The sequence below is a fragment of the Armigeres subalbatus genome, chromosome 3 (assembly GCF_024139115.2).
Source record: "Armigeres subalbatus isolate Guangzhou_Male chromosome 3, GZ_Asu_2, whole genome shotgun sequence".
Classification (NCBI taxonomy): Eukaryota; Metazoa; Arthropoda; class Insecta; order Diptera; family Culicidae; genus Armigeres; species Armigeres subalbatus.
In genome coordinates, this window is record NC_085141.1 from 206,732,568 (window position 1) to 206,800,595 (window position 68,028).

Consider the following 68,028-nt stretch of genomic DNA (forward strand, 5'->3'; position numbering starts at 1 on the left):
CGAAGTGCGAACCGAAGGAAACGACGCTGAACGGATTCCAATCGTTCCACATTATGTTGTAGTATGGGCTCCAAACGGGTCTAGAGTGGGGCGCACTAAAGAGCAATATCAGGGATTGAATCCTAAAGAGAAAGAGCAAGTCTCTCACTTATCATCTCTGTAAAGTACAGTGTATTGCGCATAAGCCCCAAAATTTTATTCCCACCTTTGGGTTTCCGCGCCGAGCACTCAGCGCCAGACTCGGCGACAAGGATGACAACTGATGTCGATTGGTTGTGTGAGTGCATCGGTGTCAAAAAATAGAGCTTTTAGCTAAAAATTGAATTGTCAAATGCACATTTTGACAGCAATATAGATGTATGAGTGAATAAAATGTGCAAATGCTCTATCGCGGAAGCAGTCGCTGAAGACAAGTGTCAATGGCTTCAGTGACGAAACGAAAAGTTTCAATGCATATATGTGTATACATATGCGATATGTAGCATACCGCGAGAAACTTTTTTAGCAAGCTGTCATGATAGAGAACTGATTCGGGAGGCTATTCCCCATGATAAATTTCTTTTAGAAAGCTCCAAATGCGGGGAGCACTGGCTTTGATGATGCATTTCAACTTGTTCTACACTTCTGTGCAGTAACCAACACGAAAGGAGCTAAAACAAAGCGAGAATCACCATTTTTCTGTAGGGGCTGCCTATCCGATTCTGTTTTTTGCACTTGTATACAGGTTTGATAAATTTGTTATCATGGCTTGTTATGATTCGGAACAGTTTTTGCCTCTCTTTTATCGTTGTTCGTTATTTATTGAGAGCGATTTCTGCAAACCCTGAGCAATATAGCGATTTCAAGAAATATATGTCAGAGGAAGTTTTTGCGATTCGAAACACAACTGCAAGAGCTCTTGAAGCCTTATCGACGGCGTGTGCGATGTGCTGCTTGTAAGTCAGTTGTGAATCCAGGATTACCCCGAGATCCTTCACGTGATTCACGCGCTCGATTGTCGTTCCTCCCAATTAATATTTAAACATAATTGACCGGGTTGATCACCATTCGATTCAATGTACACCAATTTGCGACGGCGTCGAGTTGGCGTTGCAGGTCTACGCAATCTGCATATGAGCGGATCTTCAGATAAATTTTGAGGTCGTCTGCATAGGACGACCGTGGACCATCGATAACAGAATTCACATCTTTAAAATAGAGCAGAAATATCAATGATCCCAGATGACTGCCCTGCGGAATGCCGGAGGTGGGACTTGATCGGTTACAAACGATCATAAATGAATGTTTAAAAAAGAAATAATTTGCTTGTAAATATTGTATATAATCCTAATTGTAAGTCTGAATTCGATTAAGCTGAAACAAAAAAATGAACTAGTCTAAGGCATAGCATAAGTTCTCGCTGAATTGAAATTCTCTCAGCGCGCTCTGGAATCATCATCACATGCAAATGAAATTAGTTCAAAATAAACACCGATAGCGTGCAGATGTAGTACGGTCGTTTTGTGTTGTGCGTTTCCAACCACGTTCGTTCGGTCGACCATTCAATAAAGGTGTGCAGTTGTACCTATTTAGTGAAACCAAATCGATTTCTATTGGTATCCGAAATCGATTCTGATTACGTTGGAGGGCATGAACTATTTGAATGAAACGTCGGTACATCGATACGGTTCGTCGTGAGTGAGTGGAATTCACAGACCAGCTGGACAGGGTAAAGGTATCGTGAAGATCACGACATAGTGAAGTGAAACGGACTGCAAAATCTTCCTTCTGTGGGGCAGAAGAAAGTTAAATAGTGTTGTTTTTAAGTGCTATTCTTGAGACTGTTGGTTTCTGTGTGCCGTTCTGAGGAACGGATAGGAACTACTTCGATTTCCGGCATTCTCGAGCCTGGCGGCTCGATCAGCACTAAACATGGGTGAATAACAGTCTTCTAAAGCAACCATTAGTTTCCGATCCATAAGATAGGAACGGAACCAGCTAAGAAGATCGCCGTTGATTCCAATTCTCTCTAGCTTAGCGATTGCTATCTCATCGAAAGCAGCAGACAGACCGGTGTAACTAACATCCGTTTGAGCTCGTTCTAGTAAGCTGTTGATAACATACGAAGTTAGGCACAGTAGATTTGTCGTGGTAGATCGACCGACAATGAACCCATGTTGATCATCGCTCAGGTACTGCTTACAATGGAATAGCATTGGATCCATGACAACCAACTCAAATAGTTTTGAAACAGCGCTCAATGAAGTAACACCCCGGTAGTTATTGACGTCACGCGTGCTGCCTTTTTTGTAGACTGGAAACATTTGCGTCTTTTTCCAGCATGACGGGAACATGTCTTAACAAGCATGCCTTACACGGTTAGAAAAAAGTACCTAATTTTAGGTACTTTTTTTTCTTGCATCTCCCTCCCTCTTCCCTTTGTTGTCATAAAATGAAGAGCAAAACCACTCAACAAGGGCATTAAAGTGTGGGAACCCAACGTTGAGTAATCTCATGTTTACAAAAGTTGAGTGAAATTTACATAACTTCTGGTTAGTTTCTATTTAAAATTAAGTATATTTTACTTAATATTAGGTGAATTTTACTTAATTTCAAGAAAAAAATACTTAATTTTGGGTTCCCACACCGAACACTGAGTGAAAAGTACCTAATATTAGGTACTTTTTTCTAACCGTGTAACAAGCACGATGATGTCGTAGCATTGGTTCAGAGCGGCTAGATGATTCAATACGACTATTCATGCCTCCAACATTTTGGTAGTATATGTTGAGATCGGAATTCGGGTACTCGGATGATGGAACACTGGAAAACGAAACACAATCAGGTAGGGTAACGATTGCACGCTCGTTGTACTTGCCTGACTGGAGTTTGGAAGACCTCATCTCCCAACCTAGACGCAGGACCGGGACGGCTTTTGGTCGCTGGCAGGAAGGGCTCGACTGCGCTAAGAGGGATAGAGGCTTCCTCAGAGCTAGCGGCAAGATTGCGTCCCGATGTTTGACTTGAACGAATGACTGAGGGCGAGAAACGGATCAGAGAGCGGATTGTTCCGTGGTGCTGTGTACTTGCCTGTAGACGGAGTTCGGAAGACCTCGTCTCCCAACTAAGGCGCCGGACCGGGACGGCTGTTAGTCGCCGGCAATGACCATGAACCCGAGGCTCTTCAAAACCTTATGTGCCAAAACTAACCTCTGACTCTTTTCAGCAAAACTTCACTGTGATTATATTCATTATATTAATTATATCCATATTCATAATATATATTTTAGTTACATTTACATATTTCATCTGTATACATTCACCATTTTATTATATCCTTCGTATGTGAAAACTGTTTCGGTTCCGAGTGTTTTCTTAAGCGGATGAGGACTATTATAAAATGAATACACTTGTAAGGGCGTGGCCTGGTGTGTGGAGAAAATCGGGTTTGCCTAATTGCAGATTCTGGCGGAATCTGTGATGACCGTGGATATGTTTATGTCTGCAACTCCATCTACGGTTTGTGCAAGGGTCCTATGCTATGCTATGCATAGCAGTTTGGCGCCCCACAAAGTTTATTGATGAGGAACTGCTGGTCGGATTTGCACATACGCTGATCTGGACTCCACATCCGAGATTGTGGCTTCAAAAAATCAAACAGCATGAAAACAAGGAAGCACGATGTGGAGTGACGAGTCGACTACCTATTTCACTGTGATAGAAAAATGAGTCTCAAACATGACAATGGATCGCGGTGACATGCATTTCAAAACATTTCCTACGTCTCATTTGTGGTTTCGTTTCAGCTTTTTTTTTACCTTTGGCTTTCTTTTCCTCTACATCGTGTGAATTATGGTTTAATCTGCTTGGTTTACTTACTTTTATTACAGATTGCAGATAGTTGAGAGTAACGAGACTGGATTAATAACAAAAAGACGCAATGCCAAAACTGGAACAGCACGTTTGCTGTCAAATCGGTTGTATAATGCAGGCACTTTAGTTAAGATAAGAGAAGATTTATAGGAGATATTAATTTCAATATGAAATTCTTCTGGAGCACGTGTCACAGGATAAAGATGTTTTTGAGTTGAGTTGCTATTCTAATTTTAATCATCCATTTTATTAAAGTGTAGTCCAAAGGAGAACCTTATAAGATGATAGCATTTGCTTATTATTAGTTACTAATCGTATATTTAGCCTAATTTGGTCAGTAAAATAATGATGAAACCACGAAAACATTTGAATGTAATTACAGTTTGACGCCTTGATTTTTTATGTATATTAGAATTCTTAAGCAAACAAAACACTCTTTTGATTTTATATTGTCATGGGTTAGAAACTGTTAAGCTACATTATGGTTTACATTGTTGTTATTACCGCTATCAGAACTGATACTGGGTTATCGCTATCGCGGGTAGATCATATTTTTAATTACCACACCGCTCAAAATGGCATCATGTAATTCTATGGACTTTTTCTAAATAACATTTTAAACACGATCGATTTCGTTCAACTGATTCATTCAACATTTAGAATAGAATCGATATTTTTTGCTTAGTAGATCAGTCCAGTACTGGTAGTTTTCGTGACTGTCATGTGAAAGCGAAAACAGTTGCATTTTCATTTTCAAGAGACCAAATGAAAATGTAGCCGTCTCCCGGTCACCTGTCACATTACAAGCAGTCATGATGGGAATGTTGCTTTGTTTTGAAATCCAAATTTCTAAATAGTTTTAATAGATCTGTGCAAATAACGATGACTAGTCGATAAAATGATTGTATTGTTTTTGATTTTCGAGTTAGAAGTAACATTATTGAAGAAGAAACAGCTTGTTTACAATAGTTTGATGCGCTTTCATGAAATGAAAATCCGTGAAAATTTGACAGAATTCCTTTCATTGTTTATGTTTTCTATGAAAGTGGGAGAGAATAAAGTGTAAATATCGCGTGACCTCTCTCAGTGAAAATGAAAACTCAGTACTGGATCAGTCGACTAAAATTTAAAAAAAGTGTTGTTGTTAAAAAATGAAAGTCAAAAAGTCGTCACGCTGCCTCTATAGTCTATCTCTAAAATATCCAATACGCGAAAAAAAAAATTCTCCTCTTTCATGTCATGGGTAATTTCAAAATTTTTTTTTCAGCATTTTTAAGTGCAAATTCCATTCAAATCTTGATTAATAGCAGTTTTGTACTTCCCCCAAAATGTATTATATAGGGGAACTGTTCCGTTTTTCATCTTACTGAACATATATTCATCTAATCGCAAAACAAAGAAATACAGCACCAATCTCGTCGCTTCTTTTTGCTCACACGCTTGCTCACTGGTGAAAAAAATCACAAAAATAAGAAACCAACCAAATTCCTTTTCATTGCTTTGTTTTTGATGGGATGAAAATAGGAGCTATGGGATTAAGTGCCGAACCGTTCCCCTATTTGTCCACCGATAGTACATTTTGTAAATTGACTAACTGCAAGATAATACTATAAAGGTTCCCCCAAACACATGCGACGCGACAGTCGCGACGCGATGCTATCGCTTGGCGACAGCGATTCTGTCGCCATTGGTATGGAAGCATAAACAGAACATTGCCTGCAGCGATCCAACGATAGAATCGCGGCGACTAGTTGTCGCCGTCGCGGCGATGAAATCGCTTAGGTTTGGGGGAGCCTTAATACTATCGTGTAGGGGGTGTTTCAGAGATATTGATTTTTTGTGTGGAATAAGGTACTTTTGTTAAAAACAGTACACCTGTTGGTAAGAAGTTTAAAGACATATTGAATCAATTTGCTACATGCATTTCAAGTTCTTGAAACAGTGACCCATTCTCATCCTCATTTCCGCCAACAGTAAAGTTATTTATCGAATTCTGAACATAGCTATATTTCAACAATCGAACAAATCGGTTTCCCTCATTATTTTTACTGTGCATAACTTCTTATATTTAGATTAATTCCGTGTTTTGATTTTGATTTTGACATGTTGGATGATTTTGAAATTTGTTCTCGCTGTGGATGCATTTCGAACATTCTGTAGGTCTAGGTAGTATATTTTTCTGACAAAATGCACGATTACAAAAGGTTGATCGGTCCTTATAAATTTATTGATATCAACTTTTGATTTGTACATGGTTGGATATATTATTCTAATTTTTAAGAGGGTTTTTAATTTCTGTGTTATCTCAACCCATTTCGAATTTCCGTTGACAGATGTTCTTTGAACCGTTTTTATGGATAATTAATGTGAAACTTTACTACAATTTAATAGGAATGTGATTGTAAAATTTAGATAACGACAGTTATTTTAATTTCTACTTATGAAGTAATGGTATTTGTCTCGCATGATGCAGTTCAATACACACAAGGGCATTATGTGGAATGGTAACTCGAGCATAACTGGATAACTTATTCTTATTTATATTTACAACACATCTTACGATGAGAATGCTAAGTTCCCGTGCCGAAGATTTTCGAATGTAGGTCCAACAGTTTCATCATGGTTTTGGCCGAGTAAATGCACAGCGGATAGTGCGGATAACAGTGCTCAAAATCCGTTTTGTTAAATTTGTTGAAGCTCAGTCCTCGTTCAAATGAATGGATTATCTTCCTCGGAACGTTTTTGTTGTTCTCCACGCTATATCTGAATATGATAGGACATATGATGCTGTAAGTTGAGATTCTTGGTTTTAGTTATACTTACTGAATAAACTCGTAGATTGAATTTGCAGCCTCATTTTTTATTTCGGCACCGGCTGCTAGTTGGCAAATAAGTGATAACGAGCATTTCAGTGGATCTCGTTTAAGCATTCCGTTCCAGTCTATTTGCTTTTCAAAGTTCTGTAAGATTTTTGTGTTAATTAGAGACTTATCGTAGGAGTATAGATGAAAAAGTGCGGATTTCTAACTCATAATTTCTGAACGAAATAAGACAGTGTTATTGGAAATCTCTAAAAAAAATGATACTTGCAGCTAAGTTATTAGTAATTGAATAATTAATTGCTTCAGTATGTATATAAACTCTACTATCGTCATGCCCTAGACGATTCACAAAAGTAGTTCGAACATCAAACTCTCGAACTAGATAATATTGATTAGCTGAGCTACAGGTCCAAGTAATAGCCTATTCAGATAAGGCCATTCATGATAATAAATATCATGATAAAGAGTAACATTCAATTTTCTATCTCATATTTGACACGATAATTATGATAATAAATGGCGTAATAAGGATGGTTATGATGGTTATAAGCTTGATAATGTTACCTCGATATCGAGCGTTCTGCATCTATCAAGAATGTCAAAAAAGAGCAAACGGATATGTTCGATGGTTTCAGGCCCGGAAACGAATAATGGACAATGCTTGGGGAGTCGGATCTGGGAACATGACATCTTTGAATGAATCCTGAACGTGTTGGGGTCTTGCTCATGTGCTGAAGAATGTTGAAGTGAATGAGGCAGCGTTAAAGAAATTCGTACTGTTAGAAAACTGGTAGCATGAGCAACATAAGATATTCTTTTTACGAACAGTATATTGAGGAAACTGCAGAGCATACTGTTCGTATGTCCTCGTTTCGACGTCGTCGAAAGAAGAGCTATGTTAGACGTTTGCGGTCGGGACACAAGCCCGGGTACCCTTATCCAGAGGATGTGCCAAGTGGTGGAGAAGTGGAACGCAGTTTCGACTGCAACCACTCAGATTGCCTGCAGCTTGCAGTGAATCTGGCGTGCCGAGCAGCAGTCGACAAACATGGCTAACTTGTGATTGGTTAGTTAGAGCGAAAACAGGCTGAGCGCGGGGAAGTGAATAAGAGGTTTGCGCATGTCGAGGTAAGAGTGCCGCAGCTGCTGGCAACCGCAGTCGCCACCACGAGGCACGGCAGAAGAGTGAGCGCATAGGTGTTAGCATGGACTGCACATGCCGAGGTAGGAGGGTCGTAGCGTAGAACTGTTGGTACCTATCGCTATTGTGAGCATCTAAGTCAGACTCACATGGTACGTGAAGGGTGAGCACCCAAGTTAGACTCATGCGGGTTTAGTGCCTGTGTGAGCGTGGGTGAGCAAGTACATTAAGCAAGTACTCCCCCAGAAGTAATGCTGGGAGGCAGTTCCAGAGGAAACCAGGGTATTAGTAGAGCGGGTAACTCAAGTAACCTTCCGTTGCTTGGGTGGGTTTAGTGGGTATGGCGTTCCATCAACCCCACTACCCGAGTGGTGTATGGTGTCTGTTTGCAGATTTGCCTTCATTCCTCTATAAAAAAAGGAAATTCTTTTGAAATTTCGACAAAAGAAAATGTGTTTATTTTCAATTCTATCATTTGGTTACATTTGCATCATGGATTGCATTTCATAAGTCAATCTTATAAAATATTTCAATTATATTTAAAAAAACCTAAATTATTCCACCAAGTGGTGATGATGCCTTCTCGTTTAAAATAAAATGTATCAACAAAAGCATAATAGAGAGATCATAATTGCTCTTTCATCTTTTTCTTTTTTATATTTTATTAGGCATAAAACTTCTTTTTTTCATATCAAATCACTTCCAACTTGTTGACCTGCTCCAGAATGATGCGGAGTTGGGCAAAACGTTGCATAATAGTTGCTGCAACATTCGAACAGACAGCATGGGGCAGCTCTGAACACCTTCGCCGACAGCCGATCGACCTTGGGGCCCCTTTAGATTTAACGCTTCGGATGGCTGATTTTTGAAAAACACTGGCTGGGACTTGAAGTAGCTATTCGAAGTGCTTGAGGCAACATTTCAGCTGTCTAAGTCAGTGATCAATTAAGGCAATAATCTCCGGTTGCTGCAGCCATCCTTTCTTCATCGGTTAGGAAGTCCACCAATGCCCGTCAGTCCTGTTTGCGCAACAGCGTTCGACTCCCACTTGTATACATTCCGTTGACGGGACTCGTACTTTACTCCTATGATTCTTCCCGTTCCTCAGCCTTTGCTTCTGTATGCTCCTGAATCTTCCGTCGGGTTATATCTGTAGTCCATTTTTTTCACTGAGCTGTTCTCGACTGTTTCGATAAAAGCTTCTCTTCTACGCTGCCACTTTCTGGAACATTCACTATCCGAGTTCCAAGTTCTTCAACGAACAAGTAATGCGTTGTCGGATCTCGCCAATTAGAAGATGATAGTCAAACGCGGTTTTCCCAACAGCTGATGCAACTCGTGGTTCATTCGTCTCCTCATCGTATCATCCGTCATCTGCACTCCACCATGTAGAATAAAGTGAATGATCTGGTCAAACGCTTCAACTATCAACGTCAGCAAGCCCAAATCAAACTCCACGGTAGCCGAGAATGGAGAAGGTCGAAAACCAAAGCCAGCCTACATCGGGCGACGGACCAAGATCAACATAAAACATAGAGATCCAATCGGTTCAGGCAATGCACCGAGCCTCAAATTCTCTACTCTAACGTGGAATCTGTGATGTTATACGCCAGTGAGAATTGGCAGAGATCACATAGATTTGTAAGTATTCATCAACCGATTGCTTCGTCTGGTGGCCTTACAACTAGATCCCGAATGCTGAGCCCCATCGACGATGCCATCGAAATCCGATATCAACAGCAACTCCACATTGTGAATGGACGAAGACCGGCCACACACCACCCACATAAGTGCGAAGACGAAAACTGGGAGCAAGCGCTTCATTATCCAACCAATATATCCGGAAGGACATTGCAGCAGAGGCAGACATAGGGTCTCCTGGTGACGAAACCCTAACAGAGAAATAATCGAAGTCTATAGGAATCAGATTTGGGCCCAAGTCGAGGGTACCCTATGTACCCCTTAAGATGCTGAGAAGACAAGAGTGAGTATCTGAGAATTGGAACCTACTTAATGAATGCCACATGTACATTAGATCTGTTTAAGTTTCAAAAAAATCTTCAGATCAACTGGTCAACTAGTATTCACAATTCTTATGATTCTAAGTGATCTTATGAATTCTAAGATAGACCTCTCGTGAAAATTTCAGCTCATTTGGAGGAAATTTCTTCAAATCGATATAATGTTTTTGACATGATGATGTCCATAATGTCATGATGTCTTAAGTCTGAGTTAAGAAATTCATTGCAACAACAACTAAATGAAAGCCATGCCTCGACAACTTTGCAAAACATTGTTTTATAAACGGAACAGATCTTCTATGTACTTCAACAGATGTTACTCAAATTTATTTCGGAAAGGCGTTGCGCAAAACTTAATAATTAACTTTATTTAAATTATAAGCAGAAGCATCGAAAGGATCACATTGGTTAGAGGTATCTATGAAGGTTAGAGTATCTATGAAGAGATCCAAAGATGGGTGATATTTATCCTCGGGAAAAAGAGGGTGAACCGAACGTTCCAGAGGCATTTCGATGTTAGTAAACACTAAATCAAGGGTTTTGACGTAGGACTTACGTCTTTCTTTACTATACTGGGTGTCATTTAGATTTTTGGAAATCGTGAGCGTTACGCTGGAAGGGAAGATTTTGAACGTTACTAGCGCCTTTATCTTTCGATGGATTTTTAAGATTTATATATCAATCGAATCGGACACTCTCCAGCAATTTGCCTATTTCATTGAAACCTAAGATTATTACCGATAAGCTATTGAAAATTTCAATTCTTGTCAAATGTTATGTGTAACCAATCCCGTGCATTTCTAACACGGACATCAGAATGCGGTATGTCACGGGCCTTCGGGTCTATCGGAAGATTTTATTTGTGTATAAAAGAAGCAGTGTCTGCCGTGTGCGAGTCATTACAATTTGTGACAGCAGCGCGTACTGACGTGCTTTTCGCTCGCGCATTTTTTTCGTTTCGTTCATTCGTTCGCTTTGTTTACCTCTACACAGCGACAGCATGCAGTCACCAGCGGTAGAACTGCCGGTGGGTCTCCGAATATGCATGAAAGAAGTGGGCGTCCTACGTCTACTCGCGGTTATGTTGAAAACATTACCCATTGCTCGTTTTTTTTTTCATTAAAATCATTCAAGACGTTATTCATCTGAGAGAGCCCCTTAGAGTCAAAATTATCTACGAGGTGAGTCACATAAGATGGTAAGGTTTGATCAGAACTTAGAGGTCCAGCAATCAGTCCAGCGCTACGGTCAAGCGTGTTAGAGTGCCAATTGATACATGATAAATTGTAATGTGTGTGTGTGTCATCCTCTATCTCTCATCCATCTGGGGGCGCTGGTCAAGTAGTAATACGAATAATTTGATCAGATCTCATGCTCCGTAATGGTGCCCTTTTTGTTACGAAGACTAGTACTATAAAAATGATGCACATCTGAAGCAAGAAAGGTTTCTTCAGGTAGTGCAGGGGATGAGATGTACTAGTGGCTCATAACATGTACAGCAAAACTTCACAAGGACGCCCTTATTCGTACTAACTACTCAGGGAGTAGAAGGTCGAGAAGAGCCACGGCTACTTACAAAAGCGTGAGCCGGATATCTGGAATTTCCACAATATCCGCGCCAATAGTAGCAATCGACGCCCTGTACGTATTTAGTTTTAGATTTTATGAAATTACCAATCAATGAATCAATGATAGAAATAAAGAAAACGTACTGAAACGCTCTCACCAATTAAATTCGTCCACGTTCGTCCAAGTTCTTCATTTAGCTGTCCATTTCTTCAATTTGGAAGGACTAGTGATATCCATAAAGGACCGCATGATGTTCTGAAGTTTTACATGATAAATTGTAATCGCCACAAATGATTACAGCATCACGTTTACCGAGTTTAGATGAAACATTCTCGATAGAGCTGATGTGAGCATTTAGTATGGGTTATTTTTTTTTTAGGGGGTAAATAGAAAGAACAAACAAAGATCTTTAAGCTTGAATTATTGGGTAAGACGGAATAATGCGCCCCACCTGGCCAAAACGCCAAAAATATAACTAACTAAGGGTCAAAATCAGTTGGTACCTATAAATATTTGTAAAACCATCATGCTATATGAATATGGGATTATTTTTATATTACATAATAAACATAATAGCAAAATACAAAAAGTTACAGTTTTGACGTAACTTTCAATGTTTGATTGCTCAACATTCTGGAGCGACGCTAGCATACTGTCCGCCACGGCATACAAAAAACAAGGCAGGCTCATCACGTATGTAAACATTCAGTTTGAATGTAAACATGTGACGTCACTGCTATCTTCGCACAAGCTGGACCGAGACGATGCTCTATGGTCGCAGTATGCTAACTTTTGTACTCCAACATGTGGCGATAAAATATGCGTCACATTCGAAGTGTCATTTTTCTAACGAGCCTACCTTGTTTTCTGTATACCGTGACTGTCCGCAAAACTTGCACTGGAACACTCAGTTGGGCAACAAAATAACTTTTCTCAGTGGTTAATCTATCTATCTATATAAATAAAAATTAGTTTAGGTTCCCTTCCTGACGATTTAACTCACGAACGGGTTAACCGATTTGCAAAATTGTCTCCCTAATCAATTCGTCTTGGGATCCGTAAGGTTTGTATGTACAAAAAGTTGGTTAATTTAACGTGGGAAGGTAAAAAATCAGTATCTAGAATGCAACTTTGGGTCAGTGGTTGAGGGAAATAAAACAATAGCATGGAAATTGATGTAGAGTGCTGTGCTGCAAATAGTTCTGTATATGACATTTGCAACACAAATACCGTGCGGGACCGAAATCCGTACAGCACCGAAATCCGTCCACCTCATGAGATATAAATAAATTAAACGGGGTTAAAGGTAATTAATGTAGAAATAATTTATCTTGTCCTGTCCAGATACTTGGCAGTGAGCATTTAGGGCATAGATATGCAAAGAAAGCTTTGAAATTAAAACAACAAAAATCACAAACAAATCGCCACCCACCAAACGCGGAGTTTTTGCCGCCATTTTGTTTTCGGATAGAGCATTATTGCACCAAATGTAAATGTGTTTCATAGGTAATTGTGAAGCAATACATAAAATAAGTGGAATACAAATTGAAGGGATCGCTTCTCAAGGTGCATATCGAACTATTTACAGGTAGTTTGGTCAATCAGGCTGCTTGAATTTAAATATTTAGTTGAAAAATAGCTGTACGGATTTTGATCCATTGATTCGAAATCCGTCCACGGTGGATTTCGATGCCCCACTACCCAAGCAAAGCTGGGTATTTTTTGCTAGTATGGTATAAAATTTATTCCATCTTCAAATGTAACGTTTTCAAAAAATATGTTTCACTAGTCAAAACGCCCCAGTGTAGGCAGGACGATATGCCCTTACCAACTGGACACAAGCGCGGCGAGCCTGCAGCAGTTGCTTCCAAATTATATGGAAACTATTGAAATGTAATTCCAACCTGCTTAAATAGATTTATGTTGGTTTTTTAATGTCAAGCACATAAGGATGTGTAACCTTTTTATTATGGGATATGAATGGTCTTTGGTTACGGTGTGGCGTATTGGCCAGACACTTTTTGAATTCCATTTTTTCACGACTTTTCAAAAAGCTTTATTACGTGTTATCTGTAATATTTTTATATGACTACTCACGGGCAATGCACAACGACTACCAAATAGCACAAAGTTTAAAAATAGCAAACAAATAGCAAAACACATGAATATTAACACATGAAACCAAATCGAAACAATAATGGATTTAAAAATGCGTGATTTATTGCTCATCAGATATTTTAGAATAAAGTGAGAAAAATATTAACGAACTTAGTATTCAGAAAGAATATAAAATCGGCTACAACTATTATTATAAAAATGCTGCATTATTTCATAAGTTTTCTAGAAAACTAGAACCATACATCTGAATTTCTAAGCAAATCCGCTTTGAAATATTATTTATCATAAAATAGGCAGAAAAACTAATATGCAAGCTTCCTCCAGGAATTCCTTTGACAATTGCTCCAGTCATTCTATCCGAAATTCTATCAAGGATTCTTTAGGAATGCCTCCAGCAACTTCTTCGGCAGTGTTTTCAGGAATTCCACCATAAATTTTGCCGGGATTTGATCCGAAAATTCCACTATTATTTACTCCAAGAAAATCTTCACGAACTTATAAAGTGCTGCAGAATTCCCTGCAATAATTCAAATAATTTCGTGCTGTTTTCCATAATTTTTAAGAATGAGAATATTCCGTGGAAATTCCGCAGAATTGCCAGTAAACATTCCTGAGAATTTCTCGAAAAATCTTCGAATTTCTTGTGTAAATTCCATAAAATTTTCCGTGAATTGTTTCGAATAATTTCTTGTGAAAATTTCAAAGAATTTCTCCAGGAATTTCACAGAACTAATACCGAAAATGAAATTTTCGGAGGAATTCCTAGATCAATTCGCAATGAAATCCTGAAAGAATTCCAGTGGAAACTTCAAGATTTCCGCTGGGAGATCCTCCAGGAGTTTCTCCGAAAATTCCTCCTGGAATTCTTCCAGGAGTTCCACCGGCACTTCCACCAAGAATTTCTCTAGGATTTCCTTCGAGAATTATTCCGGTAGTTCTATCGGCAGTTCCTCTGAAAATTCTTCCGGGAATTTCGGCAGAATTGGAATTTATTTAGGCTTCTTCAGGAATTTATATAGATTTTCCACCAGAAGCTCCTCCGAGAATTTCTCTGCGAGCTCCTCAGGGAATTCACCGGGAGGTCCTCTGATGGTGATGATGGTCCAGCTACAAACCCCAACAAAGGTTTCAGCTATACGAGATTTCTCTATAAGATGAATTCTCTTGTTTCCGAGAATGCTTCTGATAGTTTCCTCGGGGCTCCTTTGAAAATTGTTCCGGGAGTTTCTTCAGAAATTCTTCCAGAAAGTTCCTTCAAGAGTTCCTTGAATTCGGGAATTCCACCAGCAATTCATCCGGGAGTTTCTCCGGAAATTCCTTCAGGAGTTCCACCAGAAGCTATTCCAGGAAATTATTCAGGCTTTTTTCAGGAAATCATTTAGGCTTTCTTCAGAAATTAAGCTGGAAATTCCTCCCGAAGTTCTTCCGATAGTTTCTCTGGGAGCTCATCCGGGAGTTCCTCTAGGAATTCTTCTAGGAGTTCCTCCTGAAATTCCTGCGGGAGTTCTAACGGAACTCCTCCGATAGTTACTTCGAGAATTCCTCCGGAAGATCCACCGGCAGTTTCTACGAGAATCCCTCCGGGAGTTTCACCGGTAGTTTCTCCGAGTGTTTCTCTGAAAAGGAACTTCCGGAGGAACTCCCAGAGTAATTTCCGGAGGAACTCCCGGGGGATTTTCTATAGGAATTTCCGGAGAAATTATCAGAGGAATTCTCGGAGGAACTGCCGGTGGAACTTCTGGAGGAATTTATTGAAGGACTACAGGAAGAATTTCCGGAGGAAATCCTGGAGGAGCTCTCGTAAGAATTCTAGGATGAACTCCCAAAGGAACTTCCGTAAGAATGCCCAGAGAACCTCCCGGAGGAATTCCCGTAAGAACTCCCAGAGAAATTCTCCGAAGAACTTCTGGAGGAATTTGTAGATAAATGCCTAAAGAAATGCTAAATGAATTCCTTGAAGAAAGCCTGATTGAATTCCCGAAGGAACTACTGGTGAAACTTCAGAGGAACATCCGGTGGAATACCCTAGAGGAAGAGAAAAAATATTTCTGAAGGAACTTCCGAAATCCCATTTCCTGTGAAATTCCTGCCAAATATCGTCCAGGAATTCCCTGTGAAGTTCCTGGAGGTATTACCGGAGAATTTATTGGAAAAACTCCTGGAAGAACTCCCGGAGGAACTCCCACAAGCACTTCCGGAGGAATTTCCAAATGTAAGTCCTGAAATAATTCTTATAGAAGTTCCTCAAGGAATTTCCGAAAAAATATCTGAAGGAATTTCCAGAAAAATACCAGGAGGAATTAATACAGAAATTCCCAGATGAAATCCTGAAAGTATTCCCAGATGAATTGCTAAAGAAAATCCCTGCGGATTGTTCCGAAGAAATTGCTGGAAGAACTCTTGGCAGATATCCGAGTAAATTCCGAGTGAAGTCCGGAAGGAATTATAGTACACTTTCGCGGAAAATCTCCCGGAGAAATTCCTGAAGGAATTCCTGGAGAAGTACCTGAAGAAACTCCAGAAAAAATACCTGTAAGAATTTCTGAAGAAATACTTGGACGAATTCCAGAAGAAATTCATGAAGATATTTCTAGAGGATTTCTTGAAGGATATTCTGAAGTAATTGCGAAAATAATTTCAGATTGGAATGCTAGATGATTTCGCTATTTAATGTTTGGTGGTATTCCCGGAAAATTTCATGGAAGTGATCCCGGAGGAATTAAAGAAAGAGTTCCGAGAGGAATGCCCGGAGAAGTTCCTAGAAGAATTTCGAAAGGAATTTTTTTATAGATTTACAAGTGAAATTATGAAGCTAAATCGGAGGATTTCCGTCATAAATTTTTGAAGAAACTTCTGGTAGAATTTTGGGAAGAAATTCCGTATGTATTTTTGACACGAATGCATGCCTGAAGGCCGGATTCTTCCTGAAGAGAGAACAGCCGAAGAAATATCTAGAAGTAAATCTTGGAGAGAAGAAAAGAAATCTTCAAGGAATTTCCTCGTGAATTTCCTAAAAAAATTATTGAGGTTTCTAGATAAGGAGGAATTAGAATTCCATGAGAAGGATTTTCAAACGATTTTCAGAAGAATTTGTGGATAATTTTCCGGAGCAATTCAGAAGTTTCCAGGGGAGCTTCTAGAAGGTTTTCAAGGAGAATTTTTGAGCCCGAAATGTTTCGAGTTGTTTTGAACTTTCATATATTATGGATCCTGGATGCCCTAATGAGTTTTGGGTATCTTTTGAACTTCAACCATCTATTTCTGTATGATTGGATCGTAAAGTTCACATGTTTGAGGGAATTCATTTCAGTACCCCCTCCACAACTTAGAGGAGGGAGGGGGGCGACGGCCCTCCCTGCCCCTCCCCTCCCCTCTCTGGCTACGCCTTTAAAAAATTGCGTTGAAAAGTTAAAAGTTATCAAGGAGTTGCCTTAGGGGGGCATATTATACCGTCTTACTCTACTTCCATAAAATCATTTGATGTCTGTCAAAAGTAATCATGCTTTTATAGTGAGAATTTTTTAACTGCCACTTGTAAGTTAAATTTGAGCTTTAACTCTGGAACTTAAACAGAGCATAAATGTATCGACCGGGATATGTCCTTGAATTTAAAGGCTGGAGAGCAACTGGCCTTCTTTGGTAGGTAATCTTCCAAGTTCGTTGGTTCAACTAACTGCGTATGGTCTGACTGTTCATTTATTTCTCGATGGTGGAGTATAAATTGAAGGTGGATGTGGATGATTTTATATACGATATTGTGATTTGTTTTGCGATGCTTATTATGTTTTACAAGGATGATGATACCTACACTCAGTTCTGCTGTCCGATTAAATCTAGATGTGTCTCGTTTCCCTGATGCCGCGAAAAGCGGTTTCGATAATTTCATAAAATCCTGCGCCAGAAGATGCATCACATACAGCGATCCCAAACCGACGACCGCCAGAATAAGTAACCTTTTTTGGGGAAAAATGGAAAAGAGAATAATAAACGAATTAAATCCTACACCCATCATTTAAACATACTTTGATACAAGAAATTGCGCGCATCGTAAAAAATGTCAAAAAATCGTCAGATGGGGTTACTTGCAACACTTTTTACTTTGAAAGTAATTGTATTACAATGAAGCAGTCGAAAAGAAATGTACCCCACCCCAATATCCTAATGGGAACTTCAGCGAAAAAGCGGTTAGATTGATTCGAAGGAACGAAAAACATGCTTGTTGCAAGTAACCCCACATGTGAGGTTCAAGTTTATCGACAAAAACTTAAAATATTTCCAGCAATTTCCATAATTCAGAGCAAAGTCGTGTAACAAATAAAGGGCCACGCTACTCATAAATAAGCAAACCCACGGCATTTTTTCTTATAATATACGATGTTTGTAATGTCGGGTTTGTAATGGGTAATGTTTGGTTCAATCAAAGTTAATTGCCTATTTCCGGGGATTAAACCACCCGACTTGGACGTTAATTTACAATGTTATGAAAACTCATATGTAAATATGTACGTTATGTGGAAGATATTGATTTGGAACATGTATTGGAGGTAACCGCTTTCCCTTCGATGGGACTCCAACCCATGACCCTACAGTACGCTAGACTGGTGCTTTAACCAACTAAGCTACGAAGGACCTCCGTCGGCCTTCGCAACCTAGCGGCTACTGAACGAGCTCGAGATTCCCAAATTGGACGCATAGTCAAATCACTCGCAATCCATTTGATTGTCATATGTTTGCTGATTAACACCATTGTAATAATGTTGTTTAACACAATTGCTACTTTAGCACCGGGTACCGGTGACATATTTGTAGTTTCGGAGCATACTTATTTAACATAACAATAAAAATATGTTTAAAACGTATTTTCAAGCATTGCAATCAATTAACATTCCGCTTGAATAATCATCGGAGTGTAGGCAATTTCCTACGTAGGAAAAAGCATTTTCACTGTTGCAAGTTACTCTGTAGTTAGGAAAGCTCTGAGTACTGCCCGTCTGAGAAGGGCGAGGCACGATTTTCAGCATTAATTTTTATGCAGAAATTAATAAGAAACTTTTTATACTTTATACGGAATTATATTATTTTCTGGACGTCATAACTTGCTATCACATACTAAAGTTTAATGCCCAGATTGAAAAACTAACGGACAGCCTTGAAAAATGCATCTGAATGGGATCATCTCAAAGTGTTACAAGCTACTCCCTTTGACGGTATCGGCAGATCTCAATGCGTTGAACAGAAAACCGGTAACTTTTGGAAACCTACGCGGAAGGTGGCTGCAAACTGTGGCGTGATGCAGTGTGCACGCGTCGGTTGTGCGTCTGACTGCACTGAGCTGCCGTCACGAAGAAGTCCATGTCTAAACTACAGGAGCAAGATTGACTTTGGTTGGCGTGCGCAGTAATTTCTTGTGACCGACTAAACTATTGCATAATTCTAGTCGGTTGGTTGTTTTTTAGGTCGAAAGCAATCAGTCGTAAAATTCAAAGCAATAGTGAGCTTGTAAGAGCAAATATTTTTGCATGTACATTTATGCGTAATCAAGATCCGTTAATTTGAGATATTTTCATTTTTTTTGCCAGAAAGCCGTTAACATTTTTGAACAAATAATATATGCAGGAGTGGGAGCTATTTTCTTGAAATATGTTTTTATTCAATATTTAGAATGAATTTGAAATCGACAAAAATCAACAAATCAAAAGTACATTTTAAAATAAAAGAACTATTCGAAAACCTCTGGATGGATTTTGTATTAATAGAAACAGAGGGAGATTATGTTGATGCTGTAGTAATAGAATCAGGGCAAGATTAAGTCTTATCACGTGTGGAACTTCATATGATGTTCAAATCAAATTTTTATTGACATTCCAAGCTTAAGAAACAGTTCATCTATATGCGTTTTCAACTGCATTAGGCCTTCCAGAATACTCTTTTATTTTTTGATTAGCGTTTCCGAACATTTCATTGAAACCATAGCGCATTTTTGTTAAACTCACTAAAAATCTGTTTTGGTGTTATTTTTAATGATATCATTTTTCCTAAACACTTTTTAAAATAATGCACGCACTCACGTACCTCAATCCCATTTTTCTGCAAGAACTGGACTTAACATAAGGAATCACAAAACTTGAGGCAATCCTCTTCTTGAATGAACGTTAAGAAGGAACAGCCCAAAAACCTCTTCTTTTTGTACTTGACACACTTATCGATGGGTGGCGTAAATCCAACTGGTCCTTACTGCTTCACTCGCGACCATTGTAAGTGGGTAGGTCGCTGCTTCGCGTCTCGATACGTAATGAAAGTGAAAGAAGTAAACATTTCCACCTTATCTGCCAGCCAGAGAGTTTACCGCCAACTTTGGCACATATGTTTGAACTCGTTTAACTCGATATTTCTCGCTTAACTTTTCAAAAGGACCTAAGTAACATTTTTTCATGAATTAATTTGAGTAGTGAAATCAAAAGCTCTCATATTGGTCTGTAGATTGCGTTATTCAAATTAATTAATGAAAAAAATGTTACTTAGGACCTTTTGATAAGTTAAGCGAGATTTATCCACAAATGTAAGAGCGGCGCGTGTGGTGCGATCCGTTTGTGTTCTCACGTGTGCACGAGCCCCCCACGCTGGCTGTCGACTTATGTTGACCGGTACCGACTGATAGCATTGCTGGAGAGTACGCTCCTGCATTGATTACCTTGTTGCATGCAAGCCACAGGCTCAGACAAATCCGTTTATGCTGAAGCTACGCTGACTCTGCGATCAGCTGCGACTAAATGCTTAAATAATACGTACACAGAGGACAAGCTTGGTAACATTACGATGAGCAGACGTATTGCGGCAGTCGGGATGGCATATTGAATTGTCTGATCATGTACCGGCGAGAGGTGAAGCTGTTTTGCATATATATCAAATGATGCCATAAGGAAGATTTAAGTAGTTTGCGGTTGAAAGCGAAGCCATTTGGGGTAGGGGAGAACAGCCCAATATGCACCCCTTAAGCGTTTTCGATGTTTTCACCAATATGAAATAGAATATCGAACCATTGATACGTGCAGATGCAAAATTTACAAAAAATGGCTACATATCACAAACATCTTTTACTCAAAACTACAAGGTTTTTGTGACTTTCTAATGCATTTTAAATACGTTTAAAATTGGGCCTGGAGCAAAACGCTCGAATAGTGGTGCAGAATGAATCGATTGCATGCTAAATTAATGGTGAACGCATGGTTGTTTGTTTATCTTAGCAGATTGAACAAAAAACTTACGGGTAGCATGAGAGAATCGCAAATCGTTGAATTGCAATGAAAATAAAAGGATTTTTCTCAATTTATTTGTTGCAGCTCGATAATGATTAACTAATATTGAATTGTGATGCTAATATTCGTTCATAAATGAGGGAGTTAGAAGCAGAGGGGTGTAAGTGACATTTTGGTCAACATTTAGTTGACTACAGCAAAAAATTCTTTGGTTCTCAAGCTTTGCGGCAATATGTTGATATAGTTTGTACGATGTTTATAAAAATGTGAAAATTCACAGAAAATTTGAAATTTTTTGAACTTCCATACAATTTGTATGAAGCAAAAAAAATTGAAAAACTTTACACCCATTTTTCTCATAACCAACTTTTGGTCACTTACACCCCTTTGCGATTGACCCCCTCAAATGTAGTATGAACGATTTTACAAGTCATTTTATGTGTTGGGCTATTTTGCCTCAAAGGTTCATTTTGCACTGCTCTCTCTTACATATCTAAAGCTGTCATAAGTAAGTCAGTGGTTCGAGATTGCAAAAGCATGTATGAGAAAGATCAGTAAAGATCAATGATTCTTCTTGTTAGCCCATTCAAGTGTCTATGGTGTTTATCTTTTCACGCATGTTAGATGAAGAACCGGAGCATTAACCCTACATGTATATGAGGACGGTCAGTTTTGTTTGTCCACTGGGAAAACTCAAGTGAGCACGATATTTCTTTGAGGCTCTAGGATAAAGATTGATACTTATACCTCGCACCGCTTCCAACAGCTCGTAAGCCGTAATTAACTCATTTGAAATAAATTTTAATATTGCAGTCCTAACTTTATTAAACATCTACATAAGTAGATTTCAAGAACGGTAACCACTTATTCTTCTCGTTTTTCTGTAAGTAACTCTTGACATAAAGAAACACAACACGTTTTACAAAAAAGTGAATAGAGCAACAAATTAAAATGTGATCTTCATTTTAGTAAGTCCTGGGTATTGAAGTGCTTTAGCTAGGATGATGTAATGCATACATGTAAGTAGCACGTTTTGTGTTTGTTTTGATTTTATTTCAAAAAGCTGATTCGAGCATCTCCGCAAAACATAGGTTCGTCGCTGTTCGCTCCAGCAAGTCACTCAACTGCCGTCGGGGCAGTCGCAAGTCGTGCAGTAGAATGTAGGACCTAACGAAATCACAATCGAGGATAGTCGGGTGAGAGAGTGGAAACATACGATTGATTACCTGTGACCCATTATTGGCACTAGTTCACTCTTACACCTATTTTAAATGTAAACCGATACTAGATGTAAGTTCGAAGATTTAAATTTTCTGTGTGTCAAACCGCACTAATCAATAACCAATGAAAGTGACTTTCAAACCCGCTTATTACTTCACTGGATGCCGAATAACTACTGCCAGACGACAGATGCAACGATAGTAAAAGAGGTATGCAAAAGATCGAATAGTATGGTAGGTTATGTTGGTACCAGCACCACAAACCCGATCGGGTACAGGTTTTGGTCACGTTTGGGGCTTATACTTAGAGTAAACACGTACTTTGGGGTACAATCAGCGTAGTAAGCCACCGAGACGGATTACGAAAGTGTCATCATTGCTCAGATCGACGACAACGGACCATGTAGCCGGTTATGGTGAGATGAATGGATTGCAGCATCATCGAATACTGGTTATGGCAGAGCAACAATAACAGTAAAATTTATTATTTTGTCTGAAGCGCAAAATGGGTCATGCCGATTGATTTTAGGTTTTAATATTTGGCAACATAAATGCAAAACAGTTTATTCATCTCAAGGGTGAGAAATTTATTTGTATATGCAATTAGGTTTGCTTCCAGGTTTGACAACCGATGCAGATTAAAATTGTTCAATATCATTCCATTGTGCTGGAGTAGAACTTATTTCTTAAAGGTTATATCTCGATACGCATAATAATGTTTCTTTCAGGGGCTATACAGCCTATATTGCCCAATACGCTGAGTTCGATTCCCGGTCCGGTCTAGGATATTTTCGGGTTTTTTCTCGACATTTTCTCGACTTCCCTGTATCAGTGCCGCATGATAATATACGAATGCAACAATGGAAACTTGGCTAAGAAACCTCGCAGTAAATAACTTTGGTAGTGCTGAATGAACAAGTGGCAATGTCCCAGTGGGTGATGTAATGCCAATAAGAAGAAGAAGACTTCTGCTCGGATTCAGGTGACCTATCAGAGTACTGCACTAAATAGTCCTGTTGTGTGAGGCCTAGCTAAAGAGCAGGAAGTTGTGGTTCAAGTCCCATCATTACGGAACTATCAATAAAATAAACAAAGATTGTTGCCGAATGATATGCAATTAATTTACAGACAAAAGGGCGTTTGTCAGGGTTATGCAGAGCCCCGATCAGATAATTAAAAACTTCCACAGACATATTATAGTTTTTTTTCAGAACCATCTAGATACAAACAACTTTCAATTTGAAAATACAAAATTTCCCTTTCCATTAGATGAAAAAAAATGTATTGAAACCAAAATACTTTTTAGACAGAATGTACTGTTTCTCGCTGTTTAGATCGATTTCTCTTCGTCGATGTTTTCTTTTCATTATGGTACTGAATTGCGCTAGTTTGTCGATGATTTGGTTTGGTGTGATAGAAGATGAATGTATCTTGCACCAGAATCAATAATCACGGTTGTAGCTTTCAAAACCTTTGAGTTATTAACCTATCAATTAATCTATTAAGAGAAATCGATCAATACAGTTACGCCCCTATGAAACTAAGCGCGAGGTTCCAAATATATCGAGTTCTATGGATCGTGGAAGTAGCGTACAGCGTAGAGTTGAGAATAAAATCTCTAAATTTGGTCATTTTGCATGATAAAAAATCTGGTGGGAGCTTTAGAATGATTACCACTGTACAAAATATATTTTAGTTTTCCAAATATGTTCCTAAAAATCGAAAATCTGTCGAATTCAATTTTAAAAAGATTTAATGTTACCAATTTGGGGTCGATATTCACCAGATCCAATATTTTATGCACACGCACACAGATTACGGATTTACATAGTTATAAACTAGTCGACCCGGCAGACGTTGTCCTGCATAGTAGGCGTAAATGCCCATCAGAAATTTCCATACGAATCTTAATTTTAGTATTTCACGATTTACTCAACCTTATTCGTAATTTCCGCATGAGGAAATATCATATAAACCCGTCGGAAACGTTAATGAACATATCTGCTGAAGTAATGAAGAAAATCCATCCAGCCGTTTTCGAGTTATGCGGATACGAACACAGACCATTTCATTTAAATATATATATAGATTAGTTAAAATGCAAAAAGTCATATCAAACAGTAAATGATTAGATCTGTTGAAAAATTATTTGGATAAAAAAAACGTTGCTAACGGTCTCCATTCTGTTCAATCATTGACATTGCTTCATTATTGCACGGCTGAATTCTGTCATCGTTTGCTGCAATTGCTTTCATTTTGGAATGTCGACTCAATCCTTAATGAATCCCATTCGGTGGATTCAGATTTGGTGCCTTTCTTTCATTATCTTCATTTCTATTGCGCTTGTTGAGAGTCCTGGATATTGTGTTCCGCCCGGTGGCGAACCGCATAAGCAAGTACCGAGAAATATGAATAATTCAATTCATTTTCATATTATAATGATGATTTTGTAATCATTCCATTTCAAGCCCATTCCGGTCGGTGTCGCGGCTTTGTGAATTGAAATTTCGCCTCACTTAGCATATTATGTCCCACGCTGGCATACGGCAAGGTGTCATCTTCTGGTCCTCATCGTCATTCTGTATCGCAAGCGGGCTGAATTGGTGAATAGAAAACTCGAACTCAATGTGCGCCGACCAACGACGTTGGATGATCCTTAATGACATCCTAACCGTGACGACGAAGTGGTGACAGCGCCACCAGTGCGGCGGGTGATGATGCCGACTGGGCCAACTTGTTCCTGCATTAGTGAGTCCAATTCCGCTGAGATGACACCATTGAAGATGATCCCACAGTGCAACACGATGCTGTTGTTTTGAGGGTTGGAAAAGCCGCACCTAACACGGGGCAAAAATGTTGTTATTAATTTTATGGCGTTTTCATGTTTTTTCTTCGAGGCATATCCGTCGGCATCTTTGTATACAGAATATGCAGATTGATGGAAAAGTGGAATAGTAGGCGGGAGTTTTCATTATCATTATAACTTTTATTTTCTGATGGGTTTTGATTAGTATTGTCATCTTCTAATATATAAAAATGAATTTGTTTGTATATCTTCTTCTTATTGGCATTACATCCCCACACTGGGACAGAGCCGCCTCGCAGTTTAGTGTTCATCAAGCACTTCCACAGTTATTAACTGCGAGGTTTCTAAGCCAAGTTACCTGTTTGCAATTAAGTATGTTTAAAATCAACTAGTCACCCTACACATCAACGCAATATTCATTCAATAGTCCATTCATGTAATCAACATACAGTACACATTACACACTCGCAATAGTCACTCACTCTCCCAAACCAAATTGTCCATAGCCAGTATCATACACAATAAACAGCAATAGTACCATACGAACCGCGCGCGCAGATAGTTTGTCTGTCCGGTCGTCCGCCAGTGAAAAAGCGAACAATAAAAGCTATGTCCGAATAGTAGCTAGTTTTGATCACAATAAAGTGTTTCAATTACTCCAAACCGTCGCGAGTTTATTCCGACTGTTCGTCCGAAATACAGTCCACTCCAGTGAGTTACCATTTTTGCATTCGTATATCATGAGGCTAACACGATGATACTTTTATGCCCAGGGAAGTCGAGACAATTTCCAATCCGAAAATTGCCTAGACCGGCACCGGGAATCGAACCCAGCCACCCTCAGCATGGTCTTGCTTTGTAGCCGCGCGTTTTACCGCACGGCTAAGGAGGGCCCCCATAACTATATACTAGGGTGGCTCAAATTCGTAAGAGAAAAACTTTTTTCAATTTTTTTGATGGGCCGCCTTCTTATTCGATTCTATTTGATGCCCTGATGCTCCGGACAAAATTTCAGCCAAATCGGTCAACGTTTGGGCGGTGCTAAACTCGTTTGAAGTTTATATGCAAAAATGTATGCAGAAACATCCAAAAACAGTAATTTGCAGTTGGACGGCACAATTTACAATGGAGAACTATGATACTCATTCAAATCTTGAAGAATTTAATACAGAATGTTATACAGAAAACCCCGAGAAGAATAGGGTTTGCCCGGCTAAGTTATTAGCATTTCTCTGAAGTTATGTTTGAGCAAATTTCGTTTCTTTTACCTTTGAAAAGAAATAAATTCATTCCTACAACACTCCAGTAAAATGCTAATACCTTTGCGTAATAAACTCTAATCTTCTCGCGGTTTTCGGCATAACATTCTGTAATTAATTCTACAAGAACTGAATGAGTATCATGGTTCTTTGATCGTAAATTGTGCCGTCCAACTGCAAATCACTGTTTTTGGATGTTTCTGCATACATTTTTGCATATAAACTTCCAACGACTTTAGCACCGCCCAAACGTTGACCGATTTGGCTGAAATTTTGTCCAGAGCATCAGGGCATCAAATAGTACCGAATAAGAGGCCCATCAAAGAATTTGAAAAAGTGTTTTTTGAGCCACCCTACTATATACATTAGGGTGGTTCAAAAAATCGATTTTGCTCCACAGTGCTCATCTGATTCTTTACCATGTTCTGAGTGTCCTCTAAAAATTTGAGCTCATTTGGATTAAAACTGATTTAGCACAAGCCGTTGCAAGTTTGCATGCAAATTAGTATGGGGAAATTTTTTTTTTCATTATACTGTTAATGACGCTTCCCCATCAAGCGCATGTTAAAAGAAAACTTACATAGCTAAAAGGAATACTCAACAGCTTTCACTCAATGAAAACCGCGTCTTAATTAATCGTTCAATAATTAGTAATCGAATTTAATCTATATCGTGGTTTTCTGGAGCTAATTGCATAATTCATCAACAGGCAACATTGCTGCTCGAGGCGCGAAAGATAGCACACACAAATTCAGGCTACTATGTTGCACTGCATATTTCAGTGATGCCCTCTAAGAAGTTTAACGATCACGACTAAAGATTCGCAACCTGTCTTAAAATCGATTACTAATCATTGCGACGATTAATCAACATGCGGATTTCTTTGGGTGAAAGCTGTTGAGTATCCCTTTTAGCTATGTAGGTTTTCTTTTAACCTGCGCTTAATGGGGAAACGTCATTAACAGTATAATGAAAAAATAAATTTCCCCATACTAATTTACATGCAAACTTGAAACGGCTTGTGCTAAATCAGTTTTAATCCAATTGAGCTCAAATTTTCAGAGGACACTCAGAACATGGTAAAGAATCAGATGAGCACTGTGGAGCAAAATTGATTTTTTGAACCACCCTAATATACATAACTTGAATATGGCTGAATGGATTTTTATCATTCCTGCAGCTAATTTGTTCATTAAAATCTTCGACTTTCAAACTCATCTTTTATTACATGAAAATTACGAGCAAAATTCCGGACATAATGGACTACTTCAATTAAGAATTGCATTGATAGGACATATCCTACTAGGGACATGGCAGGTATTTCCGTCCATCGTCGTATAGGTTAAAATGAAAGCAACGTCCATTTGCTAGAACTCCTCTAAGCAGAACGTTCCCCTAAGCTTACGATGAGGGTACGGCTGATTTTGGCAAAAAAGTGTCTCTTTCCTTGGTTTTCGAGACTATGACGAAAAGACGAAAATGCTTACCTTAAGCCTATATAGGAAAACGTCTGAACAGGTCAGCAAATTTTACATCATAATTCAATATAATTACCTATTTGATGATTATGATGATAAGGATCAGAGATATGTGCAGTCCACACTGACAGTTTCATAAACGAAGAGCAGAAGAAAAGAGACTGCATATATACTATGAAAACACAACCAAAACATCAGACCCCCGGTGACCACTCGGATTACCATTCAGGATGGTTCATTATTTAGTTCACTTGAATTGGGCACTTGATTAATTCGGTTTTAGGTTCTTTATCAAGTAACCAGCGTATATCTTGCATAAACTCTTCGATTTGAGAAAGAGGGGGCTGGGGAAGTGACAAATGGAGTTAACGAAATGTTAACGTTGGAGTTAACGAGCATGTAAACATTTCGTTCACTCCATTGATTTATTTTTTTGACAGTCAGTGCGGAAATTTATCAAATTTATTTTTAGAAGTTTGAACCTTTTTATTAATGTTTTCTGCATGTATTTATGGAAAAATATTACTTTTAATTGCAAGGGGGGCGATTTGAATCATTGCTTTAACTTGCCTCGCATCACGCTTTTCTATTCACCCCGATCACAGTGGTCAACATTCTGAAAAACGTAATCGTCAGCTTTTTCGATATGAAATCGTGTTTCAAATGGCATAGTATGTTCAGCAAGGCATAGTATGTTGCATACATCAAGGGGTATCATTTGAGAAAAGTTAATTTTTTATTAATTCACCTAAAAGTGATTTTTTTTTTCAAAATTTGTTGAAACAAAATGGCGTCTTTGGGAAAGTTGTCAGAAATAATGTACAAAAAAACTTTTTCAAAGTAGTGTCTATCTATTGGAACGAACAAAATATGACTCAATTTTAGATAATAGGTCATTTAACCATATGAAAACTGGTATACAATGAATTACTTTGCATGGTCGAATTTTTGAGGTTCACAATGTTCTAGAAACTTATTAAGCACATGAAAATATAGCATTCAGCAACTAAATCATAACCATATGTTCAATTGTTTGAAGGAAATTCGAGATTTACAAACAAAATTACACATTTTTCACACCAAAATATCTCGCAAGGTTGCAAAAAGTGGCAGCCAAATCAATGCACATTCAAAAGATAATCTTCAAAGCTTTCTATTACAGGTCGTTTTATATGTATCTCATTGTATCTTCGTCAGATATTTGTTAAATTTACGTAATAATTTCACATCTGATTTAAGCGTCATCGTGAGATTATAACGAATTTAGAAGCAAAACTTTGAAAAAGCAACGTGTCATAAATGTTTGACAGTCTTACGTAACACATATTATTTTAAACAATTCAAGGAATATCTGAAACCGCTAATAACATACTCTAAGGGTGATGACATGCTGACGCGTCGAGCGATGCATAGCGCGTCCAAGCACTCATAAAGCAGAATATCAGCAAGAGGAATGCTTTTGTCTTGGACGCGTGAGCATAAGAGTATTATCAGCAATGATTGAAATCGTATGGGTACGATTTTCTTAGAAAGCCGAATAGCTATCCACTTAATTGAACAATTATTATGTTTTTGGATTATTTGGATAAACTTCTTTGGTTGGAAATTTCCTCTAAGACGTCTTGCTGGGATTCCCGAAGAAGTTTATCCGGGAACAGTAGCTTATCCCAAGGATTCTTTCTGGGATACCTTGGAAGATTGGTCGAAAATTCCATACAGGATTTCATTTGATATTCTATCTAAACTTGTGTGCCGATTGAAACTTTATCGACGGTGAGGCGTGATTGATTATTTTCAGCCAGTGGCGGCGGTGTGCCAGCGTCACGCCGCTGGTGATTGGTGGCAGCGTGAACCAATTTCATGAAGGATAACTGTACCAATTTTGGTCATGTTCCTAATTTGGCTAGTTTCTCCCAGAACCCCAAAAGTAAAGCAATTTTCGAGGGTTTAGCTTTAACATGAGATATATTCCTTATCTTCGCTGTTGAAACTAATAGATATTTTTTGGAAAATATGCATTTTCAGGGTTGGCCAAATTAGACACTAAGATGGTCAACACCGATACACTTGCACTATTACAAATTCTTCCGAATTTATCCTGATGTTCCTCCAGAAATTCCTTCGAAAGTTTCTTCAGGAATTCCTCCGAATGTTCCTCCGAGAATCTTTCAAGAAGTTCCTCCAGGAATTCCTCCAAAAAAATTCTCCAGAAATTCCTTTGAACATCCATCTTAAATTATTGCCAAGTATATCTCCGTTAATCTTTCCAAATATGCCTTAGAAATTCCATTATTTTTTCGGTGATATCTTCAGCAATCCACTTAGGAATTCTCTTAGACATTTCCACATCTCTTTTCCCAGAACTTCCACCAGAAAATCATTCAGAAATTCCCATGTATACTCCGCCTGGCATTCTGTCTGGAGTTACTCCAGAAATTCCACCAAGATCTCTTCATTAATTACTTTGAGGTCTTTCCAGAAATTCCCTTGAATTTCTTCAGAAGCCCTTGATAGTCACCTACTCACGCTCCGGAAATTCTTCCGAAAATTCTTCTAAGAACTCTCCCGGAAAATGGCTCCCGGATTTTTTTTTCTTCCAGTATTCTCCCGGAAATTTCATGCAAAATTCGTCTGCAAATTCATCTCCAGATTTTCTTATGAACATTTCGTCGAAACTCTTTCGGAATTACTTCCCCTTGAAATTGCTGTGGAAAATATTAAAGGAATTCTCCCGGAAGATCCTGCAGCAATTCTCCAAATTTCTGCAAGTACTTCCCCTAAAATGTCTTCAAATAATCCTTCAAAATGCCCTTCAGGGTTTTCCGAGATTATGTTAAAACAATAACCCCGGAAATTCTTCAAGAATTTCTTCCACTTTTTTTCCAGAAATTCCTCCATGTATTCTCTTAAAAAAATCGTCAAGAATTTCCCCGAAAATTACTTCAAGAACTCCTTCAGAAATCCCTAAAAGTTTCCCCGAAAAGTTCTTCAAGAATTATCCGGGAATTCGTTTCGGAATTTCCACAGAAATTTCTCGAGCAATACTGCAGAAAATGCATCCAAGAACTGCTCCGGGAAGTTCATTTTCAGGAAGAATTTCCAAAGGGATTTTCATAGGAGTATCCGAAAGGATTTCCTGGAGAATTTCCTACAGTAATTCTAGACGAAATTCGGGATGGATCTCGTGGTTTGATGGATTTACCGATGGATTTCCTGGAGATCCTAAAAGAATATCTGAAACAAATCTAGGAGAAATTCAAAATAGGGATTTTTTAATGAATTTCCTAAGGAATTTTCAGAGGAAAATATTTATGAATGTCCAAACAAATTTAAAATAAAGTATGTGAAGTAAGTGAAATAATTTCAAACTGAAATACGAAAGAAATTCAAGTAGGATTTCAGGGGGCGTTCTTGGAGCAATTCCTTAGTCGACAGACACCTCAATTCGTGAAGTTGAATTGATCGGTATATGAAAGTCGGCCATCCATACCTCCTATCAAAAAATCGTTTTTGGAGTTTACACCCAGGTTTTTTTTACATGGTCTGGTTTTAGTCGTTTAAGGCCTTCATCGTCTATGAAACAATGAGTTAACCCCACGAAAAAATTCACAAAAAGTCAAAGAAAATTCAGGTGGTATTTAAAAAGCTGTAAAAGTTCGGGTTATCCGAGAAATTAATGAATTCCAACCGCGTAAAAAAAACCTGGGTGTATAGCTTTTTCGTTACACGTTTGTGTACGAAAAAGCATAAACGATTATACAGACGAGAAAATTAAAATAACTTAGAAAGTTATCCTTTTTTTAGTAACATTTGAAGTCAGTATTCTTGTTATCTTAATACTCATCTCAGTGTTATGTACTCATATTGCTAATGCTGAAAGTTTGTCGCTTTAGTAAGGAAGTGTCAATGGAGCCAATAGAGTCGCAACGACAGTGACGGTTTAGGACATCCTTTAAGTTTTCATTCCCATCGTTACTTTTTGTAGTAACATGCATAATTATGTATGATGTGTAACAAATCTTTAAAACATCACTCCTACAAGTTTCACGTAATTTATGGATGTTCCGAAGCATTAACATAAAATATTTCGTAAAAACTATAGCCTCACATTCACAAAGATGATGATTTTGCTCAATGCTACATGTAGGCAACAATTTAAGAAAAATCTGGGTCATGCTGGTCCGTTGTGTACTATATCAAATATAAATATGCTTAGAGTACAGGGTCTTATATCGAAATTTTGGCTTCCAAGCGGTTTTACAAACATTCCACCACTCCTAAATAAATCTTCTTCTTCTTATTGGCATTACATCCCCACACTGGGATAGAGCCGCCTCGCAGCTTAGTGTTCATTAAGCACTTCCACAGTTATTAACTGCGAGGTTTTTAAGCCAAGTTACCATTTTTACATTCGTATATCATGAGGCTAACACGATGATACTTTTATGCCCAGGGAAGTCGAGACAATTTCCAATCCGAAAAGTGCCCAGACCGGCACTCGAACCCAGCCACCCTCAGCATGGTTTTGTTTTGTAGCCGCGCGTCTTACCGCACGGCTAAGGAGGGCCCCATAATAAATAAAAAGGCGAAAAAAAATTTTTTTTTGCTTTGATAGTACGTACGCTACACTAAAATTTCGCAAGTGTACGTACTATCGAGGTATGCCTGTAATTAGAACGGATCTTCCATCGATTTTTCATAATCATTATGGTTATTCAACATTGAATGATTACGTACCGTGAAAGTTTGTTAAAAAATCTCTGTCTAACATCATTTTGAGACCTGTTCCATTGGCACTTCAAACAGTTGGTTTAGATTTTGCAAAGGTCAAAAAGTAAACAATGGCAGGGATTGCTTTTAGTAACTGAAATCTTCCCGGAATGGCAGTCCGAAAGTGCGTTTAGGGGAGTAGTTTGTTGAAACAAAATAATCAGGGTATTCGGTCGTTTCCTATCTAAATGACACCTTCCGTTTCAACTTACCCCGCATTTCAACTTGCCCCGATGTACCTTTACTAGAAATATGTTTTTTTATTGCTATTTCATGCATGCAGTATTGGAAACAAACTTCACATAACATATGTTGCATAGAAACAGTTTTCATTGGAAACAAATTTTTGGCTATCTATTTGTATAAGAATATTCTATAGTGCACTCACGGCATACAAAAAACCGTATGCCATGGGCACCAACCAACGAGCAGTAGTTATTCGTTGCTTCTTTGTTGAGATTGGTGCCTCTGGCTCTGGCGATCGTGGTCAAGGTCCACGGCTTGTTTCGGGCAGTAGTCCGTTGCGGATTGTTGGACGTTGTTCACTGCCTTTTTATGCTTCTGTTCCTTTTGCCTTTATTTATCTGAAATTTATGGTGGCGTTTCCCAGACAAAAGCCTTTTCTTTGCTTTGCATGATCTATTTCTCTTTAAGAAAATATGTTGAGCGATATTGTTTCCGTTTACTCTATTTCACAAACAATTCGAACAACATTTTGTGAATTTTGTACAATCTTTCCAATAACTACTAACTCCTCTAACTCACTTTTAACGTACTATATTAATTTTCAAAGCACTAACAAAATTTTGCATTCTATTTATTGTTTGACCTACACTATGTAGACCTATAAGTTAAATAACACAATAAAATGCTAGCAAAAAACATCACTAATATAAAGCTATGTCCATTTAGAATCCGGAATAATAAAATCATCTGTATCTCGGTAATGGATTGACGCACAAATAAGGTTAATACATCAAAACAATGGTAATTTACTGTACTTTAAGGAAAAATTATTGGTACAAATAATTTCTTCTTGTTTCTAGTGAAAAATCGCACCTTCTTCTTTATTCCTCTCATCAAAAGTTGCACACCTCCGGAGTCAACTTCCTTGGCCCATTTGTTCAATATTTTGGTCATCTGAGTTGCGTCCCGAGCTGTTTTTCCACTTTTTCCACTTTTCTTAAGCTTCCTCTTCATTACTGCTCAAAATATCTCGATGGGCCGGAGCGATGGGCAGTTTCGTGGATTTATGTTTTAATCGATGAAATCTTCGTTATTATCGCGGTACCACTGGATGCCTTCCCGGCTGTAGTGGCAACTCGTCAAATCTGGCCAAAACTTCACGGGACCTTTATGGGCTATATGTTTTTGAGACATTTCTCCTTGTACAGCTTCGAGTCTATCGTCTTGTTCGTCACAAACACTTAGGTCTTTTCCCCACAGTTGCATATCCCTTGCCACAATCATCCGTTTTTTTTCGCAAGTTTGTCCATAAAACAAACTTAAACTTCGCAGGAACTACTCCTCGTACCGTCACCATGTAGAATTTTTGGCTAGGAAGCTGTCCGAAATCCATTTTGACGTAGGTTCTATCGTCGATGACAGGATTATCAACGTGGGTGTGCAGACTTTTTTCTCTCCTTTCGGCTTCCATCTGAAATAATTTTTGATACGCTGCACGAAACTTTGTGGAATTTATACCACAGCAAGTGGGCGCCTAGGTAGACAAACCGCTGTAAAAGAATTCTTGCAGCGGTCACTTTCCGTGCCGCTGCAATACAATAAATGATTCCGGATTCTAAATGGACATAGCTTTAATTTCCTTACTTTGAAGAGATCGACAGTGTTAAATTGCCAAGCATGCTACCAACGAAATTTCCATAGAATCCCGAACGATCCCGAGTTCGTTGGGTTAGTATTTGTCATATTTGTGAACACCATACCCCTTGCCCTATCTAGGCAAGCCCAATTCAGCTGGGTACCTTTAGGCTTTAGCCAATGCTCAAACCGTTATCAACAAACCCAAAGTGGGTGAGTGGTACCATGCGTATCTGGAAAGGATTGGGGTTGTAAAGAGAACTCCAATGTTTCTCACTGAACTTCTGATAGAGTCGAAATTCGGTTTGTACTAATATTCCTTGTGATAGAGTCATAAGCACAACTTTGAAACCATCGGCTACATACCACTGACAATATGGTATCTCATAGCTTTTTTTACAAGGAGTAATGCATTATGCATTATGCACTGACCCAGCACACGTGTAGTATTTGTCGAGTTTCCACATGGCAGAGTACCGGAGTGTGGGACTCTCACCCACTAAACCCTCCTTGGGCACCAACCCTAGTTTCCCCCCGGGACAGCTTTCCAGCATTACTTCTGGGGGATAGGCTGGACATGAGAGGTTTGCACATGTCGAGGTAAGAGTGTCGCAGCGGGTGGCAACTGCAGTCGCCACCACGAGGCATGGCAGAAGAGTGACCGCATAGGTGTTAGTATGGACCAGTGTTTGTAAAAACTCAAAATCTCAAAATTCATGGACGATTAAAATCAAGCATGAGTTGAAACGCACCCAACTCAGCACCTAAAAACTCATGGATGAGTTGAATCATCCATTTGAATCATCGTAGGTTTTCTGTTGTTCTCCTTCGTTAAAAACAGTGAATTGACGTTTATCGCATAAAATATTAGACACTTTTCATGTATAAGCAATACATTGCCCCCAAATTGATTTCAAATGCGTTTTTAAACCGAAATGATTTTTTGGCAAATGAGTGAAATGATGCGTTTTAGCATGAAAAACTCAAGCGTGATGCATTCTTTTAAAATCGCCGACGATTTTGTTCGCACGGGAGGGATCGTTGATTGATATTTATGAGTGATTTTACCAACACTGGACTGCATATGCCGAGTTAGGAGGGTCGTAGCGTAGAACTGTTGGTACCTATCGCTATCGACACCTCGAGGCATGGCAGAGATGAGTAGAGTGAGCACCCAAGTCAGACTCACATGGTATGTTAAGGGCGAGCACCCAAGTCAGGCTCGCATGGCATGTCAGAAGTGAGAACCTAAGTACGTCCCACATGATGTGTCAGAGCATGTGTCAGGAGGAGTGGCAGGGTGTGCTAGAGTGAGCACCCAAATAAGGCTCAGATTTGTGTGCTAGAGCGTGAATCAGGTGGTTGGGTGAGCCAGGGTCAGGGTGTGTCAGAGGGTGTGTTAGAGAGAACACCCAAGTAAGACTCATACGGGATGAGTACCTGTGTGAGTGTGAATGAGCGAGTACATTAGGTACTGCCGATCCCCCAGAAGTAAGGCTGGGAGGCAGTTCCTGGGGGAACCAGGGTATTAGTAGAGAGGGTAACTCAAGTAACCTTCTGTTGCTTGGGTGGGTTAGTGGGTTCGGCAGGCTGGCCTTCTGCCTTCCGCGCCAACCCCGGCGGCTTGGTAGGAAGATGGTGGGTTGGTGACTTGACCGGCTCAGGGCAATGGCGAGGTCGGAGGTTGCCTTGAATGGTCGAAATGGCAGCTTGCCACTCGCAAGGACGCTATCGAGGAAACTTCGGCGTGCCCTCCGTTGACGCAATCGACGGAACACGGACGAGACCGTATTGGCCACGCCGAGAAGGGTTCTCTCTGGCAGAACTGTGCCAGAAATCCTTGATGGTGAGACCGAGATCCAACGCGGACGTTGACTCGGTCGATCGTGCTGCGTGAGGTCGCTAATCTAGCGAATGATATAAACGAACAAAAGCTCCTATGGACCAGAATGGTTTAAAACTCTTCCTCCAGGCTTTTCAGGTAGTCCTAGTTACCTGAATGAACTATTAAGAGCCACAATTCTTCTTCTATTTAAAATTCACTGAGGCACTCTCACTCACTGCTTACTTGCACGGACGCCAATTTCCTAATGACTAGTAATCTGTACCCTATAGAGGTATGCAGACCTTTTCCTTTTCTATCGAGTTTTCCCGCCCATGCTTCCATTATTCTTATCCATTCCTTCCATGTCGACCAACATGTCCTTCTCCCCCATTATACCACAGTAGATAATCATCACCCATTCATTCATACTTGCCCATTATTTTATTTTACAATTCTCACATTAACAATTTAAGCTTTTTATACATTAACAATTTTTACATTACAACATTTTCCAATAACATTTTTTTATATGTATAACTTTTACATTAACAAGGTTTACATTAACATATTTTTTACTATTCCTACTAAATTTAAAACAATTTCTAAAATCAACTCAACAGTTTCAAGACAAGACACAAATTGAAATTAAATCTAAGAACTATGTAACTGAGGAGGAGTGGCACTCTGAATCAGAGATACATACTTTTGAAACTAGTGAACAGGTCTAATATGCATGGAATCATATAGTTTCAATATAAATAAAAAATATATATAATAATCAAATTTGTCCGTTTGGCATATTGGGCTCTCCTCTACAAGTAGGGGTTTCCAAACGGCTTATTTACAATCCAGAAATGTGTTTGTATGAAACAATTATAAACTATTATTTATTTAATTTTGCCTCTCATAATATATGAATTCGGTTTTGTGGATAATAATTTTACCATATACGAGGCATCTTCAACTGCTGGGTGTTTCGAGCCAGAATGAATACGTTCCACCACGTTACATTCTGGGAGATGAGAGCTGTGTAAAATAGTACTTGAATGAGGGGTCGCAACAGAATAGAGGACTTCGTGATTACGAAAGTATCTCGTAGAACAAAACGTAATATGCATTGCCTGGTTTAGCTTCAAGATTTGCATGGCTGTCGTCTCTTAACATGAAATGGTTACTTGACATTAACGGAAAAGCGGGGGAAAGAGACTCGAATATTGTGTATGTGTCAGATTCGGATTATGTCTTTTTGTTTTTGTGGCCCTGTGGCAAAACACAAATAAACAGGATCATCAACATATCGCTAGCACCATAATGAATAATTCATCAAGCCTCGATGATACTTGTCCTTTCTTCTTGCTTGCAGTCCTGAAAAGTCGGTTTTGCATAATGCCAGTCATGCGAATATAAATCTTTAGCCCTCGGTGGTACTTCGTTCATTTACGTATATACTCATTTGGTTTCTTCATTTACTTTTCACCGGTATTACATCTTCCAACTGCGGTATTGCTGTCTGAAGCTTCGTGTGTACTTCATCAGCTATTAGCCATTTTTCGGATACAAATAAAATGAAGATTAATAATTTGCCAGATTTGTATACGTATTTGTATACACGTTGCAATGCATAATATATTTTGATGGTTTGAGTAATAGTCAAATGTGCAAGAAATCAAAAAATTAACCATTTCCCATCCTCACCCCTATGTCACACTTTTTAAATGAATCATTAAAAAAATGTGTATGAGTTGTCACCTTTCGGACAACCTCCCTCTCCCCCCTCTAAGCGTTACGTAATTTATAGATGCTACTTTTAAGATTTTTTAGCCATTTTCGTGAGTTCGGGTATGACTTTTCCGGTATTCTTTATGAATATCTTGGGAAATTCATACCCGAACTCACAGTGAGAAATTTATTGCAACACAGTTTTTAGTTTATACTTTTTTTTCAGATTGCAGACAAAAATGTTTTCATTTTCAACGAAAAAACTTGTTTCTATCATGCTTTGTTTTTCAGTGATGATTTTTTAGAAATATGCACAACAAGATGGCACAACCAGAAATATTTTCCAAATTTTTCCAAATATCAGCCTTTGTAATGGCCGTGTAAGGGTTTTTTTTTCCACTGTACCAATAAGTAGTCACAATACAAAATACATCTAAAGGAAACGAATGACAATTCTGAGGGGTTTTAAATTTGAAGTGTTACAGTTCTACAGTTCTACAGTTATTAACTGCAGGGTTCCTAAACCATGTTACTATTTTTGCATTCGTATATCGTGAGGCTAACACTATGATACTTTTATGGCCAGGCAATTCGAGAAAATTCCCAATCCGTAAATCTTCCGGACCGGGCCGGAATCGAACCCAGCCACCTTCTGCATGGTCTTGCTTTGCAGCCGTAAATATTATCGTACGGTTGAGAGAAGCTCCTCACAATTGTGGTTAAACAATTGGTACAATAGTTGACCATACAATTGAACAGTTGGTCAAGCAATTTGTCACATTATTGATCAAACAAATAATTTTAATCTTGGTCAAAGAATCGGTCACACTCGGTCGAAGAATTGTCAATTTCTGTGCCAAATGAACAAACCAAATAAGGGGAGTAACATTGGCCCATTATTATTTCTTCTATATGTGAATGACCTCAGCAGGTAACAGTTGAAGGGAATCCCCCGTTTATTCGTCGATGACCCCGCATTATTTTATCCACATGTAGATGCAAACACAATAGTGAATTTTATGACCCAAGATTTGGTAACTTTGTCGACATATTTTTCATCAAATTTACTGTCGCTAAATATTTCTAAAATTAAATATATGATTTTCCACTCAGTTAGGAAAATGTGGATCAATATAGACAAGTCTTACTAAACTCTAGTCCCATTGAAGAAGTAAAATCATTTAAATATTTGGGATTAATATTGGACTCCACTCTGAGCTGGGTTGATCACATAAAACACATCGAAAGAAAGGTCACATCCATTTGTGGAATATTGCCTAGAGTCAGCTATTTTGTTTCACGCATTATACTTTGAAAACTCTATTTTGCCCATATTCACTCTAGTTTTAGTTATCTTACGTTAACACCCAAATAATCACTAAGAAGCCTCCAAATCTTGCAAAACCGATGCTTGAAAACCATATTCAATAAACCTTTTTTATATCCTTCTTTACAACTATATTCTGATAACTTTCACAATATCCTGCCAATACAAAGTCTTTGTAACTTACTTACATATTTGTTCATGATACATTGCATAACAATTATTTCCATCATACCATCAATATGTCGTCAGCTCACAACTATCATACCAGGCATGCTACCAATTTTCGTCAAATTAGAACACTCAGAACATTTGGTCAAAAAAGAGTATCAATCATTGGTCCTAAGCTTTACAATCAATTACCAGAGTGCTTGAAAGGATTGAATAATCGCCATGCCTTCAAATTTCATGTAAAACAACACGTAAAACTGAATCTATGCGACCTAGAACTAATTTATGTATTTAATGTATTATCCCAACTACCAGAAACATGTAAATTGAATATTGTAAATTATTAGTAATAGTCGAGTCAAATACGAGACACTGAAGACGACCTTACTGTTGAGGTCGAAGTACGTATCTGTCAAAGGTACATTATAGTAGTGGAATTGAGTTGAATTGTACAAACTAGTCTTATGACAAGTAAATACATTCCACTAAAAGCTTAGAATAATTTTCATATCAGTAATATTATATTTGTTGTAATTATTAGTTCTTAAAATTAAATTGTTAATTCTCTTAAAAGGAACACCGTTCCACTGGGAGCACATAACATCGCCTTATTAATTTTGTATTATACCCTTTTTGATCTCAACTCATATATATTGTTATTATTTGTTTTGAGGCCCAGATAGAGCTGAGATACCAGGCGGCTCCATGGGAGCTTTTTGGTGTGGGGGATAGTGGCGGGTTAAAAAAATAAAACAATAAAAAACAAGAATTCCAAGGATTTTTTTTTATTTTTCAATGAAAGTGTGAAACATGTGAACACACTCTTGGTCGAAATTTTTATCAACATTTGGTTAAAGACAAGCTTCATGGAATCCAAATTTGAAAGTACTCGCGTTTTCAAGGGTACACCACTCAATATGGAGGCAACGTGCAACTATCATTTTAATTATTTCAGCTTTGCTGCGTCGCAGCATGCGTGTTCACAATAAAAAATCTTGAAAATAAGCGCTACGTACTTTTATCAAAAATCTTTCATTGTCTGTGCTCCGGAGGTATTTTTTTTTTTTTATCTTTCGTTTATTTGGAAGGCTCATTTGCCGTGAAGCGTTACGGAGCCGAAATCAAGTTTAACAATACATTTCTTGATTCTTATACATAGTGTTAGTTTTGGGGAACCGAAAGACTCGCGGTTTAGTCGAGGTTAGGGAATACAATAATACAGTAGGAAAGGAAAGGATTTTAGGGTGCTTAAGTAATTACTATGCTGATGTTCACAAAGTTGACATTCCTCGCATTTTTACATCTGTAACGGGACAAACAAACTTTTTTGGGAGACAACGACGAGAGGAAGACATACGGAAGGATTAACGACAGACATGGAAATGTACAACAAGAGGAAGACATTCGATATGGGGTACGACAGACAAGGGAATGGGCAGACAATGATTACAGTTTTACATCAGCAACTTTCAAAAATTGGTGGACCAGGGACATGTACTCGAGATCAAGGCCCGACAACACTTCCCTAATAGGCTTTGGTTGTTTTCCTCGGACCCGGAGATGTTCAGTTAGCGCAGATCTGGGGCCACGATGCTCCTCGCACGCCCACACGACATGATCGATGTCCTGATAATCCTCGCCGCAAACACAGAGATTTCCTTCCGAGAGCCCCACTCTGAAAAGATGTGCATTTAGAGTGTAGTGATTGGACATTAGACGACACATGGTTCGAATGAAGTCTCGTCCCATATTCAATTTTTTGAACCATGGACGCTTCGACACCTGCGGGCGAATTGAATACAGCCATCTACCCAACTCCCCATTTGTCCATTTCTGTTGCCAGCTGTTCAAGGTTTCCTGACGAACTAATGTGAAAAATTCATCGAAGGTGATTTTCCGATCGTAAATATCACCTTCCATTGCGCCCACCTTAGCCAAAGAGTCCGCTTTCTCATTTCCGAGATCGAGCAATGAGAAGGGACCCAAGCCATGGTGATTGTGTAAGACCGTTGTGATAAGGCACTCAAAGCTTTCCGTATCCCATTTAGAAGATACGCTGAGTGCTTAACCGAGTTTCATTGACCGAACAGCCTCCAAGGAACTTAGACTGTCGGTGAAGATGAAAAAGTGGTCAGGAGGTAGGGATGCGATTTGCTCGAGTGAATAGTGTATAGCTGCTAGCTCATCAGTATACACGGAACAAGGCTCTTTGAGCTTAAAGTAGGCGCTATGAAAACGTTGAAAACACCGAAACCAGTGGAGTCATCAATTTTGGACCCGTCTGTAAAAAGCTTCTCTCCTCACTGGCGTGCCCGTATTTGCTTGCAAATAATGGAGGTATGACCTCCGCACACAGAAAGTCTGGTATTCCATGAACCTCCTGCTTCATGGACAGATCAAAAGTAACAGAGGAACTGTAAGAGTCTAAGAAGTTAGCACGATTGGTATCTACCGAAGAAGGGCTTACCTCCAGCGTTATGTACCAGTGGTAAATACTCATGAATCGAGATTGAGGGTTTTGTTCGAGCAGCTTCGAAGTTATCAATGACCAATGGATTGAGAACCTCACAGCGGATGAGGAACCGGAGCGATAATTCCGCGAAACGATCTGTTAGTGGCAGTACTCCCGCAAGTACTTCCAAGCTCATTGTATGTGTCGAATTCATACATCCTAACGCGATACGGAGACAGCGGTACTGAATCCTTTGAAGCTTCAGCATGTGTGTTTTAGCCGCGGACTGGAAGCAGAAACTACCGTATTCGAGGACCGACAAAATGGTTGTTCTATACAACGTCATAAGATCTTCGGGATGCGCTCCCCACCATGTTCCGGTTATTGATCGCATGAAGTTGATCCGTTTCTGGCATTTTTGTGTCAGATACACAATGTGCTTCCCGAAGGTGCATTTCGAGTCGAACCAGACCCCGAGGTATTTAGAAGATATGCTATGAGTGATTGTCTTACCCATCAGTTGGAGCGGGAACTTTGCCGGCTTATGTTTTTTTGAAAAGACAACCATCTCAGTTTTCTCCGGAGAGAATTCGATACCCAGCTTCGTAGCCCAAGTGGACAAATTGTCCAGAGTATCTTGCAACGGTCCTTGCAGATCAACCGATGTTGGCCCCGAAACGGATACAACACAATCATCTGCAAGCTGTCTCAACGAGCAATTTGGCATGAGACATTCATCAATGTCTCTGACGTAAAAATTGTAAAGAAGGGGGCTCAAACATGAGCCCTGGGGGAGACCCATGTAGCTAATTCGTGAAGTTGCCGAGTCACCATGAGAAAAACTCATACGCTTCTCTGACAACAAATTGTACAAATAGTTGTTCAAAATTGGTGAAAGTCCACACTCGTGGATTTTGTCAGATAAGACATCGACGCAAACTGAATCAAAAGCCCCTTAATGTCCAAAACACTGAGCCCATTTGCTCTTTTTTAGCGAAAGTAAGCTGAATTTCTGAAGAAAGCAACGCAAGACAGTCGTTCGTTCCTTGCCCTGCGGAAACCAAATTGTGTATCTGACAACAAACTATTCGATTCAACCCATTTGTCTAGCCGGAAGAGAATCATCTTCTCCAATAGCTTCCGAAGACATGACAGCATCGCGATGGGGCGATACGAGTTACAATCCGACGCGGGTTTTCCGGGCTTCTGGATGGCTATCACCCTCACTTCCTCCAATCATCCGGAACAATGTTGCACTCCAGTAACTGATTGAACAAGTTCAATAAGCGCCTCTTCGCGATGTATGGGAGGTTTTGAGCAAATTGAACCTGATTCTATCCATCCCTGGAGCGGAATTGTTACATGAAAGGAGAGCAAGTGAGAATTCAATCATCGAAAAGGGACGATCCATATCATCCCTGTCTGCAAAAGCATCACGTAGCTCTTGCCTCACCGGTACCGAATCCGGACAAACTTTCTTTGCGAAGTCAAGTGTCCACCGCGACGAGCTTTCACGGTCTTCGTTTGCGGACGACGCGTAGCGCTTTCTTCTCCCGATGGTCCACTGAGTTTTCGTTGAAGCCACACGCGATAAACCATCAACAAAAGTGCGCCAATATCCGCGTTTCTTAATTTTGGCCAGCTCCTTGAACTGGATTTCGAGCGCGGTGTATCGTTTGTGAAGAACGATCGCCCCGTGTTTCCGAAATTCTTTGAACGCGGCGGATTTCTCGCGATAAAGTTGCGTACACTCGATGTCCCACCACGGACTGTAGGGTTTCCTACGAACCGAAGCTCCTGGCACCGGCCGACGTTGTGCCTGAAGAGCGCTTTCAAGAATCAACTGTGATAGAAACTTGTACTCTTCCCGCTGGGGAAGTGCTTCTATCGACTGTATGCCATCGCTGATGGCGTCCGCATATTTGCCCCAATCGATGTGCTTCGTGAGGTCATATGAAAGATCGATGGAAGCAGATTGCTTATGTCCATTGGAAATCGAAACTTCGATCGGCAAATGATCACTACCATGGGGATCTTGGACCACCTTCCAAGTACAGTCCAACGATAATGAGCTCGAACAAATGGAAAGATCTAGACGGCTATCTCTTGCTGGAGGAGCCACTCGTGTAACTTCTCCTGTATTCAAAATTGACATATTGAAGTCGTCGCAGAGGTCGTATATCATTGATGAACGGTTGTCGTCGTACAGTTCCCCCCAGCCTGTTCCGTGGGAGTTAAAATCTCCCAGGAGCAACCGTGGCTCGGGCATAACCGAGCAGATGTGCGAGAGATCTCTTCGAGATATCGCGGTGTTTGGAGGAAGATATATCGAGGCGATACTGAGGTCTTTTCCTCGAATAGTCACCTGACATGCAACAGCTTCGGTGCCAGACATCGGCGCAAGATCGACTCTATAGAAGGAGTGCTGTTTTTTGATCCCTAAAAGCACCCTCCATATCGATTTGCCTGATCGCGGCGGGTTATGTTGCAATAAGAAAAATAAAGGTTCACATCTGGTGTTAGCTATGTTTCACATAAACCAAAAGCATCGCATTGTAATTTGTTAACTAAAAATTTAAAAATATCTAATTTTGGAAGAATACTTCGACAGTTCCACTGTAGAATCGAAATCATGTTACCCTTTTTGACTAAGTTAGCCATCGAAGCATACAAATGACTGGAGGAGGGGAATTTTTGAAGCCAACTGCTTCAGGAGAGGACTCGGAATATGAAGAACAGTTTAGACCATGTTCCTCACGGGATCGGAAGCATCAAAGAAATTGAGGATGAGCACCACGATACCAGAATGTGTGAACTTTGGAGCGCTCGGGGATTGTTCTGCTCGCTCTCAATGCTCTCCTTCTGGCTGAGAAATCGCAAAAATTGGGGCATCTGGGATTTTAGATGTTCCCGGAAGCGGTGGGAACTCTCGATCATCCCGATGTGAAACCACAAAAGTTGATCGTTTTTGAGTATTTCCTCCCGCTTTGAATTTGACCATGTTGGATTGGGGCTCACTTTGAGGCTGTTTTCTAGGCTTTTTCGAGGGTCGCTGGCTCTGTTTTATTCTCTTCCTCGTTGAGCCATTGAAAACAAAGGGAACCCCATTTCCAACCTCGGAGTCAGAGCTACCTTGATCGTCCAAAGGAAGAGACGAGTAGATGGTGTCAGAAACGAGTGGAGGAGCGGCCTTTCTCAACATTTCGGCGTAACTTCGCCGAGAACGTTGCTGAAGAGACCGCTTCTGGTGGATTCGCTGCTGTATGTACGTTGGGCAAGCTTCAAGAGCATGTGGAGGGCTTTCGTTACAATAGACACATTTCGGTGCCGTCTTGCACGCTCCCTCCACATGCTTCTCTCCGCATGATGCACAGCGAGGTTTATTGCAACAGTACTGAGCGGTGTGGCCCAGCTGCTTGCAATTAACACAATTCATCACCTTCGGTACATACAGCCGAACAGGTAGACGAAGTTTGCCAATCACTACGTAGTCAGGCAGTGCGGACCCGGAAAAAGTGACGCAGAAAGAGTCAGACGGGGAATAACTCCGCTTCTCTCCCTCCTGCGACACCGAATACATTTGTTTGCAATCCAGTATCGCAACAGGAGGCAAAGAAACGTTCTTGAAACGACCGAAACCTTGTTTCAAATCGTCGCATGTCATACTTCCCTCCGTCACCACCCCCGCGATCTCACACACTGCTGACGGTAAATACACCCTATATTCGAGAGTGAAAAGCTCACAGGTGACAATCTCGTTGGCCTGTTTACGATCACTGACCGTGACACGGAGTTTACTGGACCCAACCATGTCAATGGTCGTGACAGACGAAAATCGCTTTTCCAGATCTTTGCTAATCTGGCTGATATTCAAACGTTTGCCTTTGGGTCGAAAGAAAACAACATACGGCCCACTAGAGTCGTGAGGGTAGACCTTGGGACGGGGGCTCGTAGAGGAAATTTTAGCATTGCTGGTGTCCATTTCGTTTTGGTTTGGAACACCCGAATGCAACGAAACATCTGACATGGAATACGAAGTACCCCCGCCAACTTCGCCTTCGCGCATTGCGGACACGAAATGCGCCGCTGCAGCGAGGCACAATCTCTTTTAAAACTAAACAATTATCACAAGGGCAGAAAAAAACACACACACAAACAAAATAATGATTTGGGACAGAGGGGAAGACGAGTAAAAAAGAAAGAAAAAACTATTCCAATAAGATGGAGAAGAGAGGGGAACAATGAGAGGGAGCTCAATTAAATACTTGCGTTCACACTGCTGTGTTGCCGGCTAACAGTTCTGGCAGCACACACTAGCTCGATGGACACTCGCCGGTGGTGCGGTCGAAGCGAACTACGCTATTGTTGGTGTTCTCTCCGCACCCAACACTGCAACTGGGTGGATGGATGGTGGCAGGACGGCAGCGTCTGTGTTGGTGGAGACGCACGATGGATGATGATTGTCGGCGTGGGACGATGATGCCTGCGCCTGCGATGGACGCCGAATAAACTGCAAAGTTTTGCGTAGTTGCAAAACCAACGAAATGGCTACTTAACTGCTACAGCTAAGCACCACTTCCACTCAAGCACTATGCTTCAAAACACTTTCGGAAAAAACCACTACCTGTACTTCAGGAAAAAAAACCGAATGAGAAGCAGACCGTACGCGGACTTACAACCGTCTCGCACGGATGCTCGACGTGGAATGCTCCGGAGGTATATTGACCCTAAATTGAAATCGTTATAACTTTTTTATTGTTTGGCCAATTTCGGATTTTTTGGGCTGTTTCGAAAGATAATTTAGTCATAATATAATTGTTCAGGATGTTCAGGACTACAAAGCGGTGCTCACTGCAATGAGCACTTGTTTTTTTTTCATTTTTGTTCTTTTTTTTCTAAGAGGCGGCGCTAGTAAGCAGTTATATTTGAGTATATTGTTCCATGTATGATCTGACGTATGTTATGTTTGGCAGACATGAATGTTGTGGTAAAATCTACTAAAAGTTTGAATTCAACCTGCTCCAGCGATGCAAATAATAGAATGCAATAACAAAATATGTTTTAGGTGATCCTAGAAATCCCTGAAGATAAGGCCTTTGAATCTACACTCGTAACCAGAAACAAGTCAGAAAGAAGAATCACTGTTTTTGTACCCTTTTTCACGAAAACCCCTTCCTACTATCTTAGGTAACGTCCTGAAGGATGATAAAATTATCTTTCAAAACTGCCCAAAAAATTCAAAATTGGCCAAAAAAAGTTATAGCGATTTCAACTTGGGGTCAATCTGACCCCAGAGCATAGACAATAGAAGCGCAAACGCCCCTTGTAACGAGAATACGAACGTTTCACAGCAAATGTAACTCTAATTCCATATCGATTAGTAGTTCAAGCAACCCAATGCAAAATGAAACTATTATGAGCAGATTGCTGAAAACCGTGTCAATTTTGTTATTCCTACTTGCGATTAAAGCTTAGAACCAGATTCCCAGTTTTGATCTGTAGGTAAACATATACCTCGTAGAATTCTACGAGTAAAGTGACGTGATAATAACAGAATGAGGTAGGAACTGGCGAATGAGCTGCATGCATAAGAATAGTCGAAATTGAAAATTCTTAAGTTACCATATTCATAGAATAAGCGTAATTTATCTACTGAAGCGAAACAAATGTTCAAATTAGATACTTAGGGCATCGGCAGGCTATTGCGCTCTGGCACACCGTCCTGAAGCCGCAATTGCGGGTCATACGATCGAAAACGTTATATGCTAAAATCTCGACCTATTTATCCAAGTGTTCGGTCAAGGAACCAGTTCGGCAAATGCCATTTTCGCCAAATGACCTATTTGGCCAAACGATTTTTGCGACCAGATGGGTTTCGGCCTTGTGGCATCCGCCCAAGACCCTTTCCGTCGATTGGCCCATGGTCATTCGGCGGAAAACCATTTGTTCGAATAACTCGTTAAGCCAAAAGTCATCTAGCCAAATTTTATTTGACCAAATTGAACATTTGTCCGAAGCGGTTATTAGGTCAAGCACGGTTTGGCCGGCAGCAACATATTGTGATTTGGACGAAAGAGTTGTTAGCCGTAACAGGTCAGATGGCTGAACATGTTCGGCCGAACGATATTTTCGGTCGTATGTCCCTTTCGACATTTTCGGTAAAAAAAAACTTGGGCTTTGGTCAAATGGTTTTTTCGTTAATGTTTTTTCAGGTTAACGAGAAGTTCGTCTTAGGTTTTACGGAAAGCTTTCGGAAATTCTAACGGAAAATTGTATGGAATTTTTAAGGAAATCTTTTGAATTTTCACGAAATATTCTCTAGAGTTTCAACACCTTGCTTCTAACTTAACTTATGTCTTGTGAATGTTTTACGATTTCTTTCATGCGACTGAAAGATGTTGAAAATGTCAACAATTTTTGCGCTGTTTTGGTCGTGTAAAGGTAATGAAAGTTCAAATAGGGTCAAAGACCCAATAGTGGAGGAACTAAGCCAGTCTCGACATCGACACTATTCACTTGATTTCACACAATATATGATTTATCAAGCTTACCTCACGGATGCATCCGGTAGCTCTTGGCGTCTATTTTACATCAATAGTGTTTCCATTGCAGAAAAATTAGCCGCAAGGGGATAAAATTACACCTCCAATTACTGGTACACTGTGCCAATAGTTGCGATATTTGTTAATTTGTGTTCCCATAGTTGCGAATCCCATTGTTTTCATATGGGACTCGCAACTATAGGAAAACAACCGCAACTATTGGTACAAAGACAATAAAATACTAATGAAAATTAATGATACTTTACCAGTTTCGAGTAATTCTGAAGATGTTTGCTGTCGATTTGTGTTATGACACGTAATGTTACCGAATTAATTAATTTTAATTCGTAATTTCTGCGTATAAGACAATACCGCAACTATAGGTACACCAACAACTATCAGATCATTTGCCCTACCTAAAAATATCCAACCTATATAAAGATGTATTTTTTACTCCCATACAACAAACTGCGTTACTTGGGAACAAAATTGCTAAGATGTCGTATGTGCCGTCTGAAACAGTTACTGCCAGATTTATTTACCGTTTTGACTCAAGTCCTGAATATGATTCATATTCCGAACACTCGTTTTTAAGGTGATTATACAAGTCCAGTCCAGTTTCATACAGTGCTGAAACTGAAGTCGATTGTATAGCATAACTAAGCAAATGGTTCTACGGTTTTATCACCGCTATGTGCGTTATGGTTATCTCAATCCGTGCTCTTGAAAATTGACTGAAAAAAGCACGTGGTTTACGATTTGTGGCTTTGTTGTATAACCACCTTAAAATGCCATTTCAACTTTTAATTTGTTCCATATGATTATGAGTTCATTTGCATTCTTCATACATATATGAGTCATGTTCGTAATTTGAGTCAAAACGGTACAACATTATGGCAAACGTGAAAAGCTGGATTAGTTCAATTTTGCTGGTATATAGGATCTATGGTATACAAACATAACTCATTTCACAGTATTCGGTAAATTCTACCGAAATCTCAACAGCAGAACTGTTCGGTAATGAATCGCCTGCTTTGAGCGTGCTTACAGCGGCGCACTAGGAGTTAATTTTTGGAAATCAGTATGGCGAAAGGCATCTAATGTTTAATATCTCGAAAATAATCACCTTAATCGAAAAAATATTTGGTAGGCGTAGTAGCGCACACCTTCCTACACAACTGGTACCAAATAGTTTTTCATGAAAAGTTCATAGTTTCGAGAAAACCCGCGTTAGATGACTTTCGCCATACAAATTTCTGGCGGTTAACTCATGCTGGCTATTTGCGCATATACTATAGCGCCTGGATGTGACAGCGGCGGGTAGAAAATCAACCACTGCCAATAATTCATTATTTTATAGATTGATTGTATTTTTTTTCCATTGTTCAACTGTCAAAATCACCGAAAATCAGTAAAATTATTTACCGAACAGTTCTGCTGTTGAGATTTCGCTAAAATTTATTTATTTAGTATTGGCAGTGGCTGATTTTCTACCCGCCGCTTCCACATCCAGGCGCTATCGTATATGCGCAAATAGCCAGCAAGAGTTAACCGCCAGAAATTTGTATGGCGAAAGACATCTAACGCGGGTTTTCTCAAAATTAGGAACTTTTCATGAAAAACTATTTGGTACCGGTTATGAAGGATGGTGTCCGCTGATACGCCTACCAAATATTTTTTCGATGAATGTGCTTAATTTTGAGAAATCGAACCTTAGATGCCGTTCGCCATACTGGTTTCAGAAAGTTAACTCATAGTGTGCCGCTGTAAGCACGCTCAAAGCAGGCGATTCATTGAATAGTTAAGAATGGTTTAAAATTTGATCATATTCTCCATTGCGTCGGGCGATTTTATTTGTCGATGGGCGGTAAATTGGCGGGTTGTAGATACCCTATGAAGCACTAATGAAGTTCATCTAATTCGCCGACAAACTTTTCATGGAATTATTGCTAACGAATCAATTTGTCCCACTAATTTCAAAATCGATTAGATCTTTTACCAACATTCTTTTACCTACATTTTTGAAATGTTTTGAGCGTTGGCAATACTTTTTCAGAACATAATACGTATATGTATAACATGTATAATCTATGTTCAATATGCAGTTTGCTCCCTGGTTTTCAAATACTTCCCTACTCCCTATTTTACAGCTTTGGTTTTGATGAACGAATATAAAAAATCGATAACTTTTTGGATCAGTTCAACCCACAAAGAAATCTTTTTTATATTGGTAGACAGAAAATAAGAAAATAACTATTTTTAGATATTTATTTTAGATGAATTAGCATTGTTTTGAACAATAAATGGGTAATTGTTCCGAGGTATTATAAATAGTTAAATGTGTATTCAATCATCGCACAAAATTTTGTGAATTCCCTAAATGAAAAAATGGCTCTCCAATGTTTGACAATATAATTTTCAATTAATTTTTCATCAGTTTCAAAGTATCTCAAAGTAGCTGTTATATCTTGGCTCAATAATGCATCTAGTTTTTTAGCTTCATATTTCAAACATGGCTGATGAAAGTCACCCCTTCTGAGTAAATTACAACGAGTGAGCTCTGCCTCCTCACTTATGATTTTCACCAATGGAATCGGGGTCGACTTGTACAGACGACCAACCCATTTCTAGTCCGAGCGTTCTATTCTTTGTAACTGGTCCCCTTTTTACCGTCATGACGGAAGTGTCGTGCTTCAACGATTTAATTCATTACTACTTATTCGAAATAACAGCATGTGACCTTCCCGCATCTGATCGAACCCTAATAGCGACAGGCGAGCACAGAACATCAACAGCGCGCGCCTGGTTATAATTTGCTTTTAAACTAATTTCTTTCTAATTCGTTGATTTAATATGCTAGGGACACGGCAGGTATTTCCGTCCATCGTCGTAGGGGCTAAAACCAACGAAAGCAACGTACATTTGCTAGAACTCCACTATAGCAGAACGTTTCTCCTGAGCCTGCGATTTGGTACGCATGAGTTTTACAAAAAAGCGTCTCTTTTATTGGTTTTCGAGACTATGACGAACAGACGAAAATACCTGCCGTGTCCCTACTCCCTCTGATGAAGTTGCTTTTCGTTGCGAATGATTTACCTATTCTACTGCGCAACAACGTTGTGTTTTGTATTGTTGCACCCGTGTCTAAGATGTTGCAGTCCAAGCTTTAAAGCTATCAGAGGTTAGTGTTTCACAAATAGATGGCGTTTCGATCCTGCAACATGAAAAAAGCAGCAAAATATTTGGTTGTTTGGTGTTGCATGTTACTGTGCACTATCAGGGAAATTCACTTACATATTTTGAACTGATACGATTTATTTAGTCTAATGTGACCAGATAAATTTTGTGTGAGCGCGGGACAAAAAAAAAGGTTAATGTTTTATATGTTTTTGCAATACGCCTAAATCAAATCTTTCAATTTTTTATTTGTTACCAAGGCTTAGTTTGCTAACTATTCGATAAACGGCAACTCATTTTAGAAGTCAAAGCTTTCTTCAAACGTTGAATGTGCAGCTCAATGTAGCTGCCATGGAATTTCGTATAATTTTGAAGTTTAGCGGTTCTCTCTCCGATAACTGCAAAACTGTTGCAACTATCGAATGAATTATTGGCAGTGGCTGATTTTCTACTCGCCGCAGCCACATCCAGGCGCTATAGTATATGCACAAAATAGCCAGCAAGAGTTAACCGCCAGAAATTTGTATGGCGAAAAACATCTAACGCTGGTTTTCTCAAAATTAGGAACTTTTTATGAAAAATTATTTGGTACCGGTTATGAGGGATGGTGTCCGCTACTACGCCTACCAAATATTTTTTCGATTAAAGTGCTTAATTTTGAGAAATCGAACCTTAGATGCCTTTCGCCATACTGATTTCAGAATGTTAACTTCTAGTGTGCCGCTGTAAGCACGCTCAAAGCAGGCGATTCAATGCAGTTAAATGACTTTCAGTTCAGCATTTGATCGTACAGAATTTTGTTATGGTTTTTTTTGTAGCGATAGAAACAATGATATCGAATCTCGAAATGTATTTTCTGAATAACCTAAATAACTCTTTCTAAAATACCTAACAAAAGTAGATACTGTGATTATGAACTTATTAAGGGACCGACTGTTTACTTCGATGACATTTACTTCCAGGGTGCAGCAGCCGTAAAAAGTGTAGACAACAACCTTCCGTGCACCATGTTTACGGTACTCGTCACTGAGTGGCGATGCCGGCGTTTCTATCTGTTTTGTTAAACCCGCTACTCTATGTTTTGAGATTTTCACAATTTTCACCATGAGCTCATGGAAGAATGGTAGTTGGAAATCGATAAAATGTATGGAAAAGTGAGGTATTTCGCAAATTTATGGAAAATGGAAGTGTTTTAGATGAAGGTAGTGATAAGGAATGAAGTATGAGGTGAAAAGATTATCTCCTGTTCTTAGTTTGCACTGATTAGTAGTTTTATAGTGATGAAATTTCGATTTTACTACCACTGAAAAAACGCCATCTCTTGCATTAATCGTTTTGACTGGTACCTTATTAGATCATATTTTTTTGAAAGTATATTCTGGTTGAAGCTTTCGTCTTCAGAAATCCCGTCCCACTTCAGATCGCTTGCGATTCTACAGGGAGAGCATCATGCTTGAGTTTCGCATGCAGAATCGCATCGATCCGGTTAATCGCCAAAAAGGATTTCGGTTCAAAAAGCACCAAAACTCAATAAAAGCGTATTTTATGTTACTTATGGATTCATTATCCATTGTTTTAGGCAAAGAAAGTAAATTCGATAATTCAACGGAGAATAACACGTAGAAATAAAGCAATGGTGTAAACCACGAGTCGTATTATGAACGATTCTCTGTGCCATGAGTCGGGTGTTGTTTGACTCGCGCTTGACTTGAACTTTCGATGAGATTTAAGAATTTGAGTGTTTCCCAACACTGCTATCGATATCCAATATCAATACAGTAAAGATCGTCTTCTAACTGGAGTAGATTTTCCGCAAGATTTTAGTCCGCATGGCAATTTAAATGGAGTGGAATATTGGATGTTGCGTTTTGAAACACAAGCAATGAATTAGTGGCAGTGGCTGATTTTCTACTCGCCGCAGCCACATCCAGGCGCTATAGTATATGCACAAAATAGCCAGCAAGAGTTAACCGCCAGAAATTTGTATGGCGAAAGACATCTAACGCTGGTTTTCTCAAAATTAGGAACTTTTCATGAAAAACTATTTGGTACCGGTTATGTAGGAAGGTGTCCGCTACTACGCCTACCAAATATTTTTTCGATGAAGGTGCTTAATTTTGAGAAATCGAACCTTAGATGCCTTTCGCCATACTGATTTCAGAAAGTTAACTCCTAGTGTGCCGCTGTAATTACGCCCAAAGCAGGCGATTCATTACACAGCAAAAAATACATGGAAGCAAAATATTGAATTTCTAATCAAATCTAATAATTTCTTTTAAAATACAAATAATAGCTAATAATGTACTCTATGTTTCTGTATTTTGCGGGCCATTATCTAGAAATAAGTTGAATGCGGGACTCAAGGGCGTAGCCAAGGGGGGGCAGGAGGGGGCCGTTGCCCCCCCTAAATCGTGGAAAGATTGAACGGGTACTGAAATGAATTCCCTTAAACATGTGCACTTTACGATGCAATAATATACAGAAATAGGTGGTTGAAATTCAAAAGATTCCCAAAACTTATTAGGGCATTCAGGATCCATAATATATGAAAGTTCAAAACAACTCGAAACATTTCGGACTCAAAAATTCTCCTTGAAATCCTTCTAGAAGCTCCCCTGGGAACTTCTGAATTCCTCCGGAAAGTTATCCACAAATTCATCTGAAAATCGTTCGAAAATCCTTCTCATGTAATTGTAATTCCTCCTTATCTAGAAACCCCCCACTCATTTTTTTTTTTTGAAATTCACGAGGAAATTCCTTGAAGATTTCTTTTCTTCTCTCCAAGATTTACTTCTAGATATTTCTTCGGCTATTCTCTCTTCAGGAAGAATCCGGCATTTCCTTCAGGCATGCATTCGAGAGTTCCGTCAAGAATACATACGGAATTTCTTCCCAAAATTCTACCAGAAGTTTCTTCAAAAATATATGACGGAAATCCTCCGATTTAGCTCCATAATTTCACTTGTAAATCTATAAGAAATTCCTTCGGAAATTCTTCTAGGAACTTCTCCGGGCATTCCTCTCGGAACTCTTCCTTTTATTCCTCCGGGATTACTTCCAGGAAATTTTCCGGGAATACCTCCAAACATTCAATAGCAAAATCATCTAGCATTCCAATCAGGAATTCTTTTCGCAATTACTTCAGAATATCCTTCAAGAAATCCTCTAGAAATATCTTCATGAATTTCTCCTGGAATTCGTCCAAGTATTTCCACAGAAATTCTTACAGGTATTTTTTCGGGAGTTTCTTCAGGTACTTCTCCAGGAATTCCTTCAGGAATTTTCCCGGGAGATTTTCCGCGGAAGTGTACTAGAATTCCTTCCGGACTTCACTCGGAATTTACTCGGATATCTGCCAAGAGTTCTTCCAGAAATTTCTTCGGAACAATCCGCAGGGATTTTCTTCAGCAATTCATCTGGGAATACTTTCAGGATTTCGTCTGGGAATTTCTGCATTATTTCCTTCTGGTATTTTTCTGGGAATTCCTTCAGATATTTTTTCGGAAATTCCTTTACGAACTGTTTGTTTCAGGACTTCCATGAATTGTTTCAGGACTTCCATGTGGGAATTTCTCCGGAAGTGCTTGTGGGAGTTCCTCCGGGAGTTCTTCCAGGAGTTTTTCCAAGAAATTCTCCGGTAATACCTCCAGGAACTTTACAGGGAATTTCTGGACGATATTTGGCAGGAATTTCACGGGAAATGGGATTCCGGAAGTTCCTTCAGAAATATTTTTTCTCTTCCTCTAGAGTATTCCACCGGATGTTCCTCTGAAGTTCCACCAGTAGTTCCTTCGGGAATTCAATCAGGCTTTCTTCCAGGAATTCATTTAGCATTTCTTTAGGCATTTATCTACAAATTCCTCCAGAATTCCCCCGGGAGGTTCTTTTATGAATTCTTCCAGGAGTTCCTCCTGGAATTCTTACGGAAGTTACTTTGGGAGTTCATCCTAGAATTCTTACGAGAGTTCCTCCAGGATTTCCTCCGGAAATTCTTCCTGTAGTTCTTCAATAAATTTCTCCAGAAGTTCCACCGGGGCAGTTCCTCCGAGAATTCCTCTGATAATTTTAACGGAAATTCCTATAGAAAATCCCCCGGTAGTTCCTCCGGAAATTACTCTGGGAGTTCCTCCGGGAGTTCCTTTTCAGAGAAACACCCGGAGAAACTGCCGGTGAAACTCCCGGAGGGATTCTCGTAGAAACTGCTGGTGGATCTCCCGGAGGAATTCCCGGAGAAACTACCGGAGGAGCTCCCGTAAGAACTCCCGGAGGAATTTCAGAAGGAACTACTAGAAGAATTCCTAGAGGACCTCCCGGATGAGCTCCCAGAGAAACTATCGGAAGAACTTCTGGAGGAATTTCCAGCTTAATTTCTGAAGAAAGCCTAAATGATTTCCTGGAATAGCATCTGGTGGAACTCCCGGAGGAATTTCCGGAGAAACTCCCGGATGAATTGCTGGTGGAATTCCCGGAGGAACTCTCGAAGGAATTTTCTGGAAGAATTTCTGAAGAAACTCCCGGGAGAATTTTCAAAGGAACCTCGGGGAAACTACCAGAAGCATTCTCGGAAACAAGAGAATTCATCTTATAGACAAATCTCGTCTAGCTGAAACCTTTGTTGGGGTTTGTAGCTGGACCATCATCATCATCAGAGGACCTCCCGGAGAATTCCCTGAGGAGCTCGCAGAGAAATTCTCAGAGGAGCTTCTGGTGGAAAATCTATATAAATTCCCGAAGAAGCCTAAATAAATTCCAATTCTGCCGAAATTCACGGAAGAATTTTCAGAGGAACTGCCGATAGAACTACCGGAATAATTCTCGAAGGAAATCCTAGAGAAATTGGAAGTGCCGGTGGAACTCCTGGAAGCGTTCCAGGAGGAATTTTCGGAGAAACTCCTGGAGGATCTCCCAGTGGAAATCTTGAAGTTTCCACCGGAATTCTTTCAGGATTTCATTGCGAATTAATCTAGGAATTCCTCCGAAAATTCCATTGTTGATTTCATCTTCGGTATAATTTCTGTATAAATTTCCGGTGGAATTCCTGGAGAAATTCTTTGAAATTGTCACAAGAAATTATTCGAAACAACTCACGGAAAATTTGTATGGATTTTACACAAGAAATTCGAAGATTTTTCGTGAAATTCTCAGGAATGTTTACTGGCAATTCTGCGGAATTTCCACGGAATATTCTTATTCTTAAAAATTATGGGAAACAGCACGAAATTATTTGAATTATTGCAGGGAACTCTGCAGAACTTATAAAGAAGTTCGTGAAGATTTTCTTGGAGAAAATAATGGTGGAATTTTCGGATCAATTCCCGGTAAAATTTATAGTGGAATTCCTGAAGACACTGCCGAAGAAGTTGCTGGAGGCATTCCTAAAGAAGCCCTGATAGAATTTCGGATAGAATGCCAGGAGCAATTGTCGAAGGAATTCCTGGAGAAAGCTTGCATATTGATTTTTCTGCCTATTTTATAATAAATATTATTTCAAAGAGGATTTGTTTAGAAATTCAGATGTATGGTTCTAGTATTCTTAAACTTATGGAAGAATACAGGATTTTTATAATAATTGTTATAGCCGATTTTATATTCTTTCTGAATACTAAGTTCGTTATTATTTTTCTCACTTTATTTTAAAATATTTGATGAGCAATAAATCACGCATTTTTAAATCCATTATTGTTTTAATCATTATTGTTTCGATTTGGTTTTGATTTGGTTTCATGTGTTAATATTCATGTGTTTTTATAAAACTACTGATTTAGAAGACCTATGATTTAGAAGACCAAAAAAGTTGCCCCCCCCCCCCTTCTCGAAATCCTGGCTACGCCCATGCCGGGACTTTTCACGGGACACTTTTCAGCGCGGGACAAATAATGAAAATGCGGGACTGTTCCGCGAAACGCGGGACGTATGGTCACATTAATTTAGGCATAAATCAATTATATGGTTCACAACTTTTGCTTGTTAAAATAACATAGAAGAATGATTATTATGATTTAATTATGAGACTAGTAGTGGCAGTTTTCAGTTTTAAGTTTGGGAATAGTGAAGGCATTTGTCATAATGCTTAAAAAAAATATTTGCTGTAAATTTTACGATGTTTTATACTGGTAGAACGATCAATAGTGGTCCTATGTAGTGGAATGGGATCCATAATAGTCGATCCATTGATTTTCGTGTTCCACTGGGTGACCCGTTGAACTTGAAACATTTTTTGGAAGAAATTTCAGTTTTATTTGTTCCTTCCCCCCTTCAGGATGGGGAAGGATCTCAAACCATCATAAGTACCTTCCCCGACTCCAAAAACCTCTGCATACAAATTTTCACGCCGATCGGTTCAGTAGCTTCTGAGCCTAGAAGCTTTTTTGGATATAGATTTATAGATTTCAGGTATATATATTTTAGGATGTATTCCTTCCTTTTTATTGAACCGCCAAATATTCCCATAATGGACTATTTCGTTGAAACGTGTTCGTGTTATTTATTAACTAGCTTTATGTACCCGGCCTTGCTCGGAATTGCCAGTTTGGTTTTCAGTTTTTTCACAATCAAAAAATGATAAAACCAATTGGTCAACAGAGTAATTGTGTTAACTTATTGATACTTCATTTGATTTAATGAAGGCTTTTGGAAGCATTGACTGATCTTGAAAAAGAGATCGTTGGTTTGAATAGCTTTATTCCGGGCAAACGTCAATTGCTAAAGAAGGAAAAACATCCACCGATGCTTTATTCCGGGCAAACCCCCATTTTTAAAGAAGGGATCACACTCACCATGGCCTTATTCCGGGCAAATGCCTACTTACTTCCTTAAACAGAGAATATGGGTTGCAAATGTGGTGGACATCGGTAAATGGGTTCAAAAGTTATGCTGAATTGACCGATAACTAAACAATACCCCTCTCTCACACCCTCCCTCTTTTAAAATGACCTACCCACATCCAGTAAAATTGTTTCCTTAGGACATACAATATTTGATAAAAATTTGGTTCAAATTGGTCATTGGATTCAAGACTTACATTGAGTTGATCGATTGCTGAACAATACATCTCCCCCCATACCGTCCCTCTTTAAAAGAGCATCCCTAACCACACTATCGTCGTCTCCTTAATATGAAGAATGTGTGTTCCAAATTTGGTTGAAAACGGCCAATGGGTTCAGAAGATACACTGAGTTGATCAATAGCTAAGCAATTCCCCTCCCCGCACACCCTCCCCCTTTTCTAAACAGCAATCTTAACTCCCCTATCGTCGTCTCCCTAAGATAAAGAATGTATGTTCCAAATTTGGTTGAAATCGGCCAAGGGGTTCAGAAGGTACACTGAGTTGATCGATGACTTAGCAATACCCCTCCTCTCACACCCTCCCCCTTTTCCAAAGAGCATCCCTAACCCCCATCGTCGTCTCCTTAAGATAAAGAATGTGTGTTCCAAATTTGGTTGAAATCGGCCAAGAGGTTCAGAAGGTATACTGAGTTGATTGATAACTAAGCAATACTCCTCCCCACCATACCCTCCCCCTTTTCCAAAGAGCATCCCTAACCACCCATCATCGTCTCCCTAAGATAAAGAATGTGTGTTCCAAATTTGGTTGAAATCGGCCAAAGGGTTCAGAAGGTACACTGAGTTGATCGATACCTTAGCAATACCCCTCCCCCCACACCCTCCCTCTTTTCCAAAGATCATCCCTAACCCCCCTATCGTCGTCTCCTTAGGATAAAGAATGTATGTTCCAAATTTGGTTGAAATTGGCCAAGGGGTTCAGAAGGTACACTGAGTTGACTAATGACTTAGCAATACCCCTCCCCCCACACCCTCCCCCTTTTCCAAAGAGCATCCCTAACCCCCATCGTCGTCTCCTTAAGATAAACAATGTGTGTTCCAAATTTGGTTGAAATCGGCCAAGGGGTTCAGAAGGTACACTGAGTTGATCGATACCTTAGCAATACCCCTCCTCCCACACCCTCCCTCTTTTCCAAAGATCATCCCTAACCGCCCTATCGTCGTCGCCTTAAGATAAAGATTGTGTGTTCCAAATTTGGTTGGAATCGGCCAAGGGGTTCAGAAGGTACACTGAGTTGATCGATACCTTAGCAATACCCCTACCCCCACACCCCCCCTCTTTTCTAAAGAGCATCCCTAACCCCCCTATCGACCATTTGAGTTAATCTGTGTAAGTCCATGAAAGTTGAATCCGTCCATAGGATTGCGATCAGTTCTGAACACCGAGTAGTGGCACCCAAAAAGCTGTGCTGAGTGTATGGCGTCGTCAAGCCAAGTTTCGGTTAACACAACGACGTCGTAATGTCCTTCATTTTCCGCCAAAAAGAAGTCATCTAGTTTGGTGCGAAGTCCGCGAACATTCTGATAATAGATGCTCAAACTCCCGTTGACGTTACTGATGTGAGAGTGCATAGTACTGGGATGTTGGGGTGCATCAGTTGTAGTAGGAACTGCGTCGAGGTTTGCGGGATCGTTCTGGAATGCGGTCACTCGATTGAGGGCGGGTGTAGTATCTACGCCTGCTTCGGACGGACATATACTGTTAAAGGCTTTACCAGGACCAGTCAGTCGGTTGAGCTGGTGTCCTGAGTCGAGAAGAAAAGGAACAACATGCGAAATCGTGTATCCTTCGACGGGGATTGACATCCTTCGTGGAGATTGGCGGAACTGAGCGGGCGATGCACCGGAAGAAGTTGAGTCGTTGTACGCGGGATCATTCTGGAACGCGATCACTCGATTGAGGGCGGGTGCAGTATCTTCGTCTGCTTCGGGCGGACATATACTGTTTAAATTTTTACCTGGACCAGTCAGTCGGTTGAGCTGGTGTCCTGAGTCGAGAAGAGATGGAACAACAGGCGAAATCGTGCATCCTTCGTCGGGAAGCAGAGATTGGCGGAACTGAGTGGGCAATTAAAAGTTTTAATATAATTATATATAATATAATTGTATATAATATAATTGTATATAAAATATCCATCAGGGCACCCGATTGAGGCGATTTAGATAGGAAGATTGGGATTGCCAACTTCCTCGAGATTCTCTATCCATCCCCATCCATTTTTGGCCCTCCATACAGGAGTTTGATGAAATACAAACAATAAAATAAGCATGATCAAATCGTTAATCAGATATGAACAGTGCTACTGGCAGGTGCTTTGCTACAATAGATGTTAGTATCATCATCATCATCATCATCACCAATACTACCAAAAAAAAATGTTTTGAAACTAAAATTGTTTTACACATTTTTGTCTTTCTCGAACAACAAAGTTGTACCTACAGAAAGGCTATCATTTAGTTCCGAAAGCGAACTTTTTATAGAAGGCTCATAGACCCATAGTGTTACATGTATATCAATCGCCTCAGCTCGATGAACTGAGCCAATGTCTGTCCGTCCGTGCGTGTGCGCACAAAAGATGAAAAAATTGAAACTTTTTAATTCTTAATCGATTTTTCGTAAGGTGGTAAAGTATTGTTGATCGCTATTTAATTTGATAACGATCGGTTAATGCGTTCAAAAGTTATAAAGAAAATGGCGAATTAGACCGAAAAGGTTGGTGTCTTGGCCCCCCAAAAAGTTTTGAATATTTTTGTAGCTCTTTTTATTTTCGTACATAATACCGCAAACAACAACAATTTTCATGAAATAATTTTTTCCGCCTGTGATTTATTATGAATGACTTCTGAGTGTTTGTGAAGGATTCGGTAAGCATTTTGATTGTTATTGCATTTTGATTTTCCCAGGCATAAACTGATTCATATTTGTGAAATGAATTAAAAAACCGAAAATTTTAATAAAAATACGATTTTGCCACATGCTTTATTTTGTCACCCAAAATTCACCAGGGTATCACCCCCAATTGGGATATTACTGTATTACGCTGAATAATTAACTATTTTCTATCATAAAATTTTATACCATTAAAAATAAAAATGTCAGAAAAAAATTCAGTAAAGTCCTATGCAAAATTTTAGCAATATATGTGGTCTTGGTTTGAGATAGTGGAAAGTAATAACTTTTCACAAGGAAAAATAATGCGAATGGAGGTGGGAGCCGGTCCAGAAATCATCGGTGATGGCGCGGCGTGCCAACATTTTATTGTATGCCGAGATTTTTTTTCAAGATTATTCCAGGGTTTATTTTTGGAAATTTGTTAAAATTTGAAAATATACCAGATGGCAAATTTTCCAGGATTTCCTCTGCAAATTTTTAAATATTTTCCCAGCAAACTCTTTCGTCAAAATATCCTCGGAGAATTCTTCTAGGTTAACTTGACAAAATCTTTGGAATTTTTTCGGCAAATTCTTCGGGATTTCCTTGGATTTCCTCTTTAGTCAAAATATCCTCCGCAAAATCTTCAAAATTTCAACGCAAAGTTCTTTGGAATATCATCAACGAATTCCTTAAAAAATCCTTTCTCCTCAGGGAATTTTATGAGATGTTCTAAGGATTTTTTTGAAAAACAAACTGTCGGCTGCGGTGGCGCATATCTCTAAATACAAGATTAATGAATTCAAACTATAAAGATACTATAATCAGGATTAATGATTAATCGCAAAACAATTATGAATATGATTAGTGTTTAATGATAAAATGTGAAGTTCTATGATTAACGATTATTGAATAATGATTGAATCATATTTTTGGGTGATTACGATTAATGAATAATGGATTATTAACCCATTTTTCAATAATCATACTTATATCTTTGATTATTCAATAATGTTCTGCTTACAATAAGCTCCGCATGGATATTTTTATACCCGGTACGTACACCGAACTAGCGAATGATAGACATTAATATAGTTCTGCATAAGAACCTTACAGAACCTGTATAGCATTTTGACATATAGGGGAACGGTTCGACAATTTCGGAAGATTTTAATACAATCATTATATTTAAATCTAACAATTTTGTATTATTTCAATACAGTACTCGTATAAAAAGCTTTCATTTCTTGTATCTAAACCTATCAGAATTGTATATGCCAAGGTTTTATACAATAATTGTAAGATTTGGTTTTTGGGTGTATACACGGGGGTTGCTTTTTTTCGATATATTTATGATATACTAGCAGACCCGACGAACTTCGTTTCGCCTAAAATTGATTGATTCTCGGCTTTGTTTCCGAGTTATGCAGAAATTTTTGTTTCATTTGTATCGAGCCCAAAGAAGGAGGGGTCTCGAACCATCTGAAGAATCTTCCCGGCCCCAAGAACCTTTGCATACAAATTTTCACGCCAATTGATTCAGTAGTTTTGTAGTCTATATGATTCTGACAGCATTGGCGTAACTAAGGAAAAAATCTAGGGGGGGGGGGGCTAATTTTGGACGTAGGATTACGTCCTTTGCAAAGATAGGGAGTTAATTCTGCATATTCAAATTTGAGACCTTCACGAAAAGTATCGATTTTCGAGATTTTGGTATCAATTGATCTACGAACTCTTTAAGATATGAAATTAAGTATTAAAAACAATGGATTAGAATGCGCTGGCCGTCGTCGAAAGTAGCAGTACTCAAGAGAAATATCCACTGATGCTCAGACTATCGTTTCGCTTCTATCAGTGATTAGAAAAGCGCTTTGTGAAAAGGAAATCTGTTCATCTTAGGCGTCGATTGCAGTCTCGGGATATCAGTGGCGGCCCTGAACTTTTATTCTTAGCGTCTTGATATCATCGAGTGGCCGTCGAACAGCAACAGCAGTGAATTTTTAACGCAAGGTTCAGATTAACGTTTGATTGCTGTGAGTGATTCGAAAGACGCATTGTGGATTGAAGTAAGTAAGTAAGTAAGGTACTGAAGGATGTTTTCGTCAATATCAGAATCACAAACGCTCGTCGGAAAGCAAGGCTGCAGAAACGTTGGCGTCAGTAGCAGTCAAGTGATATTTCCTTTCAAAACTCAATTTTTATTTCTTTTTGTAATTGGAAAGGAACATTATTGAAAACAAAACGGTTTTTTTTTCCAGATACACTAGAGGAGGTTGAGCCGAGACGAACATACTTCAAAGTGCAAATAATAATCGCTTGGCGACGCTGCAAAATTTTTTTTATCTATGTGTAGCGACCCTAAACGCCATGCAATAATCATCATTTTTCTTCTATTTTTAAAGTATGTCATATAAACGAACTCAGTGATGAACTCTTTAGATATTAAGAAAAATCACTTAAATAAAGATTAAAAAAAAAAAATATATATATAAACGAACAAAAGGAAAGATTGGACAGGTTGGAACCTGTAGGTAAATGTAGGTAGCATGCAACATTCTGCAACATTATTGAAAATGAGAGTAAAATTGTAAACAATAGCCAGTAGTTATAAATAACGTTTTTGTAAATAAAGAAGAAAGTCGGATTTTGGACTTGGAGTTAGCAAGTCACATCAGAATTGTTCAAGTGTTTTATTTTTCAAATTGTGATGACTGCTTTCCATAAAACTAACCGCTCGAGCTCGCGCACATGGTTGGCAAATCAGCTGACGTTGATGTTAGAGTAGACAAAAGAAATTTTCTTTCAAAATTCTGATTTTGCCTGTGATTGGAAAGGCGCATTGTCGGTTCGTCTCAGAACCATCAGGAAGTTGAGTGTGAGTGACGAATTTTCTGTCGTCAGATTTCAGAATTTCCTTCTCATTTAAATTTTTGTTACATCTTCTTCAAACTCAAGATTTTGCCGTTTTTGGAATCTCTTAATTGATTTTCTGGAAATAGCATTTTGAAAAATCCCCAATCTACCATTCAAAGCTACAGAAAGAAATGCTTTCAAAATACCTGGATCGATTCAGACATATGATACGTAGTATTTGGCTCTCACCTTTTCGGAAGGATTCTTTTGATAATTCTTTGGAGCCATGCATCTTTAAGTACTATGAACACGCTAGGTTTATTACGGACTTCGTAACCAGCTTAAGTCCCGTAGTCTGCAAACGAAAACAAAACTCGCGCTGTATACTACTCTGATTCTTCCGGTGGCTTTATACGGCCATGAGACATGGACGTTAAAGGAGGCTGATCGGAGAGCTCTCGGAGTGTTTGAGCGTACGGTGCTGCGGACAATACTCGGCGGTAAACAGGAGAACGGTATCTGGCGGCGTCGCATGAATCACGAATTGTACCAGGTATATAAAGGGCTGGATATTATTAAGCTTATACAACACGGCAGACTACGGTGGGCTGGTCACGTTGTTCGTATGCCGGAAGAATGACAAGCGAAGATAATATTTAGTAGAGAACCCGGAAGAGGCCGCAGGCTTCGTGGAAGGCCGCGTACACGATGGCTTTTTGCAGTTGAAGAGGACCTGAGGGCGCTCAATGTTCAGGGCGACTGGAAGCGATTGGCCCAGGATCGAGTCCAGTGGAGAAGGATACTCCATTCGGCGTAGGTTCATCGAAGAGCTGTAACCCATCAAGTAAGTATCAAGTAAGAACACGCTAGGTTAAATTAAATATACTCGCAAAACTCTGTAAGAACTTTAAAATATTTAAAGATTAAATACTTGATTAATTATTTTAGAGCGTCTTAGGGGAAATGCTACAAGGTTGAAAGACTATTATTCTTCCATTTACTTCCACCATTCACTTTTTATGTATCAACAAACAGATACGTATTTCGTTTCCTACTTGGAAACTTTTTCAGTGTTTTCTTCAGTGTTTCTTCAGTCGATAACGAAACACTGAAGAAGTTTCCAAGTAGGAAACGAAATACGTATCTGTTTGTTGATACATAAAAAGTGAATAGTGGATGTAAATGGAAGAATAATAGTCTTTTAACCATTAAATTCTTGCTGTGAAAACCAATTTTAAATCAGGATTTTTTAGAAATATGCCGATAAGCTATGCATTCTGTGTTCTTTAAACAATTTGTCCAACATTTTATGCTGTGTCAATATTTAGACCATACAGATAGTTCAGTATGCCACTAGAACTTTGTTTATCCAATCAAAATTTTAGAAACTGTATTTGTTTTCTTAGTCTGTTGCTTCTATTATTTATTCAATCAGCATTGCATCAGCATGGAACCACTGTTCCTACTCCAATTTCTTAAAGTAATGATATATGGCGCTGGAGAATCAAGGGAGCGGGAACCATGCAAAAGTATATGAGCTCCTCTTTCATAACGTGGGTAAACTTAAATGTTCTATCGGGGGATCCTGAACAATTCATGTAGTGGATGTTTGAGAGATACTGATTTTTTGAAAATAAGACTCTTCGGACAAAGACACCGTGTAAGATATAATAATTGTTCGAAGTTTGAGAATTTGTTAAAATAGATTCAATGTTTCGTAGAGAGAGATATATGAATGAAGAGAACTCATTCCTGGCAGTTACGCCTATATATGATTAGAGAGCTAGTTAAGTACAATATTCATGCAAAGTGGCAAAAATTCTGGGGGGCTTATTTAGTTCTAGGTGGGGCTATAGCCCCCCTGTAGTTACGCCAATGTCTGACAGACAGAAACTCATTTTTATGTATATAGATTTCTGTTTCATTTGTATGGAAGCCCCCCTTTCCAAAGAAGAGAGCCGATCGGTTCAGTAGCCTCGGAGTCTATAAGGTTCAGACAGACAGAAATTCATTTTTATGTATATAGATATGTATGAATCTATACCAAAAATTAAATAAATTGAACAATAAATAAACGAAGTGTTTGACAGCGTCTTGCGAGCAAAGGCGTAGGGTTGCCAATCCGGAGATGGCGAGTTCGATTCTCGGTCCACCTAATCACCTCTAACCTAAAACCTAAAGCCGTAGAAATGTATGCAACTTGCATCGAAATGTATTCGGAACAAAAACTGGGGATCATGTCACCTACAATAAATGCGAAAGATCTGAAAAAAAGCTTTAATATTTTTGAAACAATGTTGACAATGAAATGAATGTTTGGAAAGTGTTCAAACATTATCCTGGCACGAAGCATAACCAATTGGCAGTAAAGCTTGTTTGATGTGCTCTATATCTCTCTCAGTTCAAACAATACATTTTTTCAAATGATTACCATTGCCATGTGCTGTAAGACACAAAAAATGTAACATATAATGAATGTACTTATCCGAAAATAGAGCAATCATAATCATACGTTGATTTATCATTTTCTCATCTCCCCTTAGCCACGACCCACCAGTAGTCAAAATGTCATTGATGGTGGGTATGTAACTTATCATTCAGAGCGTGGCTTTCATTCTGTCATAGTATTTAGGTTCCTGTGAGGAGTGGCAGCTGAATTACCCGTGATGGCGACGATGCGATGGCTGAGATGGATGGTGCTTCTAATGGCCCTGAGTAATTATTTGTTTCCTCACCGAAAAACGCAATTAAATCTGGACCGTGCCGACTAACAGTAATCTCGTCGGCATCGCCCATATTCGGAGTTATTTCGTTATACAATTTAGATTATTTTCTTGTTTGCTCAATAGAGGGAAAATCGAATAATAGCAATGTGATTTCGATTCACATCATCACGTGGACTTCGCTACGAATGGGATTGGCAGGTTATGACAGATTGAATTGGCCCGAGGGCGTCAATATTTGATTTCTATTTCTCACTCTCGCCGACAGAAGTGGCACCAGAAGCAATGACTCTGCGGTACCAACTGCTGCTGCCAGTCGCCCGGAATTCGTTAAGTGGCGTGTTACACGCTGGATTACGCCATCTTCTTTCCAATGAGATTTGCCTCATGAAGTGTGGGGAATTGAGTTTTTTATGCTATAAGGAGTGACGATTTCGATACATATATTGAACATCGTTTAATAGTTATGCTTTTTCATTTACAATAATGTGTTACTTACTGATATTATGTCAAATAATTCATATTCTTATATATCCTAAAACAACAAAGGAAAGAAGAGCAAATACAACCAACTGCAAAATATTCTACAAACGGCGTAAGGAGCTGTGAGAATCCATTAATGGAGCTCGTTGTTAGCACAATTGATTGCTATTAGGATAAGTGTTGGTTTACAGTACATTTGATGACGTCTCCCGCTGCACGATGACCACGTATGAGTCGATAAATAAAATACGATGGTGTTGCACTTCGTTACAATTCATTTCATGGATAAATTGGAAACATACTTCAAAAATTGAATAGTTTGAAAACATTTGTCTGATATAGAAGTTTAGTACATCATTCTATGCCTCGGGCGTTAGATATGGGGTAAGTATTTTACGCTCAAAGCACACTTACCCATGCAGATGGAACTACATATTTAAGAAATCTCCATTGCTTTAAAAATTCTTTAAGAAATTTCTATATAAGAAAGTCTAAAAAATAGAAACGGAGCTTAGTACATAGAGACGATGAACGAGTGTAAACAAATCAAAATCTGATTTTGTCACTCCCCGATATCGTATACCCCCGATTTTATCACGTTTTCGACCCGATTTGTCACTCCAAAAGATTTGAAAATTTTGGTCGTTTTTTAAGTTTTTGTAAATAATACTGTAAACATAAACATAAAATAACTTTCACCGCTGGTGGTTAATTGTGAATCATTTCTTAATACCTGTCAACAATTGTGTACGCCTTTTTGAAAATAAATTATGGGTTCCGTTCATGTATATCTTACCTTCCCAAAGCATAAACTGATTTACATTGGTTAGGACCATGTTTGAATCAATTTTTGATTGCATCTCGTGTTTGTAGAGAGAACATTGCCAGAATGTTCTGAAAGTTTTATGAAC

The 68,028-nt window shown here is 39.2% G+C and overlaps 1 protein-coding gene across 2 annotated transcripts; it reads right to left on the minus strand.

The window, feature by feature from the left end:
* Nucleotides 1-3,845: 3,845 nt before the first annotated feature.
* LOC134224538 (uncharacterized) lies at nt 3,846-22,146 on the minus strand. Of its 2 annotated transcripts, none has more exons than XM_062703916.1 (4): nt 22,006-22,146; nt 17,332-17,476; nt 6,676-6,812; nt 3,846-6,615 (listed from the first exon to the last, which is right to left on the minus strand). In XM_062703916.1, the coding sequence occupies exons 1-4, from the start codon at nt 22,014-22,016 to the stop codon at nt 6,423-6,425; spliced, it is 486 nt and encodes a 161-aa protein (XP_062559900.1). In that variant the 5' UTR covers nt 22,017-22,146; the 3' UTR covers nt 3,846-6,422. The 2 variants fall into 2 exon arrangements, with proteins under 2 accessions (XP_062559900.1, XP_062559902.1); XM_062703918.1 differs by lacking the exon at nt 22,006-22,146 and adding an exon at nt 19,596-19,816.
* Nucleotides 22,147-68,028: the final 45,882 nt, after the last annotated feature.

Coding starts and splice junctions, on each gene's coding strand:
- LOC134224538 (XM_062703916.1), bottom strand. Junction 6,813..17,331: donor ATCGGACAGCAGAACTGAGT/GTAGGTATCATC, acceptor AAAATCTTACAG/AACTTTGAAAAGCAAATAGA. Junction 6,616..6,675: donor TCAATCTACGAGTTTATTCA/GTAAGTATAACT, acceptor TATCATATTCAG/ATATAGCGTGGAGAACAACA.